The following is a 72,089-nucleotide window of genomic DNA, read 5'->3' on the forward strand; positions in this document are numbered from 1 at the left end:
CACAGGGGGTTACCAGAGTAACCGGCACCTGTGGAGCACCTATCCCAGTACAGGGCATATAAATATCCGTAGTGGGTCTGGCTGCGAATTCCTCTGCCGAATTCGCGAGCCACAGGGCTAGGGAGGAAGGACATCCAGGGTTCATGGTTCGTGAACTCGCATGGGAGAAAAAGTGCACATCTTTGCCTTATGGAGGGGAAAGATGTGCACATCTTTGCCTCATGGAGGGGAAAGGCGCTATAAGCAAGCGATACACCCGGCCAGCTGTTCAGTATTACCAAACTTACCTGTTCGTATCTGACAAAACACTCTGCAGATGTCTGCTAGAGAGGTGCCATTGGCCAGTGCCCATGAGAATGCCAGACTCCTTGTAGAGTGTGCTTGTATTCCCAAAGGGGCGTGCACAGCCTGGGCCTGGTATGACAGAGCAATGGCATCCACGATCCAGTGGGAAAGCCTCTGTTTGGAGACAGCATTCCCTTTCCGCTGTCCGCCGACAGAAAAAGAGCTGCCCAGAGCGTCTAAAGCTCTGCATGCGATCCAAGTAGATGCGCAAAGCACGCACCGGACACAGCAATGACAGGGCTGGGTCTGCCTCCTCCCGGGGCAGCACTTGCAGGCTCACCACCTGATCCCTGAAGGGGGTAGTGGGAACTTTGGGCACATACACACCAGCTGGGGTCTCAGGATCACGTGAGAGTCTACCAGACCGAAATCCAGGCAGGTATCGCTGACAGAGAATGCCTACAGGTCCCCAACCCTCTTGATGGAGGTGAGTGCAATCAGGAGGGCTGTTTTCAAAGAGAGGGCTTTCAGCTTGACTGACTCTAGTGGCTCAATCGGGGCTCTCCGAAGGCCCAGGAGGACCATGGAGAGACTCATGAGGGAAAGAGGCGTGGCCTAGGAAGATTCAGCCTGTGGCACCTCTCAGGAACCTGATGATCAGGTCGTGCTTCCCTAAGGACTTACCATCCACTGCGTTGTGGTGTGCCGCTATGGCGGCCACATACACCTTCAGGGTGGAGGGGGACAGCTGTTCCTCCAGCCTCTCCTGCAGGAAGGAAATCACTGACCCGACTGCGCATCTCTGGGGGTCTTCACCTTGGGAAGAACACCAACTCATGAACAAACTCCATTTCAGGGCATAAAGCTGCCTCATAGAGGGAGCCCTGGCCTGAGTGATTGTGCCTACCACTGCTGGTGGCAGGCCACTTAGGTCTTCCACGTCCTGTCCAAGGGCCAGACGTGGAGGTTCCAGAGGTCTGGGCATGGGTGCCAGATGGTGCCCCATCCCTGAGAGAGGAGGTCCTTCCACAGGGAAATCTGCCAGGGAGGGGCTGTCGCGAGGAGCGTGATATCCGAGAACCAAGTCTGAGTGGGCCAGTACGGCACCACGAGGGTGAACTGTTCCTCGTCCTCCCTGACCTTGCACAGGGTCTGTGCAAGTAGGCTCACTGGCAAGTAGGCATACTTGCGCAGCCCCCGGGGCCAGCTGTGTGCCAGCGTGTCTGTCCCGAGAGGGGCTCCCATCAGGAAATACCAGAGCGCGCGGTGGGAGGATTCCCGGGAAGCGAACAGGTCTAACTGTGCTTTGCCGAATCGACTCCAAATCAGCTGGACCACGTGGGGGTGGAGTCTCCACTCTCTGTTGAGAGTAGCCTGCCATGACAGCACGTCCGCTGTGGCGTTGAGGCTTCCCGGGATATGAGTGGCCTGCAGCGACCTCAGCAGCTGCTGACTCCAGAGGAGGAGATGGTGGGCGAGTTGCGACATGCGACGAGAGCGTAGGCCGCCTTGGCAATTTATATATGCTTCTGTCGCTGTGTTGTCCGACCGGACCAACACATGCTTGCCCTGGATCAATGGCAATAGCCTCCGCAGGGTGAGCAGTACAGCCAGCAACTCGAGGCAGTTGATGTGCCAACACAGCCGTGGTCCTGTCCAGGAGCCAGCGGCTGCATACCCATTGCACATGGACTCCTGCCCGCAGAAATGCAAGGTCTGTTCAAGGGCTGAATAAGTGGTGGCAGAGTGGCGTGATAGCCACACGATGTGTGCCGTGGCGCCATGCCCATCTTGGGACTCGAGTCTGAAGCAGTCTCATATGCATCAACCCGAGCTGCATGACCGCATCCGAGGATGCCATATGCCCCAGGAGCCTCTGAAAGTGTTTCAGTGGAACCACTGTGCTCCGCCTGAATGACTTCAGGCAGTTCAGCACTGACTGCGCACGTTCGCTTGTGAGGCGCGCTATCATGGAGACCGAGTCTAACTCCATGCCGAGAAAAGAGATGCTCGGAATCGGGGAGAGCTTGCTCTTTTCCCAGTTGACCCGAAGCCCTAGACGGCTGAGGTGCCTGAGCACCAGGTCCCTGTGTGCGCACAGAATCAGCTAGTCGTCGAGGTAGTTGAGTATGCGGATGCCCACTTCCCTTAATGGGGCAAGAGCTGCCTCTGCGACCTTCGTGAAGATGCGAGGGGACAGGGATAGGCCGAAGGGGAGGACCTTGTACTGATACGCCCGGCCGTCGAAAGAAAACCATAGAAAGGGTCTGTGACGATGTAAAACCGAGACGTGGAAGTACGCATCCTTCAGGTCTACTGCCGCGAACCAATCTTGATGCTGGATGCACGCAAAAATGCGCTTCTGCATGAGCATCTTGAACGGGAGTTTGTGTAAGGCCCTGTTCAAAACTCGCAAGTCCAAGATTGGCCGCAACTTACCGCCTTTCTTTGGCACAATGAAGTAAGGGCTGTAGAACCCTTTCCTCATCTCGGCTGGAGGGACAGGCTCTATCGCGCCCTTGCGCAGAAGGGTCACGATCTCCGCACGCAGGGTGAAGCAGACACTGCTGAACCGGGGTGGGCACCTGGCGAACTGGATCGTGGTTGCCGAGTCGGATGGTCCTGGCTAGCCATCGCGACGGGTTGGAAAGCGTTAACCAAGCATCCAAGCTCCGGTCGAGGGGCACTAAGGGGACAATCGCGACTAACGTACCTGTGGGTGGGGCCTCATGGTGGGGGGGAGCAGGGGATGCCACATCGAGGAGCCTTGCTTCATCTCGAACTCATGGCTGTGCTGAGGGGGCCCTTGAAGCACTTACCTCGCTCCATGTATCCGGCGTTGGGGGGGGGGGGTCGGCGACAGGGGAGGAGAGACTTTTTGACCGTCCTCGTTGCTCATCACAACTGCCTGGCCATGGGTGTTAGTGTGGTGCAGTCGGGTGTGCGAAGACGGGGGGCCCGCGTTCGCGACGTCCAAGTCGCAGGTGCTCAGTGTCCAGTTGCCGTGATAACGGTGGTCGTAAACACTGGCTGTGTGACCCAAGGAGTGAGGAAACCGCTCTTTTTTTGAAAATGTGGGAACACAAAACAAAAGGGAACATAAGATTTACCTCCCGGCCCTCCACCGGGGGACAGAGTGGTCTGGATACCAGCTCCATGGTAGCAGTGGACATCTCCCTCCCTGGGTCGTCCGTCTCAGGGGCGCTTGCACCTGGTCGTGAGGCGGGGTGCGTTTGCTTCTTGCGGGGGGCTCTACGCTGGGGCCGAGAACTGGGCTCGGGCTGTGGCAGAGCCGCCTGGGATTTTGCCGCTGCAGGAGGATGCCCTCAGAGAGCAGACGGGGTATGGGATCTTAAGCCGTGCCAGGGCGAGATGTGCTGTATCGCCTCAGTCTGCTTCTTCACCGCCGGGAACTGCTGGGCAAAGTCCTCAATGGTGTCACCAAATAGGCCAGTCTGGGAGATGGGAGCGTTGAGAAAGCGAGCCTTGTTGGCGTCTCTCATCTCAACCAGGTTCAGCCACAGGTGGTGCTCCTGGACCACCAAGGTGGACATCGCCTGCCCGAGTGCTCACGACATGACCTTCGTCACCCAGAGGGTGAGGTCGGTCACCGAGCGCAGCTTCTGCATCACATCGGGATCAGGACTACCCACGTGCAGCTCTTTCAGTGCCTTGGCCTGGTGTACTTGCAGGAGGGCCATGGCATGCAGGGCGGAGGCAGCCTATCCAGCAGCACTGTAGGCTTTGGTCGCCAGAGATGACATAGTCCTACAGGCCCTGGAGGGGAGTGCTGGACGATCCCACCAGGTGGCGGCATTTTGCAGGCAAAGATGCACCGCAACTGCCTTATCCTCCTGAGGGATCTCCGCGTACCCGTGGGCCACCCCGCCATCGAGGGTAGTGAGAGCGTACAAGCTGGGAAGTCAGGTTCAGGCAGAAAAAGGTGCCTTCTATGACCTGGTCAGCTCGTTGTGCACTTCCGGGAAGAAGGGGACGAGTTGCTGGCTGTACTGCACACTCTGCTGAGGCTATTGCCGTTGATCCGGGGCAAGCATGTGTTGGTCCGGTCGGACAAGGAGGAAGGAAAGCCGCGACCGCAACGTTGCCATGGTCATGTTCTCGCAATGAGAACACGAACCATCCATGAACGCTGCCTCAGTGTGAGCGCGGCCCAGACACGTGAGGCAGCACCCATGGCCATCGGAGGCGGAGAGATAACAACCGCATCCAGGAATCACACAAAGACGGAAAGGCATCTTTAAAAAGAAGCGTCTTTAAAAAGACGTTTATGTCAATGTGTTGCTCTGATAGAGGATAATATACTCTTTGCAGAAATATATACTCTCTCAGTAGCGCTGTTGAAGCGCCCATGGGCGTAGTCTGCACTAAACATGCAGAAGGAGAGAAAGCCACTGAAATGCGGCATATATCCAACAGAAAAAATCTGAATGAGTGGTTGCGAGCCAGCTCCTTTTATACCCATATGTCCGGAGGGTGGCATGCAAATTCCACTCGCCAATTCTCATTGGCCTTTTCTCAAATATAAGAGGTGTTTGGGGCTCCCAAGAGCGACCCATAGTGTCACTACATTGACACAATGTCGAGTGAGTGACAAAGGGGAAAAACTTTTTAAGAAAAATCACAAACCATGATTGGTTTTCCCCATAACAGAGTTAAAATATGTAAGGCCAAATAACGTAACATAATGAAATTCTAATACTGTAAATGTACCTCTCTTTGAACCATGTAGTCAACAAGACTTTTATTATTTCACTTCCCAAATAAGATGACAGAAAGATATCAGAGCATAACAGGGCTAAACAGAAAGTGTGGGACAAATACAAATCCTGTATTTTCTCAGAAAAAGCATAAAGTATTTTAGAAGAACTGAAAAAGCTACATACATTCAAAAATATTTTAGCCTATTTTTAAGATTTACACATTTCAGTTTCATAACAAAATTCCATCAAATTAACAAAAAAAAAAAAAAAAAAAACAACTAAAAAAAACTAAGAAAAAATAATTGGTAAAGATTTCTGTTAAATGTTATTGAATTTTGTTATGAAGTTGAAATGCATAAATCTTTTTTTTTGTTTTTGTTTTTGTGGAGTAAATGAAAGCATACTATTTTAATAACAAAAATTTAGATATAATTTGTTGCTTTAAAATTCTTAATAACCCATTAAAATGTAGTACAAATACAAATTGGTATTCAGATAAAACAAACATTCCAAAATAAAAATGATATTTTATTTTGAAATTTCTCATGTATTACACACTAAACATTCAAATCTATCAAATAATGCGATCAAGGTTAGTATCTGTGATTGTTCTTGTTCATTATATTAGTAATGAACAGTGGCGGATTTAGGTATGGGCGACATTTGCAGCCGCCCGGGGCGGCATCTTGCCGGGGGCGGCACAGGGCGCTTGCCAAGGGGGGCACGGGGCGCTTGCCGGAGGCAGCATGGAGCACACCCCTGGTATCTTTACAGCACTGTCTTACATACCTAAGTTACGTGTGGTGTGATAAATTCACATACTTAATTTTGTATTGAAATGCTGTATCTGATTATTTTTTTTATCTGGCGTCAGACAAAGATGTTTGTGTGGGATGGGTGTTGTTTGATAAGAGTTTTATAGAGATGTTATTAGCTTCTCTATAATCTTCTAACAGGCCACACAGAAAACACCCCGTATTTATTATTATATCATATTAATATAATATTAATGTTATAATAATATTCTATAATTCATTATTATATCATATTACTGATTTCAGATCTAACCAATAACATTTACAACTGTGTTTCCAATTGCTGATTTAATTTAAAGAATTGCCAACACAACAACCTTGGCAATTCATTTCTAACATGATGAGCGAGTGAAGCCATAATTGTGTGTGGTCCTTTAGCATCAGAAAGAAACAGCCAAGACAGGCACCAAGTGAACATCCATCCAGCAACCAGACAAACCATATGCAAATAAAGTACAATTATGGCAGCTCTGTTGGGTAGCGCATTAAATCATGTCCTTTTTACAATTATGAGATATGCCATAAATATTTTAAATACCAAAGTAACATAAACAAGTGGCAACATGATCCTTAAATAACTTCTCACAGTCTGTCATTTTCATGTGTTACATTAAAGAAAGGTTTGATGATGCACTACAGTGACAATCAAAGCTAACTGGCTCGAAAAGTAACCTAGATTGGATGATTTCTTATATTTACAACAATCATCTATAATGTCTCTAATGCAACAGCATATTCATGTGAAAGTTTTAGCGCATTAGATGTCTCTCTTGTTTATCCGTCTAAAAAATTCTAAATATAAGGTAGTTATTTTACACCTTGACAGACCATGTTATATAATTAGGCTATGAATCGTGGATGTCTATCCACTAATGTATTTATGACACTTAACAAGGATTAGAAGCCAATAGCTGGGTCAGCTATGAGATATGCACATGTGCCCGCATGTAGCATAGTCATGTTGGATTCTATCTACATGTAAACCCTGTTACTGGAACACAAAGTTTTTTGATGGATCCAAATGGGTAAGTCAGTATTTTAGCTGGTAAAAGTAGAATTATCAATAGAGACTGAGAACAGTACAGAACTGCAGATAAGGCCTAAAGCTTCAAATGTAGGTCAGCTAATGTGGTGGCAGTACAGTGATTAATAATTCTATTTATACTGTACATAGCTTGACTGCTCTAGTATGCAATTTTTGAATCAATTTCCTAAGGCTTTTCATTATGAAGTGAGAAAAATTAACAAAGGTATCTTATTAGAATGTAGTGCAAGCCTGTCCTTGACTGTTTGCATGTTTATTATCTCTCTGCCTCATTACCGTCTTTTACCTATGCTTATTTTCCAATACATATCACGTTCAAACTGCAGCCTGCTAAGTGTAATCCATTAGTTCAAATAGACACAGTTATTTGCTGTTAGCTCCTCTCCTCTCCTGTCCTCTCCTCTCCTCTCCTGTCCTATCTTCTCTTCTCTTCTCCTGTCCTCTCCTCTCCTCTCCTGTCCTGTCCTGTCCTGTCCTGTCCTGTCCTGTCCTCTCCTCTCCTCTCCTGTCCTATCTTCTCTTCTCTTCTCTTCTCTTCTCTTCTCTTCTCTTCTCTTCTCTTCTCTTCTCTTCTCCTGTCCTCTCCTCTCCTCTCCTGTCCTCTCCTCTCCTCTCCTCTCCTCTCCTCTCCTCTCCTCTCCTCCATGACTCCACAGGTTCCAATTCCCAGGCCTTCATACTCCCAGGCCAGGGAGAGTCTGGTGAAGGCGATCCCTCCTAAAATAATCTGTCTTCTGGCCTGTGGGGGAAGGGACTGCCGTTATGAGGGTCCGGCGTGCTGGAGCACAAGCCAGCAGGACATTAAGGGGGTCTTCTCAAGCTGGTAAGCCCTAAAGTGTTTCTATTTTCTATAAGAGATTTAGTTTCAGTAGGGACAAACTAAACTAATAGGAAAGCTCATAAACACTATGATTTTGTCATATTATACAAACACTCATTCTACCTTTAAACAAGCCCTTGAGCAAGGCCCTTGACCCTATCTACTCCAGGGGTGCCATATCATGGCTGACCCTGCACTCTGACCCCAGCTTAGCTGGGATATGTGAAAAAAAAAAAAAGAATTTCACTATATATGTGCAAATGTGTGATACATAAATATAATTATAAAAATTATTATAAGTTAAAGGAATAGTTCACACAAATATAAAAATTATGTAATATGTACTCACCCTCATATCGTCCCAAGCCCATATGCATTTTTTCCCCCTGTGCAACACAAAGGGAACATTTTTAACGAATGTTTAAGCTGCTCTTTTACAGGCTACACCATAGTTCACAACGTTCATAGTGTACATGGCTGACAAGCTCTGGAAAGGCCACAAAAACACCTCAAATGCACTATAAAAGCAGCCCATACAACCTAGGGCTGCACAATTAATAGCAATAGAATCGCAATTTGAGCATGTGCAATTTCGAAATTGCAGCAAGCTGTAATTTTATTTAATGTTTTTAATTCGCAATTCGATTCGTGCAAATCTTTTGCACACTGACGAGATGTCAGAAAGCAGTGCACAGAAAGGGTACCAGTGAGAGAAAAGAACAGAAATTGGGAATGTGAATGCAGAATAAAGAAAAACAAAAAGTTGCAATGAAATAACTGACTCCCTCACTGTGCAAAGACAGTTTTTTCCCTCCTCAAGCGTGCTTTTGAACACTGAAATTCATATTTGAATGTAGAATGTGTAAATAAGGAAAAACGTTTGCCGAAATCGCAATTAAAATAGCAATTGCAATATCTATAAAAAATAGTGATATGATTTTTTGTCTATAATGCACAGCCCTAATACAACCTGTGTGCTCTATTCCAAGTCTGCTGAAGCAATATGATAGCTTAGTGTGATGAATAAACCAATATTCACTAGAAATCTTTCTGCAAAAATGGTGTGATACATAATTTTTTTGGGTGGACTATTCCTTTAAATTCTGTCATCATTTACTCAACCTCATGTTGTTCCACACCTGTATAACTTGCTTTCTTCCATGGAACTAAAAAGGAGATATTAGGCACAATGTTAGTCTCAGTCACCATTCACTTTCTTTGCATGGAAAACAGCAGGGCCGTTTCTGAGCACTTGGAGGCATTTTCCCTTCCCTCTCGAGCCACAAGTGGCCCCCTACATGTGTCTAATTGAGCCATAACAGATGCCTGAGTCTTACTCAAAGCTTTTAGTATATTTAACAAAACAAAACTGAAAAATGACCTTGCTTTGTGGGGCCCCCTAGTGGCTTGGGGGCCCTAAGCTTCCGCTTATACTGCTTATAGCTAGAAACAGCCCTGGAAATCAGGAACAATGAAAGCGAATGATTTACATACTGCCTAAAAGAAAGAAAGAAAAAGTCATACTGTTTTTGGAACAACATGAGGGTGAATTAGTTTTTGGATGAAATATCCCAGTTTAAGGTGTCATGACAACCCTACATCCTAGTTAGATATTCCCATCTTTCTTTGTCTTAGAAGTTTACTATTACAACCATCAATAAATTCACTGCATATTATTTATCACTTTGTGTTGAGGGTGACTGATGACATCATTGCAATGGCACGACCTTCAACACATCTCATCAAAAGATACAGCATCATTGAGCAGTTCAAAAGGTGAGCACACTCTTAATAGAATCTGAATTTTATTAAAGGTGCGCTCAGTAATTTTCTTTATATGTTGTCTTACAGTGACACCTAGTGGCATGGGTGCAGCATAATTCAAACACAATAGTTTTCAGTTACTGATGCCACTGCAGAAATTCATTATTCACAGTCAGCCATGATTAATTTAATCCATGAGTGAAAGTGTCCATTAACAGAGCAGTTACTGAGATTAAACGAGCAGTGTTTGGCTGGTCATGTGATCCTAACATGGCAGCCCCCATGAGAAGACCCTCTCCATGTAGAATTGAACAGCTTTTATAAGTTCTTGCGTCTTCATCTCATGAGAGCGCTCATGATTTCATACATATATTTTAAAATGAATATTAATTTCTTTGGGAGTAAAACTTTTTTAATGAGGAAAAAATTACTGAGTGCGCCTTTAAATAAGGTGTTTTCTGGATTACTAGGGTAAGCGACAAGTATATTAAGAATGACATAATATTTATGAATTTAGGTGAAACAGGTAGGCTTTACTGATTTATTTACATTTTGGAAAGGATTTTTATTTTGTTGGTTGGTACCGTTCTGTTCGGAGAAACTCGGCGTTGAAGATCTTGTTAATAATTGGTAATGTGTATTTGGGTAGTTGCATGAGAAGTAATGTGTTTATGAACTTTTTTAGAGTTAGGTTACAAATTCTATAAGGGAAAGTGTATATTTAGGTGCTGTAACTGGTCACCAAAGTTTTTCAACATATTTATTAACACCTTTTAGCCTTTGTTTTTGACACTGACTTAAATAGTCCTGCAGTATGACAAATACCATTTTTAAAGTATAAATAATCCATTTAGTCTCACAGTTATTATAAAGTCATAAAAAATGTCATGTTTAATAATTATATAAATGTATGTGTGTCAACGTGTGTACATTCGTGCAGGTTGAACATAAAATCCATCATTAATATGCAGCTTCCAGGGGAGCATGCTCACTGCGGTCCTGCACTGGAGCCTGACAGTGGCTTCACATATTCACCGCAGGTCTTTATGGACAGCCAAAGTGAGTCACAGATACACACATCCATAAGCAAGGGATAATCCATGGTTTGGTGTGCGTTAAACGATTTGAATGTGCATTAAAATCGTTTACTACACGGCTCTCTGAAACACTCAGTTCTGAATAGTCAATGGCGCCATCTAGTGGTCTGATATTTCTCAGTAACAACCGCACATCCACGATTCAGACCGCTCATCCGGGTATTGCATCTTTCCTGCTTCTTGGATCAATGTGCGATCTCTACAAGTAAGCTAATAAAATAATTTAAACTCAATCAATGTTTCATGTGCATTAATTGGCAAGTAGGCTTCTAATAAGATGCACGATGAGCAGTCAAACGTTCATTAATCACAAAATAAACCAAAAGAATTCTGTCGCAAACCGGATGTGGATTTCTGCTGTCAGCGATTTATTTCTTCTCACATGATCACATAATTTCAACGCAAATCAATATTGCATGTCCATGTATTTTTTAAATTTTTTTATTAGTAGCCATTTAATAAGCGGTAAAATGTACAGTCAACCGGCTGTTATCGCAAAATAAGTCCTGATCATCCTATCTGGGTTTATTTTGCTATAACAACCAGCTGACTGTACATTATCCCTTACTTAACGCACACCTAGCCATGGATTATCCCGCTTATACCATGGTCACATACCAGCATTGATTAGTGAAAGCTGTCAAATTTCGACAGGAAGAAGAACAATAATGGTTAACTTTATCCACGGATCGCTAGATCTAGAGTTCTGCCCGTTCTAAATCAGACAGAGATAAAGTAGTGTGATATTATCAAATATATTTAAATGAATAATAATAAAAAAATAAAATTAAAAAAATGTAACAATTAAATGGTTCTGACGCACACATTCCAGCCAATCAGAATAGAGTATTTTAATAAACCATGGTATAAATCACCTTATACTAATAAATGATCTGATGAATTACAGCTATTGTTTTGAATTATGCTCCTCTGGCAGTTTACTTCTATAATTTTGGGATGTCTGATCATGGGGTGTCCTCTCTGGAGGGTATGTTGGATGCTGTGAAGGTGTTGGCATTCTCTGTGCAGGAGGGGAAGGTGGCTGTCCATTGCCATGCAGGACTCGGCAGAACAGGTTAAAGTTTTTAGAAGAATAGTTCCCTCAAAAATGACAGTCCTATTATTATTTACACACCCTCATGTCGTTCCAAACCCATATGCTGTTATGTTTTCTGTGGAAACCAATAACATTGTCTGTATGACTTGGGCACTATATTCCAAGCAGTTTTAATCTCGTAAACAAAATTACTGATGAAAAACTTTGTTGACAAAGTGTTTTTTGATTTTGTCAATAATAACAAAGATGAGACGAAAAAGACGCATCATGATGATAATTAAATGGCTTTAATTAAAGCACTGCTAATGAGAAAACATGACAAGAAAAATAATATTGCAAAATATTAACAATGCACTAACACAGTTTTTTAATTAATTCATTGTTTTCATTTTTATTTTGGAATGCCCAATTCCCACTACTTAGTAGGTCCTCGTGATGGCGCGGTTACTCACCTCAATCCGGGTGGTGGAGGACAAGACTCAGTTGCCTCCACTTCTGAGACTGTCAATCCGTGCATCTTATCACGTGACTCGTTGTGCATGACACCGTGGAGACTCACAGCATGTGGAGGCTCATGCTACTCTCCACGATCCACGCACAACTTACCACACGCCCCATTGAGAGCGAGAACCACTAATCGTGACCACGAGGAGGTTACCCCATGTGACTCTACCCTCCCTAGCAACCGGGCCAATTTGGTTGCTTAGGAGACCTGGCTGGAGTCACTAATTAATTGTTTTTATTAAGAAAAAATCTAGAAAGATGCATAACTTGTGTTGTGAATGCGCCGTTTCCTTAAAAACCACACTATAACACAATAACGGTCTAAACGTGAAGAATTCACGACAGAGTAAATTCTAAAGGTATCTAATACTTAGTATATTATATGCTATTATATGCATATTAATCTTTAATATGTTTGATACATCTTTAAATTGTTGTAAAGTGTTTATACATTTTTTTAAATATTTGAATATTTGCTTGAAGTGGTCTGTTACAGTTTAATATATGTTTTTGTTTTTCATTTTGCACATTATCATCAACTAAAATGTGTTATTTTTGTCGATTAAAATTAAATGCCTCTTCACATGAATGGATATTGCATGATGAAACATTGAGAACCGGTAAATTTAAATGATTTTTACTATAAAGGACAAAAAATAAGACTAAAATAAAAAGCTGTGTTAAAATTAACAATGATTCTATGTCATACATGAATAATCTCCCCTCCACCAAATAAGTCATTCATGTCAACATCAGATAGAATAATGGCATGTTGACATGTTTCACCAGGTTTGGCAAAACTGACATCAAATGCCATTGGCTCTTGCATGTCACATGACGGATCAAAATGTAGCAGTTCAAATAAACAGAATTGAGATTGAGATTTGAGAGCTCCAGAAAAGGGGTTAAAAAAAAAAAAAAGATGAACTTTCAATCTGTTCCTCAGACAAAGCGATTTAAGGCTTTAAATGACATGTAGCAATAAGTCGTATTTGATGATACTTAATGGTGTTTTTTAATGGTCCTTTTGAAGCTCAACAGACATGGTTAGTATGAGCTGTCGTAAACCATGACAGAATTTTCATTTTGGGGTGAACTTTAACATACATCATCACTTTCATTCTAAATTCAGTTTGAGGTTCTATGTGAAAAACACATTCTAGATTCATCAAAGTCTCTAATATCTGCCCTTCTGTACAGGCGTTCTCATTGCCTGCTATCTGGTGTACACGAGTCGAATCAGCGCAGGTGAAGCAGTACACTACGTTCGGATCAAACGGCCTCGCTCGATCCAGACTCGGTCACAGATCAATCTGGTGTTTGATTTCGCCCGGCTGGTTGGCTCCCAGTTGGTCCAGTTCCCATGTCTGAACATGCGGCACGGTTCCACCTTCAGTCTGCGGCAGTACCTCCTGCGCCAGGCTCTTCTGCTGCACGGGGAAGAGGCCCGAACCCTCGCGCACACGCCCAAGATCGTGCACGTCCTCTGCAGCATGCTGATCGCTTTAACCCAAGGTGCACCCAGTCCTCCAGAGGTCCACAGAGAAATGGAGAAGAGGGCGACCATATTGGCTCTGAGAAAGGCTGTGAGGGACACACTTTCTAAGAGGAACCTTCCAGTATTGAGGGAGAGGAGAGGCTCCTGCAGAACGTTCTCCTGTGAGTCCTGGGACGAGCCATTCGGGTTCCTGGAAAGGAAGAGGGAGATCCTCCTCAACAAACGAAGCTACAGCGAATCAGATCTCAGCAAAATGACTGTCATTCAGGTGAGAGCCTATCAGTTTATATATTATATTTGATTACTATAAAGTCTATAAGCACAAGACCAGTCTCACTAGAGTCGAAAAGCGTGTCCCATTTATAGGCACAACGGGGGCTAAAGGTACACCTTAAGGAAAATTAGCTTTTTTTCTGGTCACATAATGTATCAGGATCGACAAAACAGATTTATTTTTATTGAACATTGGAGCAACATAATGTGTGAAAATGTGTAAAGTAAAAAATAATAACAGAAGTTTGGTATGATCAAAATTCAGTTTTTTTTAAAAAGGTGGTGTGCGCAAAATGTTTCAACTAAATTACATTATTTTGAGACAGCAAGATGCTTTTTTGAATAACAAATCAAGATAAAGCTTATTCAAAAATAACTACTTCAGAAAAAAGTTAACCTTTTTCTTTTTGTCAGGAGAGAATGGAGGATCTAAATTCAGCGTCTTTAATAAAAACAAAAGATGAACCAAGTAACTCAGAATAAAAACGAAAACAAAACACAGGGAACCCAATACAGAACATGACAATGCAAGTGAAGACTGACAAGGGAAACAGGGAATACAAGGGCTTAAATACACAGAGGCAAACAAGGAGGAACGCCTGTGGAAACAATCAGAAAATGAAACTACAAAAGGACTACAAACTAACAGAAAACGGGAACTAAACAAGAATTTCAACATAAGTCTTACAAAAAACAGGGAATATGTGACACTTTTAAGTTCAGTCACATTTGGCATTTCATAACATCTCAAGTATTCTATAAACAAATGAACCTCCCATCATATGTGATCTCACTTTAAACATTCTTCATATCAAATTTATTCGCCCCACTTCAGGAAAACAAGGTGTTTTATAGGGGCCTTCAGCCCCTTCAACGAGTGGCCTTTTTACTCCAAAAACTACTTTATTGGACAGTTATCGAAATTTGTTTTGATTTCATCACCTTGAATAAAATTGAATATGATAAATAAATATTTGGTCTCACAAAAATCCTTGAGCATGCAAATTTACCAAGCATGTATGAACTCCTTGCCCAGCGAAATCTGCGACGGACTGGTCATGTCATCCGGCTAGATGACCACCGACTACCCAAACTAATCCTGTACTCACAACTTCAAGAAGGGTTTCGCAGCAAAGGCAGACCTAAACTGCGTTACAAAGACACTATCAAACGAAACCTAAAATCAAAACAGATTCCTCTCAACAGCTGGCAAACTCTCACCAAAGACAGAAATTTGTGGAGGAAACAGATTCACAGGAACACGATGGACAGCTGAATGAATGAATGATGATATATATATATATATATATATCACCTTACATGTTATATATATAAATATGTATATATGTTATTTATATATGTATTGCCTGTTACATTACCAATTAAATACAATTTATTAATAAATACAAATGTATTTTTATTTGACATTTTGTTCAGGTCAAATGGAGTAACCCTAAAAAAAAAAAAAAGTATATACATGACTCGTAAAATGAAATGTTCATGAAAAATATATATATATTTTAAAACATGTTTGAAAACTTTTTGTTTTGGTAGAAAACATTATATATATATATATATTTCTTTTTATTTTTTTCTTTATTTATTTTTTTTATTTTTTATTATATATTATGAAACCAACATGGACACAAATATTATATTTCCATGAACTTGATACATGTGTTTTAAAGAAGATTATAATTTTTTTTAAAGATTTTTCATCTTGGACAACATTATATGTCAATGACCCATATGTAACCGCACAGGTTATTTGCTTTGGATAACAGTTTCAGCTGACTGAGTAAATGTAAATGAATAAATGTAGGTCTAAACATCATACAGGTACTTATATGTAAGAGCAAAAGGGTTCAGACTTTTGTATGCTTTAATCAAAATGCAGTGACACTCTGATATAGTAAGTGACGTTTAAAGTCAAAAAATTATCTTGGCTGACCATGTAATGGCAGAACTGAAATCGAATAAACATGCCTGAAAATGACACACAAAATCCTGTTGTTTCTGCAAGGATTTCACTCGTACACGGTACTCTCCTAAATTTGGTGGACACCATCAAGTCTGCAATGGACAGATCAGTGAATCAAGAGATCAGAGAATATCAGATTCCCAACAGAATGCCAATGGCAGGACCCTGAAGACAGACCAGTGCAATGGAACAACAGAGAATCATGGCCCGCATCTACCGTCAGCACCTCATCCGTGTAATGAGACTGCGAACAAGAAGACAAAATGTACCACAAAGAAACCTCCGGCTGTCTTAAAGTTCAGCTCAAGCCTGGAGGTCAGTATGAAAATGAAGAATAAGTCCTCTGTTTTGTCTACATCTCCCTCAACTTATTAAATGTATTTTATTTTATTTGGTTCCCCTTTCTCCCAATTTGGAATGCCCAATTCACACTATTAGTAGGTCCTCGTGGTGGCGCGGTTACTCTCCTCAATCCAGGTGGTGGAGGACAAGTCTCAGTTGCCTCTGCTTCTGAGACCGTCAATCCGCACATCTTATCACGTGACTCATTGTGCAGGACACCGCGGAGACTCACAGCATGTGGAGGCTCATGCTACTCTCCGCGATCCACGCACAACTTACCACACGCCCCATTGAGAGTGAGAACCAATAATCGTGACCACGAGGAGGTTACCCCATGTGACTCTACCCTCCCTAGCAACCGGGCCAATTTGGTTGCTTAGGAGACCTAGCTGGAGTCATTCAGCACACCCTGGATTCGAACTCGTGACTCCAGGGGTGATAGTCAGCATCAATACTCGCTGAGCTACCCAGGCCCCTCTCCCTCAACTTTCTTGACTCAAAGGACGAATCTCATGAAACCTGTCAAGAACATGCTCATATTTCACCCCAAAATGAAAAGAAATACATAAGCAATATTAAGGGCTATATTTTCTTTATGCAAAATAATTTATAATATAATCTAATGTTATTTTGGGTTGAAATGTGACTTATTTTCATGTGATTTACCCCAAAATACTTCTTCTGTGAGTTTCGCTGCTTATCCATAGCCTCTATGTAACTCACTACTGAGCGGCTTTGAGAAGTGTTTTTGCAAATGTTGTGTTTGTTTTAAGCTTCGAATGGACGATCCCACATTGGAACAAGTGTTAATATCTACAGCTGTGGCTCAGGCAATGGCTCAACAGCGCTCTCCAGCAGACACAGTATTGGCCAGAGCTGCAGTGTTGCAAGTACATTGTACATGGCTAACCATAGGACATGAAAAATATTTCAAGTTGATTGTGACTGTGATGAAAAATCTAGATTTCAAACAGTATGTGGTGTATAATCTATATGACCTTTCATGCATTAAAATTACTTCGATAACCTTAGTTTACTTAATATTGGCTTCCAAATAATATTTCTCTGGTTGTATCTTTACATTTATGATATTTTTTTTTCATGGTAATGATATGATAATGAGTTCATTCCACCATTTTCTGATGGTTCGTTTGCTATTTTCCAATCTTTAAAAAACATGTTGGCTGCAGTCGTAAGTACCGATGCAATTTTTTTACTTTAAAAATCAGCCAAATTTAAGGAATATTCCTGGTTCAATACAAGTTAAGATCAATCGATAGCATCTGTGGCATAAACTTGATCACCACAAAAATGTATTTTAATTCGTCCCTCCTTTTCTTAAAAGAGCAAACATTATGATTACAGTGAGGCACTTACAATGGAAGTGAATGGGGGCCAATGCGTACACGTTAAAATACTCGCTTTTTCAAAAGTATAGCCACAAGACGTAAACAATATGCACGTTAACATGATTTTAGCATGATAAAACCACTTACAAACCTGTTCTATGTAAAGTTATATCCAATTTTACAACTTCGTTGTCATAACGACATAACATAGGTGACAAATTCCTAGAAGTTCATCCACCTAGAACAGTGGTCCGCTGCAAAAACGACAGTTTAATTAACTTTACAGCTCATATAATGCACTAGTTTTAACTAAATAATTTTATAAAATTATTAGCTTCACATTTCTGCCTTTAAATCCTCAAAAAATTGTCCCTATTCACTTCCATTGTAACCCGGAATATTCCTTTAATCCAGAAAATATTATATTATAAAAAGAAATTAGGCTACTGCCAACAAAAGTAATAAAAAAAAGTAAATTATATGTTTTAAATAATAATCATAATTAGTAATGAAATACTAATAATTTAAAATAAGAAATTGTTAAATTAGAATCTTTAACTGCTGTAATTAAAGAGATGTGGTGAAATTACAAGAGACTTGAACCAGTTTCATTGTTTCCCAGGATGAGCTGAACTTGAGCGAATGCGGCTGGGCTACACTCGTTATGGAGGCAGATCCAGTTGTTCTGACCACACTATTATGGACCTGGCTGGACAAACTAAAGGTCAGAGGTCACAGTACGGTTATTCAGACATGTCAGACTCTTGACATTTGACTGTGAGAAATAGCTGAGGAATAGTTGCTGGAAAAAAATAAATTGAGTTCAGAACAACATTTTTATTTAACAATGTATTAAAAATGTATTTACAATTTGTTAAAGCTGAAGTGTTCCTTTTTCGGAGTGTCTATCTGCACCCTGGCACAGCATCTGCCACACGGTGAAACCAAAGAAATATACGAAAAACTAACCAATAGATGTCGCTGCATTGGCGTGAGGGCAAGAGCGTAGATTTGGTTTGAACATTGAGGGGTTGCAGCGTGAAGCATTTACATGTTTCCATTGATCATGGTATAAATATTGGGGGTGGGGGGGTGGTTGTACTTGCTTGTTTTTATTATGGGGGTTACCTCCCCTCCGTCCCCCCTGGAATCTACGCCCTTGCGTGGGGGTGTAAAGACGGTGTGAGAATGTGTACTGTTGTCCTAGTGACAGCGGTTCGAATCCACGTTCGTTCCCACTCTTTTTCCCATTCGATTTCCTGTTCCACTCTTAATATTTCCTTTAACACTACTTAATATAATAAATAAAAATTAATATAAATGTTGATTTCATTGCAGTGATTTGGTCACGGAAAAGGGTTTGATCCAGGGGGGGTCTGTCGATCGCACTCGTTCCCGCGGCTCAGCATCGCTTGTGTGTACATTGCATCACTGTATTACTAATATTGTAGTAATCATGTTCTTCGGCAGAAATCATAGTTGTAATGCAATTAACCATGGTGTTAGTACAGTAATATGGTAATATAGTAACCATGGTTAATTTGGTGGTTACTGTACATTTTCAAAAAAATACCATGGTGAAACTGTGTTGTACATGAAACTAGTGTTGAGCGGGTAGAATTCAATGAAGCTGTCAGCTGAGGACATGTGAGGCGTCTATTTCTCAAACTAGAGACTCTGATGTACTTATCCTCTTGTTTAGTTGTACATCTGGTCTTCCACATCTCTTTCTGTCCTTGTTAGAGTCAGTTGTCCTTTGTCTTTGAAGACTGTAGTGTACATCTTTGGATGCAATCCTCAAAACAATGATTGACTGATGAGTTTCTAGAGAAAGCTGTTTCTTTTTTTGCCATTTTTGACCTAATATTGACCTTAAGACATGCCAGTCTATTGCATACTGTGGCAACTCAAAAACAAACACAATGTTAAGCTTCATTTAATGATCCAAATAGCTTTCAGCTGTGTTTGATATAATGACAAGTGATTTTCTAGTACCAAATGATCAATTTATCATGATTACTCAAGGATAAGGTGTTGGAGTGATGACTGCTGTCTAGATTTGATCAAAAATGACTTTTTCAAATAGTGATGGTGCTGTTTTATACATCAGTAATGTCCTGACTATACTTTGTGATCATTTGAATGCCACTTTGGTGAATTAAAGTAACAATTTCCTTGGAAACTGCAAAATCTATACATTATTCCAAACTTTTGGCCACCAGTGTGTATATATATATATATATATATATCGTTTAGTTGCCTCTGTGTCTTACCTACAATTTTACTTGCTACATTAACAACTTTAGACAAGTTTTCTTTGTTTTTTATGCTCAGGTTTCCATAACACATGGTCATATTAAAAGACATAATGCTTTCCACGAGATTCTTGTAAACCATTTCTAAAATGTCTTTACTTACAACAAAGTGGTTTAAGCTCCTAATAAGATGCAGTCTCTGCATTGCATTTTTTAAAAACATAATCTGCATTCTCAGTAAAATTAAGATGACTATCTATAAATGTTCCCAGATATTTAAAACTACAAACTATTTCTACAGAGTGCGCACCAAGTATTAAAGGTTCTACTTGTTCAGAGATGTCCTCGTTCTTGCTTGTAACAACTAATTCTTTGGTTTTATTCACATTAATCTCAAATGCACTCAACCGACACCAGTTCTGGAGGGAATTTACGTGATTATAATAAAGGCAGACAAGTGCCATGTCATCTGCATATTTAATTAAACTAAAATGTGCATCCTGAATTTTAAATTCATTAGTATACAATGAGAATAGTAAAGGTGACAGCATGGTTCCCTGTGGTGAAACTGTGTTCAAAATAGTTGTCTTTGTCAATTTACCATTAACAGACACTTTTTGTGGACGATTGGAAAGAAAATCTCTTATCCACCAGATGAGGCCTCCATTAACCTGTAAATTAAATAATCTCTGTATGAGAATGTCTATCTTGATTGTATTAAAGGCTGAACCAAAATCTAAAAATAAATGTTTGGTCTGCTGTATATGTTCAGCATCTAAATTACATAAAGTTAAAGTTGCATCATCAGCACCCCTTGCTCTTTTATATGCAAATTGGAGGGTGTCTAAATCTTTAGTTACAGAGGACATTAAGTGTTTTGTTAAAACCCTTTCCATGCATTTGCACAAAATGGGTCTAAAATCAGTTAACTGAGTAGCGGAACAATATTTGATTATTTCCAAGTTCTGGGAACTGTTCCCTTGTTTAACAAAAGCTGAAACAGCTGGGTAAAAACCCTGGTCAACTGAAAAACGCAGTCATTTAACACACGCCCCTTCAACCCATCAGGGCCTGGTGCCTTTTTTGGCTTAATGCTGGAGAGGCCGACTGCGATTTCATGCTCTTTAAGAATAATGGGCTCATACTGTATGTAGGAATTTTAAGGCACACCCTATCACATTCAGTAGTGCTCTCCCTAATGTAAGATCTTCTGCAAAGGATGCACTATGTAAAGGATATCTTTGTTTACTACTCTCTCTTCCCACCATAGTGTTAAGACCTTCCTTACTTTCAATCTTGTACTTATATTCTCACTTAGCTTTCTTAATTTGTCCCCTGAGTTCCCTTCTTTTCTCTCTAACCAAATCATAACCTTTTTCTCATTAAGACACATTTTAAGGTCTTTAGTGAACCACATACTGTTATTTGGATACATTCCGACTGTTACGTGTATAAAAACATATATAAGACGTAATGGTGTCAGTTATATCATGAACATTATCACATGTATTAAAAAACAGTTGCCAAACCGTATCATCAAAGCAGTCTCTGAGCTCATCTTTACTTTGATCAGTCCACAATTGTATCTGTTTAATAACTGGCACATATGGGAACATATATTAAAATAATAGTAATCTGTCCAAATTCCCTTGGTAGATAAAAAGTTTATAGTCAGGAGTACACACTTGCTCATGGATCCGAAACTGTGTTGCCCACCTATTATCCACAAAAATGCACAGTCCTCCTCCAGTAGACTTGTGAGACGTGAATTCATCTCTATCAGCTCTGATTATTGTATAACCACTTATGGCACTTTTCCACTGCACGTTGCGGTTCGACTCGACTCGACTCGACTCTGCTCGCTTTACTTTTCTGAGCTTGCTTTTCCACTGCAGTTTAGTGCCGCCTCAACGTGGGTGGGATTATAGGCTGATCGTCATAGTTGCGCCGCCGTCTACTGCCGTGACATCATCTTAAACGCGACACAAATATTAAAGACCATAAACAATAACATGACCGCTAGCTGTTAGCTACTAGCTCATTGTGCTGCATAAAGCAGTTGTTGCATGGTGATTTTACACAAGTGTAACAGTTAAATTGGCCTGGTTGTTTTAGAAGCAAGCTTACCAGTAGCTGGTCAACTATATAAAGTGAAGCTTTCAAGCAGAATATAGAGTTAACGTAACAAAACATACCATCCTTCATCGTGGACTCCAACAACGCCGAGTCCAGGGCACTCTCCCTCCCATTGATCGCCGGTCTATTGCCATCGATAGTGTCCATTTGGTCGAACCACGTCCACTTTCTTCTGTTTGGACCACTCTGGCTGTTGTGGTCCTTGATGATTCTGTAGTCACTTGCCTACACTGTAACTTTCCCTACACTGTTGGTAGGTCTGGTGCGGCCAGCAGCTGAGACACTTCCTGAAATACTTTTTCGTTTCACGTCGTTTCATTTGTCGCTAATGAGAGGAACGTCTGCACCTCGTTTATTGACCACGGCATGGTTTTGCGCACAGCCATTTCTTTTTACAATTCGAAAGTCGCGTGAACAAATTATATTGCTGTCACTGTTGCTAACTTTAAAACTAGCGGGTTGATGTCCCGTGGCGGGTTGATATCCCGTGTCGCAAATCCAGTGACGCAGGTAGTGACGATTCTCTCTGACCAATCAGTGATCTGCAAGGTTTTGACGTCACATTTAGTATCGGCTCGGCTTGCTTGGAACCTCGACCGAGGTGGTACTAAAAAAAGTATCAGGTACCAGGTACTATCCACAGTGGAAAACCCCAAAAAAGCGAGCAGAGTCGAGTTGAGCTGTACCGTGCAGTGGAAAAGCCCCATTAGACCAATGTCTTGAGTTTCTTCCTTTAACCAAGTTTCTGTGAAGCATAATAAATTACTCTGCCAAAAATCGCTGTCATATGCCTAAAATCACTATCATATCGCTATCATACTCAATGGAACAACTGTGGAGAGAGTCAAAAGCTCCAAGTTTCTTGGTGTGTATATGACGGAGGACCTCTCCTGGTCTCTCAACACCACCTGCCTAGCCAAGAAGGCCCAGCAGAGCCTCCACTTTCTGCGGAGTCTGAAGAGAGCCAAACTCCTCCCTCCCATCCTTACCACCTTCTACAGAGGGACGATAGAGAGCATCCTGACCAGCTGTCTCACTGTGTGGTACGGGAACTGCACAGCCTCCGACCGCAAGACCCTACAGCGAATTGTGAGAACAGCTGAAAAGATCATCTCTACGCACCATCGACACCACATACAACAACCGCTGCTTCCGCAAAGCCACCAGCATTGCGGACAACACCTCTCACTCTGCTCATGGACTCTTCACCCTCCTGCCATCTGGCAGAAGGTACAGGAGCATCCGTGCCACCACCAGCAGACTCTGCAACAGTTTCTTCCCTAAGGCAGTCAGATTACTCAACACCCTGCTGCTTCCCATTGCTTACCTGGTCTAGTCAAACACCTAACCCAGTATGATTCAAAATCATTGCACATCTGCACTTTACAAAGCTGCATCAGTCACTCATTATTATGGAACTATTTAGACAGCAGGCTCGCGATCGAGGTAGGAGTGTAGACGAGGACGCCGCTCATTGCGTTCACTCCTGAACCAGCCGCTGCCAGGAACATTACAAGATATGCAGCCACCCACAACATAAAACTTTTCATCTTTATGTTGAGTTTTTTTTAAATTTAAACGAGGTCAAAAGAAGAAACAAAATAAACTAACAGACAAACTAGCGAACAAACAAATAAACCAGCAACATTTAAAGCACTGGGTCAGCAGCAGAGCCACTAATGTAGTGTGTCTGCGGGACTCTAAATAAACACAATAAACACACTGCAGTGATGCCCATATACTGTATGTTAGTATTTAAATATGGGTGCAAATAGTATCTGACACTACTTGCACTGGGGTGTGAATAGCATATACCATTATTTGCACCAGGGTTCAAATAGCATCTGCCTTTTTTTTTTCTTTCAATGTTAAAACACTTTCTCCCATCCCAGCTAAATGTAGATATATGATTATTTTTTATATTCAATTTAGTGACGCTAGTGGTGCAGAAATGACACACATTTACCTTTAAACATTGCAGGTGTCATGTTAAATAGTTTAACTTCTTTGTCATAACAGGACCCCATTCTGCATAAAGATGACATCGAGAGGCTGACCTCCACCTGGCCTGCACAAAACCCCCTGAACACACTGCACAAGGTGAGAGTCTGACAAAACAAACCACAACACAAAGTTGCAAACACATCACAAAACACAGGGGGTTGTTTCTATTTCCCTGTGTGCATTTATTGTGCATATCATATTGCCATGATGTGCATGTCATGTAGCATTTTTTGTTTTTGCAACTAATAAAATATGCCTCTTACATATGTGCTGCATCTAACAGATCTCTTTATGTGTTGTGTGTTTGTGCAATAGTCGCAGCGACACACTATCTGCTGTTTGCTGGTTTGTGTGGGTCAGGTCGCCGCTCAATCTCCACAGTTTGAACCTGCAATACTACAGAGACTCATTCGAGCTTTGACAAGAGTAAGTGTGTGTGTGTGTGTGTGTAAAAATCTATGCAAAAAGGTTTATGTGAGGGTTAGGTTAGGAGTTTAGAAAAACAAATGCGTGAGGGGGGCCTGGGTAGCTCAGCGAGTATTGACATTGACTACCACCCCTGGAGTCGCGAGTTCGAATCCAGGGGGTGCTGAGTGACTCCAGCCAGGTCTCCTAAGCAACCAAATTGGCCCGGTTGCTAGGGAGGGTAGAGTCACATGGGGTAACCTCCTCGTGGTCACTATAATGTGGTTCTCGCTCTCAGTGGGACGTGTGGTGAGTTGTGCGTGGATGCTGCGGAGAATAGCATGAAGCCTCTGCACGCGCTATGTCTCTGCGGTAACGCGCTCAAAAAGCCACGTCATAAGATGCGAGGATTGACGGTCTCAGACGTGGAGGCAACTGAGTTTCCTCCTCCTCCACCCGGATTGAGGCGGGTCACTACGCCACCACGAGGACTTAGAGCACATTGGGAATTGGGCATTCCAAATAAAAAAAAAGACAAACGAAAAACAAACGTGTGTGTTAAAAGTGACTGTAATAAAAATGTATTTTAATTTAGTAATCAGTGTTAGTAAATAAACAACCTTTGTGTATGGTTTACCTTGTGCAGTGCCCTTCAGAGGAAACAGAGAGAAACGGCACCTTGTTGCGGGTCCTCAGAGCTACAATGAGAGAGCTTTACCTACACAAACACCACCTGAATTCTACAACACAGTGCTGCATTGACAGCATTAAACTAAAAAAGAGATGTGTATAAAGAGTCACTGTTTGGTTTATTGTATGACTTATTGGTTCATTCATGTGTATTTCAGTGTTTACAGTGGCTCTAAAATTGATTTCGGACTTTTTGGACACTTGAGCCACTCTTAAAAAATGTGTAAATTGAATTTCCTTAACATAATATTAAAGCAAGTGGCATCTTTAAAAAAAATGATGCTAGACCTTTTCTCAGAACTTGCTTAATTTTCTTAGTTTCGCAATCACCTCAAGGCAATAAGGTGTAAACATAATTTTTAGCAGCACATCTTTGTTTTATCTTTTAAAACCTTCCTTTTGTGAAACATATTGCTTGAAAAGTGTTCTTTTGCTATCTCTGTTTAAACTAAAAGGCACCTGTTTTGTTACATTGTTTTTGATGTAGTGAAATTCATACCTTTTTAAGTCTGTAATTGTCCAAATACTTTTTGGGGCCACTGGAGACAAACTTTTGTTTACTGTTTGCAACTTTGAATCAAAGATTAGGAATATTCTGTATTTAATGCAAGTTATGGTCAATCGACAGAATTTGTTGCATAATGTTAATTACCACAAAAATAAATGCTGACTCCTCCAAACTTTTCCCCTTAAACGCTGCGGGCTGGGCTAGAAGCGAAAGATAAGTTTACGCTTAAATTGTAAAAGTCACTAGATACATACAGTATGAATGTCACTGAAAGCTTAGAATCTAAACGTTTCATAAAATACCACCACTTTGCATTTGTTACATAAAATAACAAAATAAAGCCTTAAATGAGTGCCGCCATGAGGTGATGATGTAGAAATATGAGTATGAATATAAAACATTTTCACATAGCACCTAAATAGGCAAGTTATATATCAAATGAAAGCTTTCATTCTTAGTTATTTGACTGTATAGTTTATTCTGTTGGCCGAACACCATAGTTCGAATGATTATCAAAAGAGTCATGAAGTGAACTATGATCTCTGTAAGACAACAAAGACAAACGTCTCATGTCTGCTCCGATCACTGCTTCTGTATGCCCCAAGTAGCCATAGACTCCTCTGTATAAGCTCTTACCTTATGCTGTTTTCTTTAAAATTAGCCATCTTTGGGGCCTGGGTAGCTCAGTGAGTAAAGATGCTGACTACCACCCCTGGAGTCGAATCCAGGGCGTGCTGAGTGACTCCAGCCAGGTCTCCTAAGCGACCAAATTAGCCCGGTTGCTAGGGTGGGTAGAGTCACATGGGGTAACCTACTCGTGGTCGCTATAATGTGGTTCTCGCTATCAATGGGGTGCGTGGTGAGTTGTGCGTGGATGCTGCAGAGAATAGCGTGAAGCCTCCACACGCGCTACATCTCCGCGGTAACGCGCTCAACAAGCCACGTGATAAAATGCGCGGATTGACGGTCTCAGACGCGGAGGCAACTGAGATTCGTCCTCCGCCACCCGGATTGAGGCGAGTCACTACCCCACCACGAGGACTTAGAGGATTTAATTCTTCTGTTAAAACTTGCATAATATTTGTCGTTTTTGCGGCGAACTACAGTTTTAGGCTGATGAACTTCTAGTTATTTGTCATGACGTCATGGCAACAAAGATGTAAAATGGGATATAACTTTACACAGAAAGGATTAGTATGTGATTTTATAAAACTGATATCCTATTAACGCATATTGTTTACGCCTTGTGGTTATGCTTTTGAAACAGTGAGTATTTTAAAGGGATAGTTCACCCAAAAATGAAAATTCTCACATAATTTAGTCACCCTCATGCCATCCCAGATGTGTATGACTTTCTTTCTTCAGCAGAACACAAAACAAGATTTTTAGCAGAATATTTAAGCTCTGTAGGTCTACATAATGCAAGTGAATGGTGACCAGACCTGTGTAGCCTCAAAAATTACATAAAGGAAACATAAAAGAAGCAATATAATAGGTGTGGGTGAGAAACAGATACAAATTTAAGTCCTTTTTTACTCTAAATCTCCACTTTCACTTTTACATCTGAAAGTCACATGTGGAGCCTATTTAATTTCACTTTCACATCTGAAAATGAAAGTTAAAGTGGAGATTTAGAATAAAAAAGGACTTAAATATTGTTTTGTTTCTCACCCATACCTATCATATCGCTTCTGAAGACATGGATTAAACCACTGGAGTTGTATGGATTACTTTTATGTTTCCTTTATGTGATTTTTGGTGCTACACAGGTCTGATCACCATTCACTTGCATTGTGTATACCTACAGAGCTGAAATATTTTCTAAAAATCTTCATTTGTGTTCAGCAGAAGAAATAAAGTCATACACATCTGGGATGGCATGAAGGTGAGTAAATGATGAGAGAATCTTCATTTTTGGGTGAATCTTCATTTTTGGGTGAACTATCCCTTTAATGTTTACAGATTGGGGGGACGAGTCGAAATATATGTATGTATATATATATATATATATATATATATATATATATATATATATATATATATATATATATATATATGTGTGTGTGTGTGTGTGTGTGTGTGTGTGTGTGTGTGTGTGTGTGTGTGTATTTTTTATTTGCATTACGCCACAAATGTTGTTGATGGAGTTTAACTTGTACCAAACTCGGAATATTCCTTTAATGTGTTGTAATGTGTAAAAGTATGTGTATTCATGTGTAAAGTGGGAGTTACCATGTGTATTAAACTAGCATTCAAAACATAATCTCCACGGAGACTGTGCCTTTATTTGCTCAATAATTAATGGTATTGCATGAGTTACTCTGGATTTGCATGCAGATAGAGACACTGAGCAGCTATCATGACTTCTCAGCATTGGAATGCGCACATCAAAGCACATCACCATGGCGACGGCGTCATAGTGATGCAAAAGAAAACAATCATAAAGTATCAAAAACAATCGCAGTAGCTGCTTGATCGGGGCTCTTCAGGTGCGACTTTTGTGATAGTGTTTTTAAGATATTTTGAGTGATTAGGGCAATAACGTTTAAAATAATATGTTAGAAAATAAATATCAACGCATCTGTGGATTAGAGAGTTTATATGACAGCGAATGTCATCTGTTGTGATTCATTTATTTAGATTTCGTTCATTGATAATCGGCAACAGTGGAGATATAGACTATATTGACACTTTATATGATTTCAATAGCATAGATTTAATATACAAGAGATCATATGATGTTAAGCTATTTTAAACGGGAGTCTGTAAAATTATATCACTTTCTATACATTTACCTTTTACTTACGGTAAGTTACTGTACTTTGGTTTTCTGCATACTGTATTTTCTTCAGATTAATTTTGTTGCAGACACAATATCGTATGCAATGGCTGCCAGCTATTGCATTGAAATTAGATTTTTGCAAAAAAGAAAAAAAAAAAAAAAAAAAAAATATATATATATATATATATATATATATATATATATATATATATATATATATATATATATGGCTACCATAGTATTTGTTTATGTTCCTTGGAGTAGCTACAATATGGTATTAGTTCAGTAGCATGGTACAAATCAAAGTAGCGTACCATCACTGTACTATTGCAAAAAAAAAAAAAAAAAAAACTTTTTTTAAATACATTTGGTATCTAACTAATTCTGAAAATCCTTGCCTTTTGTTTCTTTCTTTAGAAGTCATGTCACCTGCGGATGTATGGATGGGTTCTTGGAGGCCCCACAGGCCACGGGGTCCCATCGCTGCTATGTACAATAGTCCAGGGCCAACATATGCTCTTCCAGGCACAACTGGTACATAAACACATACACATGCAACATATGTTACAATAAATACACTGTGTAAATCACAATTTTGAGTTTGCTTTTCTGTGCAGGAATGAATAACCATGACCCACGGATGCAGAAAGGCCCAGCGTTTAGCTTCGGCACACGTCATCGTGAATTCCAGTCCAACTGTTCCCCAGGGCCTGGATACCTTGTTCCCTCCAACATCACCAGAGTGGGTCTTGACGGGACTCCCGCATACTCTGTCTACGGCCGCCGCAGAGATATCAAGCCCTTCCAAACTCCTGGCCCAGGTCTTTAACACACCATAAACACATAACACACTTTTTTCAGTGTGTGTATGGAAATTAATGTCAACAAAAGGCAGAGACTTTGGACATACAAGTCAAAGCTGTTTTTTTTGTTTTATTCAGGCAGTTACTCCCCAGAAAATGCAGCAAAGACCACCTATTTCTCGTCTCCTGCGTTCTCACTGTCTGCAAGGACTAAATTGTTCCGTAATGACCAAACACCAGGTAGATGCCCACAGATCTCCACAGCAACACTAGTGGAACTTTGCTGGAACATACCAAAACACTGATGCGCTCTGCGCTTCAAAGCAAAAACGCAGTAACTACGCCAACACTGAAGGTGGACAAATGGCTTAGATTTTTTGGATTGTTCAGTTAAATGTGGGATATTAAATAGTCTCACTCTGTTCTCTCCAACCAGGTCTCTTAGAAATGAATGATTTTTACATGCATGGCTTGTTGTACGGTATTGCAGCAGTTTCCTGGTGAAATGAACACTAGAGGTGCTACAACAACGACTTTTATCCACTTTTACTCAAATTGCGAATAAAACGGCAGATTATCAGTTCATAAACGCTTACTTTTCACCCTGTTCTACACACAATGCTATCTTATGACATCTAAACACTTTTACTATAGCGCATGACTTGTTTTAACATTTGCATTACATAATAAATTACATTTACAAGCTTGTTCGAGTGTGATCTAAATGTTGCACTTATGATGTAAAGGAGCAGGGTACAAGTCCTGAAGAGCACACAAGTCCACACCAGGTACGTACCGTGGGTATTGAGACTGGGCAAGCATCAAAGGTTTTTAATGCACATTATTAAACGCTGTGCCCAAAACACATTATGCGGGTGAGTGTAATGTCACGTAAATGTTATAAATGTAAATTGTTGCCTTAGAACCCACCAGTCAATGGAAACAATTACGTCACAGTGGCGAACTTCATGACCAAATTGTTTTAAATTCAGGACAGTAATATTGCTCATATCACACAAATTAAAGATTGTCTTGAGCGGAGCATGTTTATGTCCATTAAATCATACAATGATCCATAGTGCCAGAAGAGCTTGTTTTTACAAACAACAAAAAGAAAAAGAAAAGATTGCAAGTTAATACAGTCGTTTCAACATCATAGGCCTCACACGTCACTCTTCCCACAGTTCAGAACCACTAGAATGGATGGCGGCTATTAACTAATCTGACTAATCTTAACCTGAATGCACAAGACATTTTTTTTTTTTAAACAGACACTGTGCCCTAACGTTAGAACTATAAAACAGACAGAGAATAAGACAAGGACATGATTGTCAGATCACTGCTTCATAGCCTCAGACTAACCAGAAACAATGACCTAGTATATATGACCTACTATCATTAACAGATTTTTAATAAATATCTTAACTTACCTTTACTTAAACACAAAATCCATGTGTCTCTTCTTGCAAATGAACATCAAACAGTAGTTTATATTAACAATTCTGTTTAAAAATTTCATATTGTCATTTTTCACCCTTCTGTTAGGTAAGCACTGCTTATCTTGCTTATATGGACAGCACGTCCCTGGTCCACACGTGAGCTGAAAGTGTTATAGAAGCACTACGAAATGACGTGGTTGTGTTTTTCATCTCACATTTGCTTTTTCTGACATTATCGGTTAGGTTTAGGTTTAAAGGTATATTCTGGGTTCAACACAAGTTCAGGTCAATCAACAGTATTTGTGGCATAATGTTGATTATTACAAAAATTTATTTCGACTCGTCCCTCCTTTTCTTAAAAAAAAAAAAAAGAAGCAAAAATGGAGGTTACATTGAGGCACTTACAATGGAAGTGAATGGGGCCAATTTTTGGAGGGTTTAAAGGCAGAAATGTGAAGCTTATAATTTTATAAAAACACTTACATTAATTCTTCTGTTAAAACGCATGTATTATTTGAGCTGTAAAGTTGTTTAATTTGTAATTTTTACAGTCATTTTAGGGTTATAGGGTTTGTTGACATTATATCGTCATGGCAATGAAGTTGTAAAATTGGCTATAACTTAGTAATCAATATTATGCCACAAATGCTGTCGATTGAGCTTAACTTGTATTGAACCTGGAATACTCCTTTAAGGTTTAGGGTAGGAAGGTCGGTTTTGTTGATTCAAAACTCATACAGCATTAACCTTAAAAACCTCATCTGTTTGGGAGAACATTTATTACTCTTTTAGCGCCACACAGTGGACATTTCACCTCAGAACTGCCAAGATACCTGTGAATGCCGCCACAGTCACATAATTTTCATGAGATCAGGCTGGTTTTCTCTGAGTCTGAGCATAGTTGAGCCAAACCCTTCTGTCACAGGACAGACCATTTCAGGTTAAAACTTTTATTTGTTACTGCGTTTAGTTTTTGCAGGGCAGCGTAGGCAGAAGTCATTCATTTTTTGTCTACAGGACCGGCTGCATACATGCTCCCCCCAGTGATCGGGCCAAAAGTTGTCGATAAAACAGCTGCCCCGAACATCTCACTCAGCGGTCGTAGTGCTATCGGCAGTTTCCACGAAGACCTACGAAAGGTGCGGACACATCAGGACATCATATTACAAGCAAAGTTCTTAGTGCTTAGTTTGCAAAGAGGTTGACAATAGTTTTCTTGGTCTCAGACTCCAGGTCCAGGGACCTACCATGTGGTGGACTCTTGTGTGTACAAACATAAGGCCCCTCAATACAGCATCACTGGTCGCAACCTAATGCCTGGAGACACTACCAAGAAACCAGGACCTGGATCCCACCATCCAGAAAGGGTCTGTACCACACAATGACCCACATGTAGGGGAGACTGGGGCTAGTTGTCACACAGGGAAGTAGTCACAAGGGCTGTATCTCAGTAACAATAAGACCCCCAAAATAAATAAAAAAGACTCCAATTATTCATAAATAATATTGTATGTGTTTATAATCTTATGGTAAACAGAAACGTTTTTTGGGAAAAAAAACTTTTTTGTTGTTGCCCTAAATTTGTAAACATGTAATTCTTGTTCTGTTCACTCAACCTCACTTTGAAAAGTCTCATTTTATTCCACTAAATGGCAGGAAACACTAGAAAAAAGATTTTTTTCTCTGTCACATTCCATAACAATATACAGATCTGAAATGTAGGTGGCGCTCTAATGTATTTTAGTGCTCGTCCACAGACATCCAGTCTAATTTTCAGTTCAAGCACCACCCTTGTTGTTTCATTGAATATCTTAGCCTCTGAGTGGACTAGAAGTTCAATTATAAAGTTAGAAGTGTCATTAGAAAGCTGAGATCCTCCCCTTTGTGATGATATAAAACATTTTATCATCAATAGTCGATTACATATTTTTCTGATGATATGTTTTGCATGCTTTTCCTTCTGGGTGGCACATTTTGTTCTGGACATCTAAGATATAACATTGGATTATTCAGCCATGCAAGCTCACAGACAAGTAATCAATGGTTAATGTTTCAGAAAACGTCCTAAGGTAAAAGTAGATATAACATTTTTGGCTATTTGGGGCTTATAGCAGCAGTTATTGGAGCATAAACGAGACATCAGAAATAAGTTTTCACTTTGTGATTCTTTAGAAAATCTTTTGAACTGTCGTACTAGGGCAACAAAAATAACTTTACAGTCACATTCATGAGAATGAGAGCTTTTATTTGATATATGACTTGCCCATTTTGGTGCTATGTGAAGGACTTTTATTTTTATATAAACATTTCTATCCCATTACCTCAGGGGGGCGCTAACATGAATGTTTTGAGGCCTTATTTATTTATTTTAAGTAACATAAATGCAGAAGTGATGGATATCTCTGAAAAGTTCAGATTCTAAGCTTTCAAATGATATCTCATATGCCTGACTTATGTATACGGATACTTTAAAGTTTTAAGTGTAAAAAGTTTTTGCTATATAGCGCCCCCTTTAAGCGCCGCCGGCACGTCCATAGAGTTTAAGGGGTTAATGATTTAGATTTTGTTTTGTTGATGGTGGGGACACATTCCCCCGTCAACCCCCAATGTTCACGCGAAACCTACACCACTGGTTTAATGGCAGGTTCCATTGTGACAACCTGCCCCATATAGTGTGACAACATGCCCTGGTATTGGGGCAAGTTGTCATGAAAGGCCAACTTGTGTTCAATGAGCTCACTCTCTATACTAATGGGCAATATCGTGCAAATATACAAAACCTTTTTTTTGTAGCCAAGACTTACACAGAAACTGACCACCAAATATAAACCTATTACACCAGTGGCAATTAGCCCAGTCTCCCCTTTGTATTTCCTAACTTACAATTGGTCCATACTGAAACCACTTCAGTTGTTCTACTATAAATTGTTTCTGTCTTTGTGAACAGGTTACCTTCACTGGAACCAAAGCTCCCAGCTTCTCCTTTGGAATTCGTCATTCCGAGTACATTGCTCCCATAATTGTGGGTGGTGCTGACTAAACAGGAGATTGCTATCATAATAAACTGTGTTGCAATGAGCTTCACTCTGTCATATAATTTTATGATATTGCCAAAATACAGCTTGAAATAATAGCATTTCAATAAAATAAGGCTTCTAATGTCTCTAAATGTGCTGTTCTCATAGTAACGATATGAGAGAAAGCTCTGTCCAAAATGTACTGTAGTGAGCTAGCTTTAACCGCATCATGGTGGCAAATGGCACTGACGATAACTTTGTAATTCAGATAAGATAGTAGATCATTGAAACAAGATACAAAACTTCATTATTGTCAATTGGCACTTAGTCGTTCACATTTCAGCCATACTGAATCTGAATGCTCAAGCTTATGTGTACAAATAAGTGGAAAAACAGGAACAACATTAGCTGGGTTTCCATCCAACAGTTTTTATGTGCATTTTGAAATTGTTGATAAGAAATCCTGAAAGCAAACGCTTGATATGCGAATAAACTTTCTAAATTCGCTTAAAATTTAATGCGCTAGGAAGAGGTGGATTTTCTAGAGTTTCGCATTAAAGTGATGGAAACGGTTTATTCGCAAAACATTGACATGTTTTGACCATTCGTGCATGTGTTATGAGTGTGCAATAGCTTGATGGGACTATCCCATCGAAAGGACCTTGGCACACAATTCTTTGAACATAGCGCTTGTCATTCGAAAGTGTTTAGCCCACAGCTGGTCGATAAAAAGTGGGTCCTTACAATCCGCCAGAACAGTTTTGAGAGCGGGCGCACCCAGGTACAGTGCATCCGGAAAATATTCACAGCACTTCACTTTTTCCACATTTTGTTGTTACAGCCTTATTCCAAAATGGATTAAATTCATTATTTTACTCAATTCTACAAACAATACCCCATAATGACAACGTGAAAGAAGTTTGTTTGAAATCTTTGCAAATTTATTAAAAATAAAATCCATCACATGTACATAAGTATTCACAACCTTTGCTCAGTACTTTGTTGAAGGACCTTTGGCACCAATTACAGCCTCAAGTCTTTTTGAGTATGATGCTACAAGCTTGGCACACCTATTTTTGGGCAGTTTCTCCCATTCTTCTTTGCAGGACCTCTCAAGATCCATCAGGTTGGATGGGGAGCGTCAGTGCACAGCCATTTTCAGATCTCTCCTGAGATGTTCAATTGGGTTCAAGTCTGGGCTCTTGCTGGGCCACTCCAGGACATTCACAGAGTTGTCCCGGAGCCACTCCTTTGTTATCTTGGCTGTGTGCTTTGGGTCGTTGTCCTGTTGGAAGATGAAACTTCGCCCCAGTCTGAGGTCCAGAGCGCTCTGGAGCAGGTTTTCATCAAGGATGTCTCTGTACATTGCTACATTCCCTCGATCCTGACTAGTCTCCCAGTTCCTGAAAAACATCCCCAGCTCATGATGCTGCCACCACCATGCTTCACTGTAGGGATGGTATTGGCCAGGTGATAAGCGGTGCCTGGTTTCCTCCAGAAATAATGCTTGCCATTCAGGCCAAAGAGTTCAATCTTTGTTTCTCATGGTCTGAGAGTCCTTCAGGTGCCTTTTGGCAAACTCCAGGCGGGCTGTCATGTGCCTTTTACTGAGGAGTGGCTTCCGTCTGGCCACTCTACCATACAGGCCTGATTGGTGGAGTGCTGCAGAGATGGTTGTTCTTCTGGAAGGTTCTCCTCTCTCCACAGAGAAACACTGGAGCTCTGTCAGAGTGAACATTGGGTTCTTGGTCACCTCCCTGACTAAGGCCCTTCTCCCCTGATCGCTCAGTTTGGCCGGGCGGCCAGCTCTAGGAAGAGTCCTGGTGGTTCCAAACTTCTTCCATTTATGGATGATGGAGGCCACTGTGCTCATTGGGACTTTCAATGCTGCAGAAATTTTTCTGTACCCTTCCCCAGATCTGTGCCTCGATACAATCCTGTCTTGGAGGTCTACAGACAATTCCTTGGACTTCATGGCTTGGTTTGTGCTCTGACATGCACTGTTAACTGTGGGACCTTATATAGACAGGGGTGTGCCTTTCCAAATCATGTCCAATCAACTGAATTTACCACAGGTGGACTCCAATCAAGTTGTAGAAACATCTCAAGGATGATCAGTGGAAACAGGATGCACCTGAGCTCAATTTTGAGTATCATGGCAAAGGCTGTGAATACTTATGTACATGTGATTTTTTCGTTTTTTATTTTTAATAAATTATAAATTTGCAAAGATCTCAAACAAACTTCTTTCACGTTGTCATTATGGGGTATTGTTTGTAGAATTTTGAGTAAAATAATGAATTTAATCCATTTTGGAATAAGGCTGTAACATATCAAAATGTGGAAAAAGTGAAGCGCTGTGAATATTTTCCGGATGCACTGTATGTGGAGACTGGCAGTTTGTGGGCATTGCAGCTATTTCAGCCCACATTACATCAGATATTACACTTATTCTGTGGGGTCTTGTTGATGGATTTAATAATATAATTAAAATAAAATAATAAAACTGTTCCCAAAGCAGGGAGAGGTCATTCAGCTGCTCCATCATGATGAGGCGGCTCCCTCATGATAACGTGCATTACGTAGTGAATGGAAATGTGCAACAATTTGTATTTTCTTAAGTCTAATTTTTACAAATGCGCTTTAAAAATGCGAAACATTTTGGATGGAAACCCAGCAATTTACATGATCAAAAATGCTTATTACAATACCTTCCTATAAAATGGGGGCTGGCCATTCCCCTCTGGCTGAAAAGCATGAATATAGCGCCATTATTAGTTACCTACCTGTATATGTAGTACAAGTTTTGTTTGATGAAGGTAACTTAGTAGATGTCGTGGGCAATGTTTAAAACTAAAGGATTTTGTATGAACTCTTAAGATTAATGATTAAGTGAAGTCCATCCTGAACTGACTGCAGAACAATGACCAAGATGATGCTGGCGGAAGTCAGTTCATTCCTAAGCCCGAGGTGCCGGAGGTGGACAGTGAAGTATCCCATGTCTTACGATTGTTGTTGGCAGCAGTTCATCCTCTGTGAAGTAGATGTAGACCGATATATCAGTTTTACCAATTAATCGGTGCAGATAGTTGGTTTTTGGCACCATCGGTTATCTGCAAAAATCTATGCCGATAGTTTCCGATATTTTTTTCCCCTCTTTTTTTATTCTTTATCAATAAACCTCATCTGGTAAAATATACACATACAAAACTTCATCTGATGAATATAGAGGCTGTAAAAAGCTTAATTTGGTAAATATTTACATAGAGCATTGTAATGAAGCCAAGTCTCTATCAATTCAAAATAAGAGTTCTCGTGTATTTTGGGCTTGTTTATAGTTCAAAGTCCCTTGTTATGCACCAAATCATATTTTTTTCATTTTTTATTTTTTATTTATTTTTTATTTTTTTATTGGGATTTTGGTTGCACAATAAACTGCTTTTGGGTATTTTATTCATTTTTGACTCTTGTAGCCTCAATTCTGTGCCTGTCATAGTAAGGAAAGACTAAGAATTTTCTTAAGAACATTCTATAAATCGTAAAAAGAATTAACTGCCGGTTAATCAGCTATTGGCCTTTTCCACCACCTTAGTTATCTGCAAAATCCACTATCGGTCGAGCTCTACTGTGAAGTCCATCGTAGAAGACTGAAGTGATGCAGTCAGTGATCATCGAAGCACCCCTCGTTGATCACAACGAACCCGTTTTAACTCTAGAAACCTCCAGTGCAGGCCACAGAGTAACACAAATGAATAATAATAATAAAAAAGAACTATCGGCAACTATCGGCATAGATTACAGCCAATAACGATAGTTCCAAAAAGCAACTATTGGCACCGATTAATCGGTAAAACCGATATATCTACTAACAAAACCGGTCTACTTCTACTAGCTACAACATAAAGTTTTTTTGTTTAAACAATCTTTTTAGACTACATACATGTTTTAGGCTACTATTTTGTTTAGATTTTTGTATTTATTTAGATATCTCAGATTACCTAAAATCAACTTCACCTATTGAAACTTTTACCACTTTAAAACAAATGTTGTATTCGCTCTAAATGCATGCTTCAATAGTCGTCTTGCCTGGTATTATTCTCAGCGGATGTAGCTTGCAATGGTTATAAAAGTAAGGGAATACTCTCTCAGTGAAGGTGTGTTTAAAAACATGCAGAGCGATATTACGAGCCGAATCGGTGAATATCACTTTCCCCTTGTCTCAGTCTAGCTGCACCCTGATCCTCTGAATTCTCTGGCTCACCCGTAGAAGTGTCAGAATCTCTGGAGGACAGCCCTTCCCGTATTTGAAAATATAAATAACTATCTTAAGATAAATGTTTTTGTGAAGCATCTTATGTGCCTAAGACTTTTGCACAGTACTGTATATACACTATATTGCCAAAAGTATTCGCTCACCCATCCAAATAATTGAATTCAGGTGTTCCAATCACTTCCATGGCCACAGGTGTATAAAATGAAGCACCTAGGCATGCAGACTGCTTCTACAAACATTTGTGAAAGAATGGGCCGCTCTCAGGAGCTCAGTTAATTCCAGCGTGGTACTGTGATAGGATGCCACCTGTGCAACAAGTCCAGTCGTGAAATTTCCTCACTACTAAATATTCCACAGTCAACTGTCAGTGGTATTATACCAAAGTGGAAGCGATTGGGAATGACAGCAACTCCAAGGCCATGTAAAATGACAGAGCGGGGTCAGCGGATGCTGAGGCACATAGTGCGCAGAGGTCGCCAACTTTCTGCAGAGTCAATTGCTACAGACCTCCAAAGTTCATGTGGCCTTCAGATTAGCTCAAGAACAGTGCGTAGAGAGCTTCATGGAATGGGTTTCCATGGCCGAGCAGCTGCATCCAAGCCATACATCACCAAGTGCAATGCAAAGCGTCGGATGCAGTGGTGTAAAGCACGCCGCCACTGGACTCTAGAGCAGTGGAGACGCGTTCTCTGGAGTGACGAATCACGCTTCTCCATCTGGCAATCTGATGGACGAGTCTGGGTTTGGCGGTTGCCAGGAGAATGGTACTTGTCTGACTGCATTGTGACAACTGTGAAGTTTGGTGGAGGGGGGATTATGGTGTGGGGTTGTTTTTCAGGAGCTGGGCTTGGCCCCTTAGTTCCAGTGAAAGGAACTCTGAATGCTTCAGCATACCAAGAGATTTTGGACAATTCCATGCTCCCAACTTTGTGGGAACAGTTTGGGGATGGCCCCTTCCTATTCCAACATGACTGCGCACTAGTGCACAAAGCAAGGTCCATAAAGACATGGATGAGCGAGTTTGGTGTGGAAGAACTTGACTGGCCTGCACAGAGTCCTGTCCTCAACCCGATAGAGCACCTTTGGGATGAATTAGAGCGAAGACTGCGAGCCAGGCCTTCTCGTCCAACATCAGTGTCTGACCTCACAAATGCGCTTCTGGAAGAATGGTCAAAAAGTCCCATAAACACACTCCTAAACCTTGTGGAAAGACTTCCCAGAAGAGTTGAAGCAGTTATAGCTGCAAAGGGTGGGCCGACGTCATATTAAACCCTATGGATTAAGAATGGGATGTCACTTAAGTTCATATGCGTCTAAAGGCAGATGAGCGAATACTTTTGGCAATATAGTGTATATATATATATATATATATATATATATATATATATATATATATATATATATATATATATACTGTATATATGCATTTAAGCATAGTCTTGCATAGCATATTTTTGATCAAACGGTAAAAACATTAATTCCGTAAAGTGTTACATAAATGCAGAACTGCAAGGTGTTAGAAATTTTCTTTTTTGATATGGATGAAGTCTGATACACTTAATAATAAATGTAACATTATAGATTTATGCCATCAAAGTTTGTGTAAAGTTTTAGTTGAGCTTCAAAGCTGTTTACCTCCACCACAGATTTCTGGGATACTGCAGGACAGGAACGCTTTCAACTATATATAATTACTACATATTCATGCACAGCTAATCCAGACACAAGGAAAACATTATTAGAGGTAACAAGTACATTTCCGAGTTGTTTTCAAGTCTTCACTGAATTATTGTTAGATATGATGCATTAATAATACAGATTTGATGCTGCCAGGTTTTGACTCAGAAGCAAATCTGTAATTAAAATTATACTTAATTGTTAGTTAACTGCTTGTTATGATTTCTATGCCGATCAATCCACCACACAGGAAAAATAAAATGGGTTATTTTCACTTATTTTGGTGAGACACATGTCTTTTTTTAGGCTTGTTTTTCCAGACCAGGTTGCTTGTTTCTGTGGCGAGATCTGGCAACACTGCAATTGGTATTTCACGCACCCCTTAGTGCAGAGTTCTGTCACTTTAAAAAGAACATTATTAACCGTTCTTTTATTCTGTTCTAAACGGTAACCTTTTGTAAAGGTTCTGAACCGGAACCTGTTTTTGCTCAGAACGAACTAAAATGAGAAACATTTCATTTTTAGTCCCTGATGGCAACATCTTTCACATTTGTATGCTCTCATAGTTGTAGAATACTAACTATACTTATAATTTAACAAAAATAATTACTGCTACGGCTGGGTAAAAATATTGTTTTTCTGATTTATCGCAATGGTCATTTGAACATTCCCGATATTCTTACAATCCTGAGATCAATCTTTTACTTTTAAAATTTTTGAGTTTACTTCAGTTTTGGCTGTGTTGATTATTATCTGTTAAATAAACGTCCTGGTTACTTTCATAACCTCCGTTCCCTGATGGAGGGAACGAGACGTTGTGTCATTGTAGTGACACTAGGGGTCCCTCTTGGGAGCCCCAAACACCTCTGCTTTTTTTGAAAAAAGGCCAATGAGAATTGGCGAGTGGAATTTGCATGCAACTCCCCCATACATACGGGTATAAAAGGAGCTGGTATGCAACCACTCATTCAGGTTTTGTGCTGAGGAGCTGAGATCAGGTCCCGGCCATTTCAGCGGGTAGTTCAGCACTGTGGCAAGAGGGACACAACGTCTTGTTCCCTCCACCAGGGAACGGAGGTTCCGAAAGTAACCAAGACATTCCCTATCTGTCACTCACTCGACGTTGTGTCGATGTAGTGACACTAGGGGTCCCTATACAAAACGCCACAACTAGCTGAACTGTGTTGTGTGAACTGGCAGTGTGTGATAGGCAGACTGCTGTGTGCCTCGTAGCCAGCGCACCAGGCTGTTACGTAACCTCCCCCAACGCTCTTATGAGCGTTGAACTGTCCATCAGGAACAAGTCAACTGCCCAACTATAGGGACAGGCTAGCCCAGCCAAGGCCTCTTTTCCCTCTCTTTTCTCCCCAAAAAGAGTGGAATTTGTTAACTGACTGGGAGCCATAAGTGTCTGCGTCAGGGGGTGTCCCTCCCAAGGGGAAGACACCGCGGAGACCACACCCCGCCCAAAAGGGGGGGGTTACTTTGAGTGGAATACATCACATAGTCTTACCGAGTCTCGTCGGAAGTATGTCACGTGGAGAGGTCCCATGGTAGGTCCTACCCAAAGGGGGAGGAGTTTCTACAGAGGATGGCGACTGGGGGCAGAGGGGCCTCTGCCCAAGGAAGATGCAGTTTGCTGTCAGGGAAACAATTTTGTGGAAGATATCACATGGGGTCGCCTTCGGGGAACCAGCACATGTGGAGCACCTACCTACAGGGGCTCATTAGCGCATGTACTGGGCCTGTCAGTGAGTTTCTCCGCAAACTCAGCTGCCAGAGGGCTAAGGAAGAAAGTCATCCAGGGATCACAGCCTGTGAACACGACTGGGAGTCAAGAGTGCACGTCTTCACCTCAAGGGAGGGGAAAGGCACTATGTGCAAGCGGTACACCTGGCCAGTTGTCCCGGAACATACCTGCTCGTGCCTGCCAATACACGGGATGAGACCGGCTCAACCCGGAGATTGTAGAACCTCGCAAAGGTGTTGGGTGTTGCCCAGCCCGCTGCTCTGCAGATGTCTGCCAAAGAGGCACCACTGGCCAGGGCCCAGGAGGCCGCCACACTCCTGGTGGAGTGGGCTCGTAACCCCAAAGGAGGTGGCATATCCTGAGCCTGATATGCCATCGTGATGGCATCGATGACCCATTGGGCGATCCTCTGTTTGGAGACAGCGCTTCCTTTCCGCTGTCAACCAAAGCAAACAAAGAGCTGCTCAGAGCTTCTAAGGCTCTGCGTGCGATACAAATAGATGTGTAAAGCTTGCACTGGACACAGCAATGCCAAGGCTGGGTCTGCCTCCTCCTTGGGCAGTGCTTGCAGGTTCACCACCTGATCCCTAAAAGGAGTCGTGGGAACCTTGGGCACGTAGCCCGGTCGGGGTCTCAGGATCATGTGAGAGTAACCCGGACCGAACTCCAGGCAGGATTCGCTGACAGAGAACACCTGCAGGTCCCCTACCCTTTTGATGGAAGTGAGTGCAGTCAGGAGGGCAGTCTTCAAAGAGAGTGCCTTAAGCTCAGCTGACTCCAAGAGCTCAAAGGGAGTTCCCTGTAGACCCCGAAGGACTACAGAGAGGTTCCATGGGGGGGGCTGTCGCGAGGAGCGTGAGATCCGAGAACCATGACTGGGTGGGCCAGTAGGGTGCTACTAGGATGACCTGCTCCTCATCCTCCCTGACCTTGCACAGGGTCTGTGCAAGTAGGCTCACTGGGGGAAATGTATTTGCGTAGTCCAGGGGGCCAGCTGTGTGCCAGCGCATCTATACCGAGGGGTGCCTCGGTCAGGGTGTACCAGAGTGGGCAGTGGGAGGATTCCCGGGAAGCAAACAGGTCTACCTGTGCTTGACCGAATTTACTCCAAATCAGCTGGACCACGTGAGGGTGGAGTCTCCACTCTCCCCTGAGGGTAACCTGATGTGACAGTGCGTCCGCTGCGGTGTTGAGGTCACCCGGGATGTGAGTGGCTCGTAGCGACTTGAGGCACTGCTGACTCCAGAGGAGGAGACAGCGGGCAAGTTGTGACATGCAATGGGAGCGGAGACCGCCTTGGCAGTTGATGTATGCTACCGATGCTATGTTGTCCGTCCGGACCAACACGTGCTTGCCCTGGATCAATGGCCGAAACCAACAACTCTAGGCAGTTGATGTGCCAATGCAGATGTGCCAATGCAGCCGCGGGTCAGTCCAGGAGTCGGCGGCTATGTGCCTATTGCATACAGTGCCCCAGCCCATCTTTGAGGCGTCTGTTGTAACCATGACACGCCTGGAGACCTGCTTTAGGGGAACCCCTGCCCATAGAAATGCAAAGTCGTTCCACGGGCTGAAGAGGCGGTGAAAGATCAGCATGATGGCCACGCGATGTGTCCCGCGGTGCCATGCCCATCTCGGGACTCGAGTCTGAAGCCAGTGCTGAAGCGGTCTCATATGCATCAACCTGAGCGGTGTGGCTGCCGCAGAGGATACCATATGCCTCAGGAGCCTCTGAAAAAATTTCAGTGGAACCGCTGCTCTCCGTCTGAACACCTTCAGACAGTTCAGCACCGACTGTGCGCGCTCGTTCGTGAGGCATGCTGTCATCGAGACTAAGTCCAACTCCAGACCGAGAAAAGAGATGCTCTGAACCGGGGAGAGCTTGCTCTTTTCCCAGTTGACCCGAAGCCTCAGTCGGCTGAGGTGCTGGAGCACGAGGTCCCTGTGTGCGCACAGCAACTCTCGAGAGTGAGTTCTTGAGTTCTTCAGGTCTTGAGCCTCGACGGGGCAGGATGTGCTGTATGGCCTCCGTCTGCTGCTTCACAGTTGAGAACTGCTGGGCAAAGTCCTCGACGGTGTTGCCGAATAGGCCAACCTGGGAGATGGGGGCATCAAGGAACCGTGCCTTGTCAGCCTCGTGCATCTCAACCAAGTTGAGCCAAAGGTGGTGCTCCTGGACCACCAGGGTGGACATCGCCTGCCCGAGAGACCACGCCGTGACCTTCGTCACCCGGAGAGTGAGATCGGTTGCCGAGCGCATTTCCTGCATCAATCCCGGGTCAGAACTACCCTCGTACAGTTCTTTTAGCACCTTGGCTTGGTGAACTTGCAGGAGAGCCATGGTGTGCAGGGTGGAGGTGGCTAGTCCAGTGGCACCATAGGCTCTATCCATCAGGGACGACGTAAACCTACAGGCCCTGGATGGGAGTTTTGGGTTCCCACGCCAGGTGGCAGCGCTCTGCAGACACAGGTGCACCGCGAGCGCCTTATCCACCTGGGGGATCACCGAATACCCTCTGGCCGCTCCGCTATTGAGGGTAGCGAGAGCGGGGGAGCTGAAAGACCGGGATCGGGCAGTATCCCACGATATTGTTAGCTCCTCATGCACTTCCAGGAAGAAAGGAAGAGGGACAGGGCGTGGCCCTGAGACGAGCCGGCGATCTCGTCCGAGCGGGTCAAGCGAGCATGCTGGGGAATGGGAGGTCCGTGGGGGGATACCCAGCGGAGGTGGTCCCATTGAGGTCCCCAAATCTCCCCCGGTGCTAACCGGCATGGCCTCATACCCATAGGTAGAAGAATGCAAGCCACGACTGCAATGTTGCCATGGTCATGTTCTCACAGTGAGGACAAGACCTATCCACGAATGATGTCTAGACACGCCCAGACACGAAAGACAGCGATCGTGGCCATCAGAAGCGGAGAGATATCGACCGCAACCAGGAATAACACACAGACGGAAAGGCATCTTTAAAAAGACATTTCATGTGTGCCGCTCTTTTAGAGAGAAAATATACTCCCGAAGCGCCCAGGGGCGTTCTCTGCGCTCCACAGGTGCAGAGGGGGAGAAGCCGCTGAAATGCGCCGTAGAATCCAGCAGATGTGGTGAATGAACTTTCGCGGATGAATTCAGATTCAATGAATAGAACTGCTCGGCTCCGAAGAGAAAATCTGAATGAGTGGTTGCATACTAGCTCCTTTTATACCCGTATGTCCGGGGGAGTGGCATGCAAATTCCACTCGCCAATTCTCATTGGCCTTTTTTCAAAAAAACAGGGTTGTTTGGGGCTCCCAAGAATGACCCCTAGTGTCACTACATCGACACAACGTCGAGTGAGTGACAGATAGGGAATGGCAATTTAACTGCATAGTTTGGGCCCTGTTGTTAATTATAATTTTGTTTTCTCGTAATGTGCCAAATTAGAATGTTAGCAAAATGGACATTAGAACTGCAATATACTCAAATTAATCAAATAGTACAAAAATTGGGAAATTTGTATCAACACCCAGCCCTGTACACTACTGCTACCCCCCAAAAAGACTTATATCAGTGTGTGAAAAATTTTGAAAAAGGGTGTTGCTTCTCACGCTTGTGATTTAAAGAAATATTCCGGGTTCAATACAAGTTAAGCTCAATCGTCAGCATTTGTGGCATAATATTGATTACCACAAAAATGTATTTCTATTTGTCCCTAATTTTCTCCAAAAAAAAAGCAATAATCAAGGTTACAGTGAAGCATTTACAATGGAAATTAATGTTGGCTGATCCATTAACCATTAAAATACCATTAAAAACGTATAGCCACAAGGTGTAAATTATATGTGTGCTAACATGATTTTAGTGTGATGAAATCACTTAACACATGGCACTCTGGATGCTCAATTTTGATTGGTCAGTGGCGCCATCTAGTGGTCTGATATCTCTTGAGTAACAACCGCACATCCAGGTATCAGACCGCTCATCCGGGTACTGCGAGTCATCTTTCCTACATCTCGGCTCACTGTGCGATCTCTACAAGTAAGCTAATGAAAGAATTTCAACTCAAATCAACATTTCATGTGCATTTATTTATTTCTTTGGCAAGTAGTCTTGTAATAAGATGGATAATGAGGAGTCAGACAGTCATTAATTACAAAATAAACACCAACAGAACTCAGGAGGTGGATTTCAGCTGTTTCAGTGATTTAATTAATCTCACATTATAACAGAATTTCAATGCAAATAAAATTTCTAAAGTCTATTTTTTTTCATTATGTATTTGGTTCATAGTTGTGTAATAAACTTTGCGTCGGGGTCCTGATCACCCTGTCTGGGTTTATTTTGCAATAACAACCAGCTGACTGTACATTATCACTTACTTACTAACTTTTTCAATGTAAAGTTAAAACCAATTTTACAACTTCTCTGCCATGATGACGTAACACCCTAAAATGACTGTAAAAACTGTGATTTAAACAACTTTACACCTTAAATAATATACAAGTTTTATCAGAAGCATTAATGTTAGTACTTTCAGAGGTGGGTTTATGATTTCTGAGGCCCCAAGCAACCGACCAACCCGGGGCCCCATTTAGAAAAATTTTGCTTAAAAAATGACAAAATTTATTTTAAATCATAATTTTAAATTCTTCCAATCAGCCGTTGTGGCCAAGTACATTTAAAATGTTTAATGAAAGATATTTAATGCATGTTTTCCAATTTTTCTACAATACAGTGATAAAAAAAGCTATATTTACTGTACCTACATATATTTTTACAAAACACTTTTTTGTGTGTGTGTGAACAGGGTATGCAAAACTACACCCAGTAACATTTTGGAAACATTTCGGAGCATCGTAGGCAACATTCGTTATAGTATTGTAACAGTAAACATACAAGGCACGACGGACACTCAGAACACTAGAGCAGAAGAAAAAAACAAAAACATTGCCGTTTATCAAGCGCTGAAACTTTGCATGGTGCAGAATAATCTGGAATCATGTTAAACATTGTAACAGTCACCTCTTTGCAGCCTGAACTTTTTCAGAATGTTAAATCTGGAAAAACAGGGTAGACGCACGCAAAAATACATTCAGTGTGAACGGCCCCTCATCCGTTCACACGTGTCTGTGAACGAGAGCGTGTGGGCGAAACAAGTTTGGAAGGCCTGTATATTTTTTTCATAAATAGCAAACCCGAACCCAAAGTCTTACTGTCCCGAACCTGGAGGCTTCGTGAACTGCTCTGAGACCGCAGACAGCAGCGTATTCGTGCGTGTACCCAGAACAACATGTCACCCCTCAAGTGGTTTTTGCGGAGCTTTCCTACCGCGGCGGGGGGCCCCCGACGTCCGGGGCCACACGCAATTGTGTGGTTTGCATGGTGGATAAAACCCGATACTGAGTACTTTTTATAAAATTATAAGCTTAAGATTTCTGCCTTTTAAACCCTCCAAAAATTGGCCTCATTGACTTCCATTGTAAGTGCCAAATCTGTAACCTTGATTTTGTGCTTTTTTTTTTATTAAAGAAAAGGAGGGACGAGTCGAAATAATTATTGAGGTAATCAACAATATGCCACAAATGCTGTCGACTGAGCTTAACTTGTACTGAACCCAGAATATCCCTTTAAGAGTGAAAATAAAAACCATTTTGCTTAAAGTGTTCGGTCAAATCAAAGCAGCAGTTCTCCAGAGGGATTAAACATGAAAATGCATACAACATTTTGTGGAAAAATACTTTACAAAAATAAAACCAGAATTAATCAGAATGTATTGGCAGATGTTTGATGTCCAGAGAACCTCCCAAATTGGTACAAAGAACTGCAAGAGTACCGGCCAGAGATCCCATGTCTGGTTGTAGCCAACAAGATAGATGGTAAATTTCACTTTGTGAAATTATAGATAAGAGCATTATTTATGTCTATTAGGCTTGCATGCCTCTTCTTTTCTTTAAAAGTTGACATGAAGTTGACCCAAAAGAGTTTAAACTTTGCTAAGAAACAAAGCCCGCCTTTCTACTTTGTTTCTGCTGCTGATGGGACCAACGTGGTGAAGGTGAGGATTTAAAAGTGCCCATCTGATTGTAAAATACCCGCAGAGCTCACTAGACACAGTGAAAGACAATTGAAAGGAAGTCCTGGGCTCTGCTCTGGGAAGATCTAATGTTCTGGAAATATTCCACAGGTTTTTAAAGAAGCCATTCAGATGGCTCTGTCCTATAAGATGAGCTCCAATGACTTTATGCATGAAGTTATGAGAGAGCTAGAGGTGTGTGTTTGAATATTAATGCTTACTCTAATTATAATGACACAGTTTACTGATTTCATCCATTTAATTCTGCAGAACTTTAATTTGGAGAACAAAGGAGAATCATCAGACAAAGACGAGGAGACGCAAGAAGGAAAAACACTCAGCATGACCAAAAGTACACCGTTCTTTCTCTACGCTGCTTCTGGAGTTGTACTGATGTTGTTCCTCAAATCATGGTTGTCCTCTCTCTATCCTGAGCAGCTACAGAAATTCTGGAAAAACTACCTCACGTCACTGCTAGTGCATGTGTTTAATCTTATACAAGGAATAAATTATGATTCAGTGAATGTGAAAATGGCATTTCCTAGATGACTGTTATGATAATGGAATCAGAAAAACATTAAAGCACTCTTCTGTGACTCATAATGAAAAAATCATTATACTACCACATTTTTTTACAGTAATACAGTAAATGACTGTGTTAAGGTTAAGAAACATAATTGAAAGCAATGAGAATAATAAAAGTAAAACATCCAGATAATAAAATGATTTTAAGTTTTAAAAGGGAATTTAGAGGATATTTAAAAAGGACTAATAATTTGAAACAAACGGACACTCCAAGAATTTGAAATGAAGCTCATAATAAAGAACTTTAACCTTGTATTAGGGTAGTTAATATGAGATTTCATGCAGCGTCCAGCAGTGTGACATGCGATGCTTCATCTAAAACTTTTTATGACTCGTATTGAGAGACTACGTGGGATAGTTGTAGTTTTAAAAATCAATTTGTCACATTGCAGGACTATTTTGTTACCTAAAATATACACTTGCCCTTATTCATATACAGTTAAATCCAAAGCCATCTTTACACTGCCAAGGTGGCACAGAAGCTGCATTTAAACTGGCATTTAAATGCATTCACACAGACGGTTAATGCTGCTCAGAGCAGGCGTAAATGCATTTACACAGACATTATAATCGCATACATAATATGATATTAATGTTTTAAATATAACATTTGGAATACAGAAATATGAAAATATTAAATTATACCTTAAATATGAAACTAAATGATGAAATATAAGCTCAATCATGACAAAAACAAGGACTAGACAAGACGGCAGCCATAATGTAAATGCACATCGTGTAGAATACAAAACATGTGAATGTGTGTTTGTCCATATAAAAACAGGGGCAAAGAAAAAGATTCAGAGAACTTTTTTTGGATGGTCCATGGCCTTTAGTAAATCACTACTGACTATTAAGTGTTTTTGTGTAATATTATGTACAATGCATTTAAATGCACAGGTTTATCATGATTATGTTCTTGTCCTGTGAGTTGAATGTGTGTAGAATTAAAGAATTACAAATCAGCAATATCTTACAAGTTCATCATAAATAGCCCTGTTACTGTTTTTAAAGTGAATAAAGCTAAAATACCATGTTCTTTAGGGAGATAATTATTCGATTTGTTAGATTTCTATTTTCGAACTAAATTAAAACATGAAAAGTTTTTAAAAGTTTTAATTTAAATACATGAAATATTTGGTAACGCTTTACAATATGGTTCTATTTGTTATCATTAGTAAATCCATTGGGTGTCATTAAATTACATTTAACAATATTTTTTATCAGCATTTATTAATCTTGGTTAAACTTTTTTATTACAGTTGTTTATTGTTTGTTCATGTGAGTTCATAATGCATTAATGTTAACATATACAACTTTTAACACTTTATAATCAGGTTGTATTTGTTAACATTAGTTAACTACATTAATTTAACAATACTTTGACAGCTCACACTAATCTTGATTAGTTTAACCCTTGTGTGACCTTCGGGATATTTTTGTCTTTTTCATTTTTTTTTTCGATCATTTTGGCTGTGTTAAAGCCAACGGCATCCATTTTGCCAAAGGTGTGGGTTTTTTTTTATATTTCAACCTCAGATCCTATAATACATCTATAATACACTGTGTACACAAAATAGTTACACTCAGGACCTTCAGGACAAAAATATCCCCATTGAAATTCATTAAAACTGCAATATTTGATCCCAGTGCCATTAAAGCATAAAATCATGAATTCTATGATATTATTCTTTCATTCCAGAGCCCTGGCTTCAAAATTTACATTTTTAATATTTTCCACTAGACTGCGCCATTTTCCTCATGTTTAGCCTATGGAGCAAATACATGCTTTTTCCCTATTTTCTGTTTGCTGTATTATAGAACACTGCAGGCCAATTGAATAAATGATGCAGATAAAATTGTGTGGGTGTGTTGGTATGGATGTCTGAGTGTGTTTTTAATGTGTGTATTGAGAAGTGTGTGTGTGTGTGTGTGTGTGTGTGTGTAAAAACAACAGTGGCATTATGTAAACAAACTGGCATTTAAAGGGTTAATATCCTGAAAATGAATGAATATTTGGTAGTTATGATCAGGACTGATGTTGGTTAAAAAAATTAACTCACTGAAAGTGGGTATATAATATATAATAAAGATATAATATTATTATGGCAGTTTTTTGACAGACAATTTGTCCTCTAAGGACCTCTGAGTAACTTTTTTATTGACAAGCATTCATTTTCAACATATAAATACATTTTTAAAATTAAAATTAAACTACATTTAAAAAGTTGTTTTTGTTAACATTAGTTAATGCGTTATGAACTAACAATGAACAATTGCATTTTCATTAACTAACATTAACAAAGATTAATAAATGCTGTAGTATTGTTCATTGAAAATATTGTTCATTGTTAGTTGATGATACCTAATGCATTAAGTAATGTTAACAAATTAAACCCTTTTGTGAAGTGTTACCCTTTTAATTAAAACATATGTATTAAAAGAATTGTTCATTGCAGTTCATGTTAACTAATGTAGTTTACTAATGTTAATACAACCTTATTGTAAAGTGTTACCAAACATATTTACAATTATTTTCCTATTTTAATCACCAAAAATATTTTGCTGCACCCTATTTTGTATGAAGCGTATGATTTTCAACTTTTAATCAATTTTCTCAGTTTTTATCTGTATTGAAGTATTGATATTCATGCATTTGTCAAGCCCAGTAACCAAAGTCAATATAAGAAAAATGGTCAAACAAATATTTTTATTTTCTTTGAGAAATATAAGTTAATCAATAACTAGAAACCAACTTTGGTCCCAAACGAATTAGTGAAATCTGCAACCCTGTTACCCATTCTGGAGTTGTTTTTTTATTTTTTTTTATACATTTTTAAAAGAACAAAAAATAATACTTTTTAAGAGTTTCAAGTCATATTCTGTACCTCCTTAAACTATCAGTAAAGTAGTAAAAGCAGTAATGGGTCAGAAACCAGTAAAGCTCAAAGCACAATGAACCCACCAAAAACAATGCTCATTACAGTAGTGCATACTGCATTTCTCGTCATTTTTATTGTGCTTTTGTTTGGTCAGAAAACAAGATAGATAACCATACAGAACATGTGAATGATGTGTTTTATTTAATGTTTCGTCCTGCCATTAGTTGTGAATAGAGTAAAATTACAAAGAAGTCATTTGCAATTTTCATTCTCTTTAAATATGCAGAACCCCTGATGTCTTCGCTACAGTGGGGAAGAGTAAAGGGTAAAGGTCTTGGAGAGTGTCCATAAAATGTGCAGCCAGTCACTTATTACTTAATGCAATTCAAGCCAAAAAAAAAAAAAAAAAAGGAAAAAAAAGAAAAAAAGACATTCTTAAATTCAGAAAAGAACAGGTCCATAAAATGCAATAAGTCAGGCCACTTACGGGCCAGTGTGAATAATTAAAAAACATAATAATAATGTATATATATTCCTATTTAGGGAAACAAAAAAGGACTCAAGATTTCCAGGAGGTGGCACCATCATGCTGATTCAAACAACTTTAGTTTCCAACAAACCTCAAAGAAAAGCTGAAAACGATAATTACTTTTTGGCACATTTGTTCTTGTATTTCTTCATTGTCTTTCATCTCCTGCTAGAGCATCTAATTACTCTGTAATGTACTCCAACATAAAGTCAATATCATGAAAGATGAAAGTATGTAGTGATGTGTATGAAATGATAATCACATCTCACAAGTTATAAGGAAAAATTCTAGTACATATGGCTCAGAAATGCAGTGCCAATTCCAAAATGGGATTCACAAACACACGCACACACTCTTTCATTTGATCTCTGGATAAGCTTAATGAAGGGATCATTTTTTAGTAAATCAGAATGGGAAAATTAAACAGGCCATCTCCAAATTGCGCTTAAGACATGACAAAACTTCCAAGAGTTTCTGTGAAGATTTTTACACAAAAAAGAAGACAGTGCATGTATTTTTTTTTCAATTGAACTATCATATTGTAACATGGAATCAAGAAATCAACTTTGCATGTTTCTGTGTCTAATAAGGGCTCATATGCATTGGACATACTGTAAAAGTAATTCACAGGTTTCGTAAAGGCCACACTCCAAATGGCCCCAAAACACCTTCATTTAAGCCCTTATACAGTCAAACAGACTTGGTTTACAAACACAGAGCAGCAGTTTCACCACCCTGCTAATGAGGGGAGGTCAGATTCTCTGTTAAAGAGCGAAATTATTACTTTCAGAGGACGAATAACTCAAGTTAGAGGCCTGGATCCAGAATGAGGTAATAAACCTAATATGCATTATTTATTTTGACACGTAAGAAAATGAGGCTATGAGGAACAAAAATCACTGTACGTCAAAGGTCAGTGTTTGGATAGTTGAGCGATCGACACCCAGGTGTATAACATGACATCGGCCACAAACACACTGCAAAGTTTTGGGAGTGACAACCACATTTAAAGGTGCACTTTGATTTTTTTGGCTAGTAACTGAACATTTTGCAACCTGGTCGCACACAATCACATTACTATACCTACATTTTTGCAAAATTATTTTTACGTGGCTCGTTGTACGTATCGCGGCAGATTCCTGGTGAAATTAACACTAGAGGCGCTACAACAATAATGACATTTATTCACTTTCATACAAATCTCGAGCAAAACTTTATCAGATTATCAGTTCATAAACACTTTTCGCCCTGTTCCTCACACAATGCTATCTTATGATATCTAAACACTTTTACTAAAGCGCGTGATTCACTTTAATGTTTGCATTACATCAAGTGTGGTTAAATTGTGCTCGACTGATGGAGCGTTGCACTTGTGATGTAAAGGAGCGGGATATGAGTCCTGAAGAGCACATGAGTCCACACATGAGCCAAGTGTCATAGAAACAGCACAAAATGATGCAGTTGTGTTTTCATCTCATATTTGCTTTTTCTGACGCTATCGGTTAGGGTAGGGAGGTCGGTTTTGTTGATTTTAAACTCCATAGCGCATTAACCTTAAAATCCTCATCTGTTTATAAGGAAATTTAGCGCCACTCAGTGGACATTTCACCTCAGAACTGCTGGGTAAAAAGGTGTAATGAACTGTGTAATATAATTTGCAAAATGTTACAAATCGACATGTTACCCTGAAATCGACCTCATTAAGCCGAATTACTGACAAGCGGCATCTCCAGTCAGACATTTTTGCATCAATTCAAGCAAGAACTAATTAATCACGTTCACATAAACAATGAGGAGCGCAATTCTGAGGTTGCATTTTTGCTCTAAAATGACATTTCTACTCCTCTGATGGTTAGGTTTAGAGTTGGTGTTTGGGTTAGAGGGTAGAGTTAATAAAATATGCATTCCCGTTGACTGCATTCCATCATTCACAACTAAAAATACAACTCGCTTTTGGCGTCACTCTGTGGACATTTTCACCTGGAAATTGGAGCTCATACATAGTTGCCACTTTTGAAGTTGTAAAATACGGGACACTCTCTTGTTTATGTTTCCAGGAGTGTTGGTTATTCATGTTTTTCAGATGTTACAGACATTACATCTGATTTTCTATAAAGCTGAATTAATATTTCCTAACTAAAGTAATGGCCAGCATCATCCAATCATTGCCAACCATGTTAAAATAAAATTTTAAATTCTAAAATTCTGAATCAATGTATTGATTATCATTGTCCCATGTCTGCCAAACATGTTGAGTGATCCAAACATCATCTGCAACCTGAAACTGAACTTTTGGTCAGATTTTGAATGCACTTAGCTGCATAGAAAGCGATAGGATGCACCCTTGCTCCCTATTTTATGAATGACTAAACCTCCAGTGTGCTGTCTGTCTACACTGGTCTCAGCACAGTTCTAAATGCTCCTTATTTTCATCCTAACTCCATTTAAAGCCTCTAAAAGCAAAAATGTTCAGCTTTTGCATGAATACATTTATTCTGAATGTGATAATGCACAGTAAATATATAAGAATGCATTTACTAATGTTAATGAATAGAACCGTATTGTAAAGTTATAACAAAATAAAACAATAACAAAATGTATATTAAAATGAAGCGAATTGACCCACAGATGTTGAAAAATATTCAAAATATGTTTTTTCAACTTTTGAGGGAACGCAGTCCTAATTTCCACATATGTGGACATCATGTTTATCAGCGCGCTGATGCGTGAAAAATGAATGATTTTTTTAAAGTGGCATATCAAATGAAATTAGAGACGCTATTCTTTCCACCCAAACAGGTTTCAATCAAAAAACTTAGAGGTTTCTTACCAGAGGCACTTTTGTTGGAGCTGTGCCCGTAGTAGCGCCTTACGGAAATCAACGTCATGCTGTTATGTCACATGACGCAGTGCGGCAGAAGTTTTACCATTAAATGACAGTCTAGAGTCTTGTGAACAGGATTCAGTCAGGTTTGAACCCACGGCCGACCACCGCACGCGCCGAGGGTATGGGTGACCTCGTGTAACAGAGGACGAACCTCTCACGACCGGAGCCTTCGTTAATGATCCTTCCGCAGGTTCACCTATGGAAACCTTGTTACAACTTTCACTTCCTCTGGATAGTTAAGTTTGATCGTCTTCTCGGCGCTTCGCCAAGGCCTGCAAGGAGCCTGTGGGGGCCGATCTGAGGACCTCACTAAACCATCCATTCGGTAGTAGTGACGGGTGGCGTGTAAAAAGGGTTTAAATTCATTTAAATTATGCGTTACGTATAGCGAAGACAAAATACAATGTCCACACATGTGGACGCGGGGTCAAACTAGGTTAAATTAATATTCTTGAACGATTTCACCGTGTCGCCATCGGACCACCTTAAATACAGGCCAAATCGCGTCCCATATTAATTCGACACGAGACACGTCATTTCATCCCACATTTTACGGGACGGGTGGCAACCCTACACACAGGTGCCCATACATACAACTAAACTTCCAAGCTCGGCCACTGGGGGCAGTGAATTGAATTTCGATAAACACAGACCGATTGCAGAAGCAAAATGTTCGTCTTACTGTCACCGAATTCACAGTGAGATCAATCAGCTCTCTCCGATTCTCATTAAATCACTGCGGTAACAACTGGTTGTTCAGTTCAGCTCTGCACACACTACACTGCCTTAAAAGTTGGGTTGTCACTACCTATTTTGTTGCAGAATGTAGTTATCAGTCCCACATATAACCAAATACTGTGTTGTACAGAACGACATTTCGCACTCAACACCTGTTTTTACCTGCAGCGTGTATGTGACCATATCATACCTGGCTTTACTTCCATCCCTCACAGCCTTGTTCTTATTTGCATCAAATTAAATATGGCGTCTAGTCTACATTTCCTACATTGTGTTACAGCCTGACTCATCAAGTAATCTCTAGAGAGTTTCTCATCTGAACGACACATTGGGAAGGTGGTTTTGTCCATGGCTTGTTCTGATTTCAAATTATGTTGCTTCTATTGGTTTTGAAGACAGACACACAAATACACACTGAACTGAAGGAGAGATGAGCGTATCGGTGTCTGTGTGTTTGCATGTCCCTAGGTTTCATTTTAAACAGGTCATATATGCATTTGTTGAGCCCATAATGGAGGGTTGAATTCAACATGGGAATGAATGGCTTGAAATGTTAGCACCTTGTTTTGTGCAAATCATCCCCAAACTCCATACAAAGAGTAAAATCCTCACCTTTTTCGACAGGTGGTTAACTATGCATATATGCCAAACATTAATATATAGATCTATATATTTGTTTGATTTTTAAAAATGTATATGAAAACTATCATATTTACATTGCTTGTGATTGATATAAAAAGCAAATATTTAATTATTTGTCCATATATACAGCTGTAGGATCTCTATTAGGGCTTTTTCCCCTATTAAATCTTCTGTCCTAAGCTTCATCTTTTAAATAATTGTCATTCTAAAATGCATTCTAATAAATTCATAAAAATTCTTCTAAGCATCTTGTTACACGAGCTACAAAATCCACCTATTAATAATAGTAATAATAATAATAATAATACAAATTTAATTAAATAAAAAAGGCCAAATGCTTCAGTGCTTAAACATATAAGCCATGTAGTGTCTCGGAAAATCTTTTACAATTATAGATTTGGGTTTCTTTATGAGTTGTGGAACACCGGTCAGTACCATCGAGGACAGCTGCAATATTAGAGAAGTCTCTCATCCCACAGTGGATCTGTCATGCACACGTCACACACACATTTGTTCACACACATTCACACACACTTATTGCAGAGTTTTGATTCTTATTACCAGATTAAGAAGACTAAACAGACTTTTGATTAAGCAAAGTCAGATTCTGACAGGAAACTGGTGTGGTTGTGTGCATGAGAGAGTGTTACTGTATTTGGAGTACTTTTTGTTTTCAGATGAAAAAGTCATGAAAGAGAAGGGCTTTAAGGGATAGTTCACCCGAGAATAAAAATTATGTCATCATTTACTCACCCTCATGCCATTACAAACCCATTTGAGCTTTTTTTCTTGAGTGGAACACAAAATGAGATGCCAAACATGCGGCATTATTTTGTGCCCCGCAGAAGACATGAGGGGGAGTAAACGATAACATAATTTTCATTTTTGGGTGAACTATCTCTTTATGCATTAACACAGCATACACCCCACTGTGGGATGTTCAATAAAAGATGGAAGACCAGGTTCTGAAAACTAAAACCAACCAAACCAAGATCAAATAAGGGGCATGGTACAATGCAGATTAAACAAATCAGTCCACCGTCATTCCTTATGGTGTTGTAATGTTTCATGCTACAGTCTGTCATAAAAGGGTAACCATCAAAAAATCATTATCAGAGTGTTGTTTTGTCTTTATATTTATAATACCATATATGAAGTTTTATATTTATGACAAAATGTTATATTTATATATCTATATACCTTTTCTGTCAAATATATATGTATATATGTATATAATTGGTAAAAATGAGTAAATTATTGGTGGAATAAATCATCTAGGGAGAGACACAAGTGCGGGTTTCTCACGGTCCGTCCTCTTGTTGCTGTCTCTCTCCATTTTCAAAGCTATTTAAATACATTGAAATATTCTATCTAATGTCATTTTTCCTTTGGAGACCCAAAGGAAGAGTCTGATTATGAAAAAGCCACTAGTGTTGGTTAAACATTCTCCGAGTGTAGTACGTCCCTCAGCCAGAAGGGGGCAGCAGACAGAGAGGATCCGGCCACGCCCACTCTGCTCATCCACTTCCTAAAAAAATACTCTGAAAGGCAACAGAACTTCCTTTTCTCAACAGCATCCCTCCTTTCTCCGGATGAATGACACAAGCAGATAGCAGATAAGTGGAAAAACTAGATGGGAAGGGAATTAGGGAGAGGAACTAAGGTATTTGTGGTTTTTTATCATGCTAATGAAACGTAATTATTAAGTATGAGAGTCCTACATGGGCTTTGTTCAGACAGGCAGTAAAAATCTGATCTTTTTTTTTTTTCTTCTTTTTTTTTTTTGGAGCTTACTTGACTCAGATCTGTTTAGTTTTTTGTAGTCTTACAGCGGCAAAAATAATAATAATAATAATAATAATAATAATAATAATATATATATATATATATATATATATATATATATATATATATATATATATATATATATATTACAATATAATCGGAAAAGCGTCGGATTTAAATACATTTTTCATAATTCAGGACACAATGCATATGGAGGGCCAAATCATTCAGAATTAAATCATTAAATAACTGTTTAGATAAAGCATTATATACATAATAAAATGGTTAAAATAAAAAAATAAAAAAATAAAATCATTTAGTTAATCAATATATCACAAAATGAATCAAATGTCCCTTGTAATTCATTTTAGCTCTAGTTTGCAATCATTTTCATATTAGCGTTATCTTTGGTTTGATTTTTCATTCAGGAACAAGATTTATATCTTCATTTTTAGGGTTACGGTTATCAGCACTCACCGACAGCGCGCGTCAACTTTCAAAATCAATTTGGACTTTCTGGTTAGTGAGTTTAGGCATGTTTTTTCACACCACAACTATGGTTGAGCTTGATATAGAAAGAGATTTCTTGTTGCCTCTAGCAGATGAAACTGCCAATCAAAACGTTGGCAATGACTTAATTTTAACCCAGATAGAAAATGTAATGAAAAAATAGGCAGAAATAAATGCTGTAAATGATAGTAACACTGGCTTCCAGTATGTGTGTGGACCATTCTTAGCAGCGTTGAGTAGTATGTTTGTCTAAAAAAATGCACAAAATAATGTTGATTACTTTGATAGGTGATGCCCACTGTCATCGTGTTATGTGCCGATAGCCGTAACCCTGAAAATAGAAAACATAAACAAAACACAAAGCTCTTGCTTAAATGAAAAATCAACCCAAACATAATGCTAAAATGAAAAATTGATGCAAACTAATGCTAAAATGAAATACAAGGGACGTTTATAGATTTATTTAGTGATTTACTGATTATATATATGTATTACAATTTCTTGTATTTAATTATTTATTTCAAATGTGAAATACTCATTTAATGATTTAATTTGCATTCATTTGGCCCTCCGTAGCATAAACAAAACGTCAAGTGTGAAGTAGTATATCTGTCAAACTATGTAATATTTGTTACATAGTGAACAATGAGTGAATGAGTGAGTGGTTTCGGCTACAACGTATCCACAAATAAATAAAATGCAGTAAAATATCCAGATGTAAATGTATGATGTCGACTACATTAGCGGTTCTTAACCTAGGGGTCGCAAAGCTGTCGCAGGAAAACTTTTATTTTGAAGGAGTGTATAAAATACTCGCCTAATGGCACCACCTACTGGCGACATTAAATAAATAAATTAACTGCTAATTGGAAGAAGTCACAAGAGCTTAGCAATTTGTGGTTCATACCCATCATAGTTGGACTGCTGATTAGACATGAAGCGATTTCTAATTGGTGCTGACACTAAAAAGCGTTCAGCCGAGAAGGAGTCAAAAGGAAAGAAGGTCAAATGCATGAAATATGACAATAAGTACTTGGAATATGGCTTCACTCAGACCAGCGATGGGGGGATCCTCGACCACTGTGTGTGATTTGTGGTGACGTGTTAGCGAAGGAGAGCCTTAAACCTTCCAAAAAGCTTAGGCACTTGGAAACTAAACACGAATCACTGCAGACAAAGCCACTTGAGTTTTTCCAGCGAAAACTACAGGAGCTACATGGTCAAAATTCACTTCTGCAGAAAGCTGTTACGGTGAATGAGAGGGCTCTTTGTGCCTCATTCATTATCTCTCATTGGATTGCCAAAACTGGGAAGCCACACAATTTAGGTGAGAATTTGTTCTTACTCTGCGCTAAAGAGACTGTGTCTGTTATGTATGGACAAAGCGCTGCCAATCAATTAGCACTGATTCCAGTGCCAAACGATACTGTGGCTAATCGTATTGGGCAAATGGCAACAGATGTGAAAGAGCAGATAATCATGAAAATTAAATCGAGCGCATTTTTTTTTCTCCAACATGACGAGAGTACTGATATTGCACACGGATTAGTTTACGTCAGATTTGTTGATTAAGGACAAATTAAGGAGGATTTTTTTGTTCTGTCGCTCTCTTCCCGAACGTGCAACAGGTGAGCAACTTTTTGCCACATTGTATGCATTTGTATGTGAACATGACATTGAATGGAAGAACTGTGTGGAAATTTGCTCCAACGGTGCACGGGCAATGACCGGTAAACACAGTGGATTGGTGACAAAAGTACAGGCTGTCGCTCCACTTGCAGTGTGGACGCATTGCATGATACATAGACAAGCCCTTGTGGCTAAGAAAATGCCACCCGATTTAAAACAAGTGATGGATGAAACTGTCCGCACAGTCAACGTGATCAAAACGAGCACGCAACTTTTAGAAGTTCTCTGTCAAGAGATGGGCACAGAACACCAGCAGCAGATGTTTCATAACGAAGTACAGTAGCTTTCCAGAGGAAAAGTTCTCAGTCGACACTATGAGCTCCAAGAGGAGGTGAGGATCTTTCTTTTGGAGAAAAACTCCCTGCTAGCTCCAAAATTTTTCCAAAATTCTGGCCTACCTAGCTGACATTTTCAGCAGACTTAACGATCTGAAAGCAGGACTTTAGGGTTAAAAAAATATGCCGCTCTTCACTCTTTCTGATAAAATTGAAGCATGGATCAGAAAACTGTCATTATGGCGAACTCGCTTGGACAATGATAACTTTGATGCTTTCCCGTTACTGGACGATTTTCTGAACGAGAGCACTGTGGCTCACCTAAATGAAATTTCCCTGAAAATCAAGCCATGTCTGTATCAGAAGAGTGGATTAGAAACCCCTTTGCAAAGACATCATTGACTGGAATGCCAGTTGAATTGGAAGAGTCACTGGTTGACATGGCAACAGAAATGGCCCTGAAGCAGAGGTTCACAGAGAAGCCACTGGCAGATTTTTGGATATCCGTGCACGCCAAATACCGAGAACTGAGTGACATGGCATTGAAAAAACTTCTCCCATTCGCATTGACCTATCTCTGTGAGGCTGGTATTTCAGACTGATGGTTGAAGATAGTTTGCGTCTTTTCCTCAGCCCTACTCAGCCACGACTGCACCGCCTCGTATCCTCTATCCAAGCCCAACCATCCCAGAAACATTGAAGTTGTTTTATTTTAGGCTATATTATTTTAGGCTATATTAATCTTTATCCATCTAACATTGGGGGGGTCGCACTCGCATAAAGGTTAAGAACCGCTGGACTGCACTGTTTGAACAAACAGATCTGGTTTCATCACTTGCAAAGTGAAAACAGTAAGTCCTAAAGATCAGATTTGGAAAAACAAATCAGATTTATGTCCAGTGTGAATAAAGCCATGCTGATCATGCAATTCACAGCCCCTCCCAAACACACAACACAGTGAGGTGGGAGGGGCTTAGGAGAGTGCTACAAAAATGGCATGGAACCAGCGTCCACTCCACCAATGAGATTTAGGGAATGGGTGGGGTTATTTAAAGGGATAGTTCACCCTTAAAGGAAAATTCTGTCATTTCTTCACCCTTAGTTTATTCTAAACCTTTATAGTGTTGTTTTTCCCCCCCATGGCACACACATAGAATTAGTGAGTTGATTCTTCACAATTTCTGCTTTTGTGTGCCACAGATAAAAGAAAGTTGGGTTTGGAATGACATGAGGGTGATCAAATAACGTCAGGATTTTAATTTTTTGTGAACTATGCCTTTAAGAATCACAAGAAAAATAAAAAAAGACAAGCAACTTCAAATAAATAAGAAAGAAACATCTGAAAAAAATAAAAAATAATTGTTTAGCTACAGACAGAGGGAAGCGAAGGGTCAACTCTCCAGCAGCTGTTTAAGGGCGCGCTCAATGTTCATGCGATGACCGACACGTGTCACGCCCAGCTCGGCGAAGTCCTCCTTGGTCAAAGCGGGCAGGTGGGAACCCTCAATCTCATGTTCCTGGAACCGCTCGCGGTGCTCGGCCAGGTTAATGCTGGCCAGCCAGTCGCCCACGTCATACTTGTTCCAAAGGTGTAGAGGTTTCTGGTGGAATGGCCGGAGGGCGAGCAGAGGGGAGGGCATGCCCAGGGAGGGGGCAGGCGAGGGAGAGCGACTCCGCGCACTGGAACTCCTCATGACGAATCGCACCTCCTTCGGTTCGTGAGGGAGACTGAGGCTGGACGATTTGAGAATGGTGGGGGGTGTGGTGGGGGAAGTGGCCAGTCCGAAGCCCCGGATGGGTCCCAGAGGGTCTGAGCGGTCTGGGGAACCAGGGCTAGGCGTTCTGTGGGTCACTGGGTAGCGGCTGCCAGGTCGGATGGTGTAGGTGGTGCCGTAGCCTCTCTGAGAGATTGTATGGAGCTCCCCTAAACTGCTGAAGAGTCTACAAAAAGGGAACAAGATAAAAAGGAGGGGGCAGAGAAGGCGCATGTCAACTTTTTTTAGTGAACCAGCAGGAATGAGCCTAGATATTATATTCTTTTCAATTCTATTTATTGGTTCTTTGTCCTACTTTTAGTAACAGCATCAGCTCTGTTAGGATTCTATGCTTTGAGTTAGACTGCAAACAGATTAAACCAGTTAGTGAAAGTGAGCTTTATTTATGCGTTCAGCCGTAGAAGTGTGAAGGTGTTACAGCCCTGTCAAGCACAGACAGTAAGACTAGTCTACACCATATGATCCAAAGATGATCAAGTTTTGACAATAAAATCAGATCTTACTGCCTGAATCTTTTTTTTTTTTTTTTTTTTTCAATTTGGAATGGCCAATACCCAATGTGCTTTTAAGTCCTTGTGGTCACGTAGTGATTCGCCTCAGTCCGGGTGGTGGAGAACAAATCCCAGTTGCCTCTGCGTCTGAGACTGTCAACCCATGCATCTTATCACGTGGCTTGTTGAGCGCGTTGCTGCAGAGACATAGCACGTGTGGAGGCTTCATGCCACCCATCTACGCTCAACTCACCACGCGCCCCACTGAGAACGAACCACATTATAGCGACCACGAGGAGGTTACCCCATGTGACTCTAGCCTCCCTAGCAACCGGACCAATTTGGTTGCTTGGGAGACCTGGCTGGAGTCACTCAGCACACACTGGGATTCAAACTAGCAAGCTAGTGAACTCCAGGGGTGGTAGCCAGCGTCTTTACCACTGAGCTACCCAGGCTCCCTTACTGCCTGAATCTTAAGGTTTTAGAGTTTAGTCAAGATTGAGAGAGTTTTTGTACACTTTTTTGGTGTCCACAAAGTACACCAAATGCACAGTAAAAAAGCACTGGCAACTGACCACAAAAACTATTTGGTGAAACTGAAATTATCCACTTATTAAGCTTTTCCCTGCCTGATCACTTGAAAACATGGCAATATTTTTGCAAAATGATAGTACGTGGATCATTACAAATATTGCTGCAGTTCTGAGTGGTAATGTCCACAGTGTGGCACTAAAAGTGAGTTAAAGGTTTTTCCAAACATATTTGTAAGGTTAATGCTCTATTGAGTTTTAAATCAATAAAACCTACCACCCTACCCTAAACCTTAAACTCAGCCTAACTAACAGTCTCAGAAAAAGTAAACGTGAGATGAGAAATACAATCTCTAAAGCAACTATGTTGATCACGTTAAAATGTGGCACCTTACAAATCATGCGCTATAGTAAAAGTGCTTATGTCATAAGATAGCATTCTGTTAGGAACAGAGGGAAAAGTATTTATGAACTGATAATATTCCATTTTACTCGTTATTTGTATGAAAGTGAATAAAAGTAATTGTTGTTGTGGCATCTCTAGTGTTCATTTCACCAGGACACTGCTGCGATACTGTACAACGAGCCACGTAAAAATCATTTTGCAAAAATGTAGTAACGGAAATGTGATTCTATGAGACTAGGTTTACTTTTTCAGATTGTTTAAAGAACATTATTGATTATTTTCTGACTGCAGCCTCACCAAAGTGTTATATAGTTATGTCAGTTCATTCTTTACTGTACGCTCTAACTGGAACAGGTCAAGAGAACTTAAAACTTGCCTCTTTTAGCACTGAAGTCACCATAAGTCATAATTACTCGTTAAGTCGTTTACAATCAGTAATGGCAATGACTGAGGTGTTACGTGAGCTTGAAGGTCTGAATGAGATGTAAAACCTGAATATTTACACAGCGATATATGAGCACTGCAGCAGAACTCTGAAAGCACAACCAGACATGCAGCAGATATAACAGACAGAACAGAAATAACAGATATGGAGACATGCATTTCAAACATCAAATTACCTGTTCAACAATCATAGAAAGTCATAAAATTATCAAACTATGAATTTATAGAGATTGGTCAAGGAACCCATATTTATGCACCCCAGAAGAAATAACATTCTTAGCAATAAGGATCAAAATTCTTCCTAATATCCATCTATCGATCGATCGATCGATCGATCGATCGATCTATCTATCTATCTATCTATCTATCTATCTATCTATCTATCAATCAATCAATCAATCAGCAGCCATATCACCCTGCAGCTCTTGCCTGGTTGCCCACTAAAGCTAAGCTGGGTTGAGCCTGGCTAGTACCTGGATGGGAGACCTCCTGGGAAAACCAAGGTTGCTGCTGGAAGTGGTATTAGGGAGTCCAGCAGGGGGTGTTCACCCTGCGGTCTGTGTGGGTCCTAAAGCCCCAGGATAGTGATGGGGACACTATACTGTAAAAAAGCACTGTCTTTTGGATGAGACGTTAAACCGAGGTCCTGACTCTCTGTGGTCATTAAAAATCCCAGGGCACTTCTCGTAAAGTGTAGGGTTATAACCCTGGTGTTCTGGCCAAATTCCCCCCATTGACCTCTATCTATCATGGCCTCCTAATAATCTCCATCCCTGAATTGGCTACATCACTCTGCTCTCCTCTCCACTAATAGCTGGTGTGTGGTGGGTGTTCTGGTGCACTATGGCTGCTGTTGCACCATCCAGGTGGATGCTGCACACTGGTGGTGGTTGAGGAGATTCCCCCTATATTATGTGGAGTGCTTTGAGTGCCTAGAAAAGTGCTATATAAAATGTAAGGAATTATTATTAATCATTATTATCTATCCATCCACAAAATCTACAGAAACCAGACTCTGGTCCTTGAATTTCCTTTGTTTTGCCATCACCAGGTAACTTTATGATTGAGGAAAATAGAGCAGCCAGTGAGAGATATGGAAAAGCTGGGGGTTTATAGGGAGGCAGGGCCAAATTAGCATAAGGTGGATCAGTAGGTGAGGAAGGGTGGATGTGGAAATAGACAGAAAAAAAGAGAGATGCGATGATTCATGTGCACTTACACAGGTGCCCGGCTCTTCTGGGCTTAGCCTCAGATTCAGTTCTAGACAGAGCAGCGGAGCATGCAAATAGAGAGAGAGAGAGAGAACAAGAGAAAGACATGGAGAAAGAGAGAGGGGCAATATGAGAGAGCGATGGAGAGAGAGAGAGGGAGAGAGAGAGAGAGAGAGAGAGAGAGAGAGAGAGAGAGAGAGAAAGAGAGAGCGGTCGGTTAGCATCAGTCCATGACAGAACAAAAAACAAACACAACACAATGCACATCCTCAAACAATGTCAATCGAATGCAAACCAAACATGGCGCCGCAGACCAGAGTGCAGCTCGCCCCAGACTTTAAGCTTTGAATAGTGGAACATGCAGATGCTATCAGTAACTACTGATTTTCTTTAATGATGTGAAAGTACATTGCAAAAGGTTTCCTTAATCAGTATTTTTGTCTTGTTTTCCAGTAAAAAAAGGCAACATTTAACCTCTTCAAAATAGGCTGGTTTAAGAAGGTTTCAGAAGGGCAAACAACCTTAAAACTAGATGAATTTATTTTGAAAGTATATCTTGAATAAAGTTTACTTTTCTTACCTCATAAGCACAAACCTCATTAACTTTTGCTAGTTTTATGCTTAAATCAGGAAAAAGAATTAGATAATATCTATACTTAGATTAAGATATATATAATTTGTATAAAATTAAATAATCTAAATACATCTAAAATTCTAGAAATGTAATTATAATAATTATATACATGTACATATGTACATATATACAGTATATATATATATATACAGTATATACACACTGTGTATTTATTATTAAAGTTATGGTATTGTATGGAATTAAAATGGTAAAGTTGTCTCATTTAAAAATGTATGTAGTTTTACTGGAAAATAAGATATAGAACAAGAAAATACTGTATTATTATTATTATTATTATTATTATTATTATTATTATTGCAGTGTAAAAAAGATTTAATTACATATATTTATATCCTGTGTCTGGGGTAAGGTGCTGTCGGTCAAATGGTCAAAACTGAATTCAACAAAGCAAAATAAAATTAACAAATATGTATGAAAATTAAACAATGCATAAAACTAAATGACAGCAACAGCTTATCCAAGAAAAAGCCAGAATGATCACTGTGTTAGAATGATTAAAGGACAATAGTGCCACAAAACTACAGAAATCAAAACTCAGCATGCTCACTAAGCTTACACAGCATGTCTAAATGGAGGGAGAGAAAAAGAAAGAGTTTTAAATGACAAGAAACTACCCAGACTGATGAAAGACAGATGACGGTTACTCATTGTGATAGTTATTAATATTATTATGTGATGGTTATGTTGGTTTATCATTAAGACTATTTGCTGAAAAGTGAAAACTTTCAACTTATATTGTTGAACTTAACTGAAATTATTACAATCCACTTTCAAAAGACATTTGTTGGTTTATAAAAAAGAAAATGAAACTATGACATCACAACACAACAGAGGGTCACAAAACATGGGTTTTAAGGATTACCATTTGTCTCAAAGATCAAAAAAGGTTGTAATGGGTTAAAATGCACTTTCAAATCATATGTGAGTTTGAAAAAACTAAATGTCTCTCAATCACACAGACTCACAATCATGCTGCTACAACAGAACCACAGAGCAGCAGGCCGCTGCGACAAGCTCACTGAGTTAGAAGTGACAGAGTTTGGAAGGTGAAAGTTCAAATTTTGAGATGGTGCATGCCCTCAGGCCATCTGTTACCTTGTGAACACCCAAAGGCAAAGAAGGGGCGTTAAATCAGTGCTTCATAGTCAAAATCCATTGTATAATGTATTCACCTTCATGTCATTGAGAAACTTTTTAGCCAAATCATGTATAAGTCGTCTTAGCTAAATGTCTAAATATCTTCTCTAACATAATGGAAGTAATAACGGCAGGAAATTGATGGACAAAAACGGTTACACTGAGAATATCAAGTTTGGATTATTTTGATAAAAGGGATAGTTTACATAAAAATTCAAATGATATTTGCCAGGGTGGACAAGGGAACACAGGACCTGGAGAAGTGATTAATAAAATCCAGAACAATATCAGCAAAGGTGATTGAATAATATGGGATTAGTGGATTGTTTAAGAATAGAAAATAAAAAGGAATGACGTTTGATTTACCCTAGTGGCTAAAAGCTAAGGTTTACTGTCTTCCATGTCCTTGTCACATCTGTTGGGATATAAAGGACTTCAGCTGTATTCAAGGTTATAAGCAAAATAGTACATAGCTGGTGCTTGAAAAATCAAGAGAGAAAATTAACATTGGTGTTTGAGCCCTCACTAAACAATTGTTTTATTCACCGTGTTGAATCAAACGATCTCTGTAGCTCATATGTATTGGTAAGAGTCTTTGTGCATTTACAGAAAGGATAGCATTTAAGGTCTACAACATCATTTTACCTACTTATGGGTCTATATCACTCTACCTATGGTCTCTTGGTTTTATGGTTCAGCTGTGAGATCACCCTGAGGCCGTTCTACATTACTTACCAGTGGTCGATGAATGCTGAAATAGTTCTGGGGCTCCAAACTTCTCAATGAAGAAAGCATGTTAAACATCAACTCTTAATGTTTCTAAATAAGTAAGAAATGTGAACGATTTGAATTTGAAGCGCCTCTCTTTTACTAAAAATGGGCCATTAAAGGCCAACTATACTTCGGTTTTCATGAATATATCTCATATGTTCATTGAATTTCATATTACTAAAGGCAAACAGTGGGCTTCATTAAAAAAAAAAAAATCTTTAGGTAAGATAAAAGACTTCAAGTTATAGGTTCAAAACTGCACTTCATTTAACAAGAAATGTGTGTTTGCTGTATAGATAATCGCCTGCATGCTCTTAAAGGAATGTTCCAGGTTCAATAAACTTAATCAACAAATGCTGTTGATTAAGTTTGATTTGTATTGAACCTGGAACATTCCTTTAATTACCTACTTGAAGCAAAAGTGTTTAAATGTTGAAAAGTAACAATTGAGCAACACTTTCAGTGGAGTGTTTAATTAATTAGGAAATTAGCTCAGCTCTGCCTGCAGATTTCACTCCTTACCTTGCACCGACCACAGGCGACTTCCTTCCGGGATCAAGCGAAGCTCCAAGTGGCTCTTCACCAAGCGAGTGAGTGTCCTTGTTGAGCTGCTGTAGCCGTGAGCTGAGCTCACTGATCACAGTGGGCTTGCCTTCCTCTGCCCCTGCAAGTGGACGGGGTTCCACGGGGTCCCCCCACAACTTTGAGCGTCTCTGGAAGAGGTAGCGGGGTCTGGCCAAGCCTGAGGCTCCCGCAGCAGCCGCCAGAGCCGCTGCGTGCTGCGAGAGCAGTTCACTATCAGAGGACTGCTTGAGTAGAGGGTCCCTGAACGTCACCGGGCCCTTGCTGAGCTGGGACTTGAGCTTTGGCTTTGGAGGCACTGGCGGTTTATCAAGAATAAACGTTTGGCCATCTGCGTGGGTGGTGTAGGTGTCCGTGGGCTCGCCGCTCTCCGAGGATAGAGTGGACATGCTGGAGACGGTTGAGATGGTGCTCGTTGTCTCTAGGTGGTGATCGCTGGAGCTACGAGTGTCGACCTCTTCCACTCCGGAATCAGCAGCAGATTCTGGGCCCAGGTGGGACTCAGATGGCTTCCCTGAGGCTTCTTGTTGGCCGCTGCTAGCGGAGACCTGTGCTGCTGCGGCAGCCACTGCTGGAAGGGTGGGGGGAGGGGTCATCTGTGCCAATGTCGGAGCAGGAGGTACTGCCTTTTCGGGTGCCTTTGCAAGAAGGCCATTGGCAAATCCATTTGGTGGAGGAACCACACCAATTTTGCGGAGCTCCTCTCGCGTCTCCTCATCGCTAGAGGACAGCATGGCAGGTGGTAAGGTGACCGTGTAGGGTTCTATGTCCTCCTCAGAACTACCCTGAGCCAGGGTTTTATCTGAGGAAGGGCAGGGAGGTGGTTGGGTGGTTGGAGTTGCGGTCGGAGTTGGGGTGGATACTGAAGGCGCATCAGGACCAGGAGACTTAGCACGCTTTATTTCGGCCAACATGTGTTTTGGGCTCTCTGACAAAGCCCCTTTAGGAGATTGGGCACTGTGCACTGGGCTGTCCCCCATGGCCTGCCCATTACTTGTGGCATGGACCATGATTAGCCCAGCAGTTTTCTGCTGAGACGTGTCCATGATGCTGATGATCATACTCTTCTTGTCCTCAATTTTCCTGTCCTCTTTGCTTTCTGTCCTTGCCTCCAACTCTTTCCTGGTGGATATGGGGCTCCCCCACTGAATCTTGCTGGTGGCGGCAGAGGTGTCATATGTTCTTTTCGTTCCAGGGGAAAAGGGGGGTGAGACAAAGTCCCTCTCCCCCTCTGACCGCTCAGCCTCTTTGGTCTGGGTCTCCATGTAGAGCACCCCTCCAGCAGCTTCATGTTTAATTCTGGGCTCAGGGCTGCTGGCAGGGGACTGACTCTGGGAAGTTAATGCCCGTTCCCTTGCGGCCAGCGCAAGTGCCAGTGGAGAGTTAGGGTCCAGGGGCTTGCCTGTCAGTGGGTGAATAAAAGTGGTGCCCCCAAGGGAGGGAAGCAATGCCAGGGCAGGAGGTGGCAACTGACCAAGTTCACGGGTGAGCAATCGCTCATCAACAGAACGTGACGGAGTGAGTGAGGGGGCCTCAGGGGGTGGGGCTGAACTGCCCTCCATGGTTCCCACTGATAGGAAGACTGTGGATTTCCGCCTCTCCTCCAGACGACGTTCACGGTCTTTCACAGCATCAGCAATTGCAGAAGCAAAGGGTCCTTTACCTTGAAACAATCCCTCTACCTGAGCTTTACCACGATCCTTCAACAGCTGCTGTTGTTGCTGGTAAATGTCAGCCCTGCTGGTGTGGTGGGCCGCTAGACGCCCAGAAGGAGAGTGTTCTCTGGCATGGATGGATGCCAGTGCTAGCGAGGCTCTCTCCTGAGCATCTTCCACCTGCAGTTGCTTTACAAGAGGGCTCTTCCTTCGCTGTGGCTTGCTCGGAGCTGGCGTGAACAGACCCATGCTGAACTGGCCCATATTGGCGTAGGGGTTATCAATGATTCGACCTTTCCGCTTGATCCTCTCAGGGGGAGTCGAGACAGGACCTGGCCGTTGGATGTCCGTTGGCTCCACAGGAAGGTGGGAGGAGTCCTGCAGGATAATCATGGAGCGAGCTTTCTTCTGTCGCTCCATGTGTGCGGCATGACGAGGGGGCTCAAACAGCTCCGCAGACATCGTCTGCGGCAAGGCATGCAGTCTGGGCTCAGAGCCTGGCTTAAAACTGGACCGGCTGGGGTCGTGAACTCGGCCAGGAGGAGGGGGCGGACAGAAGGAAGGAGGAGGGCCCGTATCGAGATAGTAAAGCAATGGGGGAGGTGGGGGAGCAGTTTGGGGAGGAGGAGGAATATTATGGCTGTCTCTCAGTGTGTCCGTCATGGAGGAGCTCCGCGGAAACCTGTGCTCCGCTGCTAGGGCAGACAGTCGATCTTCCTCTGTCGCTCCTGCGTAGACAGACAGATAGATCTATAAAAAACGTATTTTGGGTTTGGCAAGGCTCAGAAAATTAACAAATGTGTGATTGTCTCTTCACTCTTATAGCTCCCACTTTTCTTAGCATCTCAAATGTTACTTTGGAGGAAAGTAATGTACTGCAATGCATTTACATTTGATGAAAAACGAATAGACCAATAGGAAGAAAGGAAGAAGCCAAACACTTTATTGCCATGTCAAACTGAGAATTTAATTCAGGTATGGAGTGAATGTGTAAAAGATTCCCAAATGATTACCAAAAGACTTGGTTCTGGCCATGCTTTTTGGCAGCTGCATGTGGGCTTTTTCCAACGTTGGGTGAAGAGCACCATGAAGAGCCAGACCCTGCCGCTCAAAAAGAGACTGCACAAAAGGACACAAAATCACATGGATGCTAAAAAGATCCAGCAAGGATATTTTGCCATATTATTAATGCAGAGTTGTCTGTTGGACATTTTTGAAGTACCTTGGAGTACCATATAACATGGTATATGAATATTGTATCATTTAATAACATGGTTTATATCAAAGTACCATGATATTACCATCTGATACCATTACTGTACTATGGTTCTTACGGTAAGTGTAATTTTTTTAAATATGTCAGCTCATTTTTAAAAAATCATAAATTTGATCAATCATAGACTGTAGATGTTAACTATTATTTATATTGTAAATTCAGAAAAATTGGGCCCCATTCAGTGCGGTTGTATGGCCTTTTGACATCCAGTGTGGTTTCATGAACAATCTTACACCTATTATGCTTAATAACCCAACAACATGTAACTTCATGTAAACATCTTAAGTGGTGTTCTTTTATCAGGGAAAGGTCATAAACTGTTTTTGCTAATCCGAATCGGCACATCTAGATTTGATCTCATTACCCCAATTTCATTCAACACCTTCACCGGCATTCTGGCGGCTAATTTAATGTGTGCACGTCTTTTTAAGTTTTGACAAACAACATTCTTGCGTTGATGGGTTTACGAATTAACTTATTTTTGATCAGTGTATTGCTGTGCATGGAAATACACTCATTCACATGACTGTCAAAAGGTGGCCCAATTTGCCTGAATTCAACTCACAGTTGTGTGTGAGAGAGTGTGTGTGTATCTTACACTAATTTCTGCTGGTGTAATCCGGCGGCTGGTAGGACGTTGCTTCACCGTGGCTGCTCTGTAATCGGCCTCCACCTTCGGTCTCAGTACTGACTCCTGAGAAGCCAAAATCTCATCTAGCCTTTCTGTCAACACACACACATACAAAACCACATTCATAACACAACCACAAACAATACTCAACCGATTGAAATATGCACATCTAATCTGAACAGAAGCCGTGGAATGCAAAAATGACAATGTAAATATGAAAGGTTTAATGGCATAATACTGTATTTCCACTATGTCACAATGCATCAGTACTCTTTACTACTGGCAAAAGGTGTATTAGGATACAATGAAAACACAATCAACTCCAGCATGAGCAAGGCATGAGATGGCTGCATCAATACACGTTGGATCTTTGCATTAATTTAGTCGGTTTCTATGAACTTACCTCCTCTTCTCCTCCTGGCAGAGGCTGAGCATGAAATAAATGTACAGAACACTTCCCCATTAAAGTCTCACAGCAGCAAATGTCTGTTGATACGTGTTGCAGTGTGTAAACGTGAGTGCGAGTGTGTTTGTAATGAACTCAGTAAACTCAGAGCACAGACTGAGAGAGAGGAGAGAGAGAGACAGCTGATGTTTTGAACAGCACAAATAGCAGAATGAGGGAGATGACACAGTTAATACATAAACAAGAGAGCAACAGAG

The 72,089-nt window shown here is 40.7% G+C and overlaps 3 protein-coding genes across 5 annotated transcripts in view; 2 read left to right on the forward strand and 1 right to left on the reverse strand.

Moving 5' to 3' along the window:
- The first annotated feature begins 7,273 nt into the window (after positions 1-7,273).
- On the forward strand, positions 7,274-26,884 carry LOC127417323 (protein tyrosine phosphatase domain-containing protein 1-like). Of its 2 annotated transcripts, none has more exons than XM_051657265.1 (11): positions 7,274-7,689; positions 9,382-9,462; positions 10,391-10,509; positions 11,485-11,622; positions 13,309-13,874; positions 15,903-16,175; positions 16,976-17,092; positions 18,174-18,275; positions 23,962-24,042; positions 24,262-24,372; positions 24,998-26,884. In XM_051657265.1, exons 1-11 carry the CDS (start codon positions 7,511-7,513, stop codon positions 25,142-25,144), a joined length of 1,914 nt encoding a protein of 637 aa, XP_051513225.1. In that variant the 5' UTR covers positions 7,274-7,510; the 3' UTR covers positions 25,145-26,884. The 2 variants fall into 2 exon arrangements, with proteins under 2 accessions (XP_051513225.1, XP_051513224.1); XM_051657264.1 differs by having other exon boundaries at positions 7,556-7,687; positions 9,378-9,462.
- A 1,140-nt stretch (positions 26,885-28,024) lies between these two features.
- On the forward strand, positions 28,025-33,720 carry LOC127417047 (outer dense fiber protein 3-B). Of its 2 annotated transcripts, none has more exons than XM_051656734.1 (7): positions 28,025-28,038; positions 28,749-28,865; positions 28,949-29,152; positions 29,273-29,374; positions 31,591-31,712; positions 31,800-31,940; positions 33,521-33,720. In XM_051656734.1, exons 2-7 carry the CDS (start codon positions 28,754-28,756, stop codon positions 33,611-33,613), a joined length of 774 nt encoding a protein of 257 aa, XP_051512694.1. In that variant the 5' UTR covers positions 28,025-28,038; positions 28,749-28,753; the 3' UTR covers positions 33,614-33,720. The 2 variants fall into 2 exon arrangements, with proteins under 2 accessions (XP_051512694.1, XP_051512692.1); XM_051656732.1 differs by lacking the exon at positions 28,025-28,038 and adding an exon at positions 28,092-28,356.
- Positions 33,721-61,253: 27,533 nt separating this feature from the next.
- Positions 61,254-72,089, reverse strand: part of LOC127416675 (SH3 and multiple ankyrin repeat domains protein 3-like) — a 286,289-nt gene continuing 275,453 nt past the window's right edge. The window contains exons 19-23 of the mRNA XM_051656158.1: positions 71,830-71,853; positions 71,394-71,518; positions 70,533-70,638; positions 67,805-70,247; positions 61,254-61,803 (exon numbers count right to left, since the gene is read on the reverse strand). Of these exons, the coding sequence (XP_051512118.1) occupies positions 61,254-61,803; positions 67,805-70,247; positions 70,533-70,638; positions 71,394-71,518; positions 71,830-71,853 (3,248 nt within the window). The remainder of the gene's footprint in view (positions 61,804-67,804; positions 70,248-70,532; positions 70,639-71,393; positions 71,519-71,829; positions 71,854-72,089) is intronic.

Source organism: Myxocyprinus asiaticus, chromosome 26 (genome assembly GCF_019703515.2).
Source record: "Myxocyprinus asiaticus isolate MX2 ecotype Aquarium Trade chromosome 26, UBuf_Myxa_2, whole genome shotgun sequence".
Classification (NCBI taxonomy): Eukaryota; Metazoa; Chordata; class Actinopteri; order Cypriniformes; family Catostomidae; genus Myxocyprinus; species Myxocyprinus asiaticus.

Coding starts and splice junctions, on each gene's coding strand:
- LOC127417047 (XM_051656734.1), top strand. CDS start 28,754: ATGTCACCTGCGGATGTATGGATGGGTTCTTGGAGGCCCCACAGGCCA. Junction 29,375..31,590: donor CCGTAATGACCAAACACCAG/GTAGATGCCCAC, acceptor TTTTGTCTACAG/GACCGGCTGCATACATGCTC. Junction 31,941..33,520: donor GATCCCACCATCCAGAAAGG/GTCTGTACCACA, acceptor CTTTGTGAACAG/GTTACCTTCACTGGAACCAA.
- LOC127417323 (XM_051657265.1), top strand. CDS start 7,511: ATGACTCCACAGGTTCCAATTCCCAGGCCTTCATACTCCCAGGCCAGG. Junction 9,463..10,390: donor ATCATTGAGCAGTTCAAAAG/GTGAGCACACTC, acceptor ACATTCGTGCAG/GTTGAACATAAAATCCATCA. Junction 18,276..23,961: donor CCTGGCTGGACAAACTAAAG/GTCAGAGGTCAC, acceptor TTGTCATAACAG/GACCCCATTCTGCATAAAGA.